The sequence below is a fragment of the Gymnoscopelus microlampas genome (assembly GCF_963454915.1).
Source record: "Gymnoscopelus microlampas genome assembly, chromosome: 17".
Classification (NCBI taxonomy): Eukaryota; Metazoa; Chordata; class Actinopteri; order Myctophiformes; family Myctophidae; genus Gymnoscopelus; species Gymnoscopelus microlampas.
Window position 1 is genome coordinate 33,846,987 of NC_139954.1, and position 64,328 is coordinate 33,911,314.

A 64,328-nucleotide genomic window follows, 5' to 3' on the forward strand; every position below is an offset into this window, starting at 1 on the left:
GCAATGTTGACAAAAATTAAAATAAACCTTCATTACCTCTTTCACATCAGAAAAGTGGCGTTCAATCCATGCAATAGGCACGCAGGGAGTATTCATCAATTTCTGTAAAAGCTCCAAAACATGAGCGTCGATGCCCAGAAGAATGCCAAGGCAAGCCGTGAGTCTCCAAAGCACTGAGCGCGACACAAGCATCGACTACCCCGTCTGGCCAATGTGGCTTTGTTTATGTGAGCGCTGGGTACCACGGCCCACGTGTTTCACATGTCAACGTCATCTGCGTCGACAGTGACTTGCACCAATCCGTTGTGGGACATGCTCCAGACCAATTTGATCTGTGCTATGTGTTCTGTTGCCTTTCCTACATGGATACTATACCATACATTGGTTTTAAGCTGTTTGTGGCATCAATTGAAAACGGAGATACTTAATAAAAAAGTAAAATGTATAAATATAAAAAATAAAAATAAAAAGTTGGCTATATTCTATTCTAAGGCTAAAGGTGTGGTGTGGTAATAGTCCACGACAAATGGGGGAAAAAACTTCTGTGACCCTGTTATTGATTTTGTGGGCGCATGACGTAGACTATTTTATTTGTGGATATTATGTTTCACATCGAGATATGCAATGTGTTTGTGTATTTTGTGCCACAATGTGACTTGCACTTGTTTCAAGCAGCCCCCTAATGGAGCGAGGGTCAATATTATTCTTTGTTATCTCATGACAGGATTGCTGTATTTCAATTGTGCGCCAAATATAGACCTCAAATGGCGTGCCGTGGGTGTGTGTATGGGGCCCCTACCTATTCAGAGCGCTGGTGCAGCAGCAGCCTATGTGAGCCATTGGCAGAGGAGAGGGGAATAATTAGCAGGCCTGTGGCCAGTTGTCATGGTTGAACCAATTTAGTCCCCAGAGAGGGAAATGTGATAGGAGTTGGCAGAATGGAGAGTGACGCAGAAAACGCTCACTTTGACGCAGTTGCTTGCCTGAGCGTTCCCAAAATAGAGTCTTTTTGGCCCTATTGTTCTCGACTGGAGAATCTTAGTATAATCTTACACTAACACGTCGCGTAGCCAAACCAATGGGCTGTTGTAGTTAGGCTATATTGCTAGACCAGGGGTCTTCAACAGGGGGTCCCTAGGGGGTCCTCATAGTTACTACGAGGGGGGGGGGGGGGGGGGGGGCGTCAAATCCTTGAGTGATAGGGACTTTTTTTTTTTACACCATAACCACTTGAACGTCCCTAGCGTCCCTATTCTGAGGGGAACATTAGCCGAAAATAGCAGGTCTACAAGCACACAACACCGTGAGCTTGTAGGCTATTTTCGGGAAAGAGGTTTGGTGCAGAGGGAAACAAGACCGACCAAGTACTGAGCCAACGGTCAAGTTTACAAAGTATTTAAATGAGTTTAAGTGGTTAAATGTCTGAAAACACACATTAACATGAATATATATGTAATGGGGGGTCCCTGCTTAATCTCTCTCAGATAGGGGGGGTCCTTGGCCTGGAAAACGTTGAAGACCCCTGTGCTATATTCTATAAAACGAGGCTATAGAGCTAAATCAAATATCTGCACGACGAACTCTACTGATTCCTGCAGCGCACTATAGTCCTTTATGGACGTTTACCATACAGTGGAAAAAGACCTGCTGAGGCACAAGGGCAATGTTTATTAATACAAACTTTACATCACATGGTTACACTCACCTCTAGAGGACACTATTGTTCACCACCTATAGATCAGCCAACCCCCTATTTACCCTTTCTTGGTATAAATTGCAATAACCTATTACGCTATGAACCCTAATCCCAACACTGATCACTCCAAATCAAGGTATAGGCTTGGCTTGGCTAATTGTTGAATACTGTCTACATGAAAAAAGGATTCATATAACAAAAATGTGGTATTGATCAATTTCATTGAACAAACAGACAACTATACCATTACGAGTCAAAACCTATATTTGTGTCGTTTTGTTTGCTAATGTAGCCTAATCCTATACACTTGCATACATATTTTGCATCATAATCATTGATTGCTGGGCCTGCACCTGAACTTTGCGTGACAGCTTAACCAGATATAGGCCTACTCGACTTCCAAACTTTAATATCACATTCAATATTAAATGAATTTACTTGTATGTACATCAACACATATGCCAATTATATCTGAAAAGATGCACAACCGTATATAGGCTGACCAGTGTATAATAGCCTCAATCTACGGTTGTCCATTTGCCAATTATAATTTAGAATGAAAACACAATTAGCAGTTTAATTGCCCATTTTAGTGAAGAATAATTAACTTCCTCATTTATATGCACGATTAATTGACAATCATTTGGAAGTGAGTAGGTAGGTAATCACATGAGGTGTTTCCTGAGTTGACATATATAATAATATCGTGGAGTACACTGCCATTGCCAATCATTGTGTAGGTCTGTGTGTGCGTGCGCGGGGGGAGGGGGGGGGCGTGCTTGTAGGCCTACAATATGTATGCACTTCTTGATTACAGTCTTGATTGGATAGAAAGTTCTGGTGCATATTTAATTGTGGATTGTTCACACATTTTCTCTTCATCCAATTCCCTTTTCAAAGGCAAGGGTGGCAGGCGCAGAGAGAGAGAGAGAGAGAGAGAGAGAGAGAGAGAGAGAGAGAGAGAGAGAGAGAGAGAGAGAGAGAGAGAGAGAGAGAGAGAATTATGTCATTTTTAGAATATATTACAGAATTTCTTTTTGAATTTAACAGTAAAGACCTGACGCATATTTCCTTTATTAGGCGGCGCCATACTGGAGACCAGTGGTGGAAGAAGTAAGCTAGCCTACTCAGATATTTTCCTTAATTAAAATGATCAACACCACAATATAAAAATGCTCTGTTACAAGTAAAAGGTCTGTGTTCAAAATGTTACTTGAGTAAAAGTACAAAAGTAATTGGCATCAAAATATACTTAAAAGTAGGCTACCAAAAGTAAAAGTGCTAAAATGTTTGAAAATAGCCTAGGTATAAAATAGGGCTAAAGGGCTTAGGTGGCTAAGGTGGGCTAAAGTGGTTAATGTATGTTTTATAATGTAATCATCTATATCTACAAAGTACAGTACTTGGGCAAATGTACTTAGTTACTTTACACCAATGCTGGAGACTAGCCTACGACAGTCCAGAGTGTTCATAAATCCACTGCTACAAATAGACAACCGGGAGGGTCGACTTAGTAAAGCGATTGGCCAAGCGTCTCTCATCTCTGTTTCCTATTGGCTGAAGATGACGTCGATCATGTGCCAAACACTTCCTGGTTTCGCTCGGTTGTTGTTAGCAACCAGATGCCTGCCGGGGTGTCAAATGTCCACCTCGGGGAGTTTTCATTATTCAGCAGTCCCGGTCTGTGTTTGACGAGGCTCATAGCTTTCAAAGGCACCGGGAACACAGTAAGTTGCTGTCATCGCTTAAAATGGGCTTTACTTAGAGACTGTCACACAGCATTAGCCTACTCTAGCTAATGTTAGCATGTCTGTGTAGCTTGCAGGTGGTCCAGAGACCGTGCATGGGGCTGTATCATCAGCATCACAGTGTTGTTTTCATTCTCGAGAGGACTTCTATTCTTCCTGGCTGACGGCAGGATACTTGATCACATATGCAATGTTTGGATCATGTTAAAATCATAAACTGTAAAAAAAAGAAAATGATAATAATAATAATAAAGGGAAAAAAAGAAATAGACCATTAAGACCAGACAATGCAGATGGATCTTGGTGATGCTTTTGCATATTTTTCAGATGCTGCATCGGCTATAGTTCAAATGGGCATATGGGTCTTCCATTACTTTTGAGGCAGTAAAATAGATCAATCAATCTATTCTATATAGATAGAGCATAGATTGATTGTTATTAATTGATTAATGGATTTTCATCCAATCATAAGTTGGAGAAATCATGTTATTCTCTAAGGAGAAGTTGAGGACTTTGGGTGGTTTGCAAAATCTGAGTCCGACTGACAAACCTCATTTCATTTCAAAGCGCTGTAGGGTGTCAAACTTTCTGAGAATTAAACAGCGTCACCCTGGAGGCATTCCTTTGCCCCATGTCGTCTTCCCATTTCTAGATTCCCACGTTACAAGCTTAAATGTCCACTTAATATGCTTTAATGCTTGCTCTTTAGAGCCAGGGAGCACTTCATCACTTTAATACACCTTTATATAACACACTGTTAACTAGCAATACCTTCTGGAGCAGCTTGTCTTGCAGCTGGAAGGCGCCTCCATGGAATGATGGAGGTACCTGTTCACCATTCACAATGTGACAGTAAAATGGGGATTGAGGCTTCCACATAGCACTGCTGTCTATATCAGTCAGCGATGAATATTCATGAATCACAGTGTCATGACATGCTCTGTAATTGGCAGCAACATTAGTAATGACACTGCTGGTATCAAGTCCCTGCATATTCATGTCGTGGGGCAATATTTCCTCATGGTGCTGTTTTTTTTTCTCCTTTCTCCTCCGAGAAAGTGAAAATGTATTCTGAAGCTGCAGGTGTCCCTGGTGCCACAATCAATTGCTAGTTGGATGGTGCCCCAGTGAAAATCAGACAAACCATTAGTTTCTTTGTCATCCTCTTTGATTAAAAATCTATCTAAATTATAAAAGGCTGAGAAGAGTCTAAATAGGTTAAACTGAATCTTCATAATTTGTACAAATGTATGCCTTGTAAGGACACATATTCACCATTTTGTTTCCATTGGCTAAATATATGAAATATCACTATAACTTGTGGCCTAATGATAATAATTCACAGCCCAAAAAGCCACAGAGTTTATATGATTATATGATTACTTTCACTATATGTGTAATGTGTTTTTGCTGTCGGTAAACAATAAATGATATTTTATTCTGCCATCCAAGCCAGATGAGTTGTGTCTATACGGATTGTCTGCATGGATTACAAGCCTGGATTAATCAAGGCTATCCATCCACTGACAGTGAACAGGCTGTTGCAGATTTCCTCTTTGCCCCAGATTTAGAATCCATTTCAGTCCCAGTAAAGATTCCTAGAATATGAGGGAATTGTCTCAAGCTTTGCCTAAGCTGCATAGCTTTCTCCTTTAAGCGGCTGGATGGAGGATTGTTTTCCTATAGTGGCTCCAGTGTAGTGCAGTGCAGCGCAGTGAACAAGTTATGGTGCTGATGAGGCATTGCCTACCTGGTACAGTTCAATACCTTGGATCACAATACACAACATTTTCAATTTATACATTATTCATTTGCTATTTGCTCCTCACCACTTAAGCCCTATTTCAAAAAAATCAAAAATAGCAGATGTACAAGATCACGTGTTGCATGTCAATGCAGTGTGAGTTTGAGGATCTTCTACTTTTGAAAATCAATGAAAGTTTGTGATTTTTCTTCTAATTGTTTAACATTTTTTGAATATATCCTATATTAAAATTGCCTAGAGCGTCAGCGGACAGCGGGCGGTGCCACACGAATGGCCACACCAGGGGCCCCATGTGGCCTCCAGGGGCCCCTGGCTGCCACAGGCACACCACCGCTCCGATCCGCACCAAACTTGGCACAAACACTGTTCAGGGGTCTGCCATCAGAATAGCCACACCAGAATAGCCCAGGGGCCCCTAACGTGGCCCCTGGGGGTGCCTCATTTGCACAACATAGGACCAGGTTTGATGGCTTGAAAATCTAGTATAAAAATGTAAAGTGGTTAATTACCATACAAGGCATACAGTCTTATATATTCCTCCCTGTTACAAACCGTGCAGTTTCTTTGCATTGCAGGATCGGCATGGCATTCCACAAGGCAGTGAAAGGGACTGCTGTCATTGCTAGTGGAGGGCTGTTTGCATTTTATGGCCTTACACAACTGACAGAATACCGGGAAAAACAGGTGAGATTGCTTTCAGTATTTATTCTGTACCAGCTGTGAACAAAAAGCTTCCAATATACCATTGGTTTTGTGCCCAAGGCACACCAATGAACAAGGCACACCTGTATTCATTGTGAAAATAGCCAATCTACAAGCTCACATGGGCTTGTAGGTCAGGTTTTTTTGCTATTATTAAACATTTGTAAAAAAAAAAACATTTAAAAATAAAACAATAATTTAAATTCCTATAATGACATGCCCAAAATAAGGACGTCAGTTTGAAAGTGATTAAAAGTGGTTAAAAATGGTGTGCCTCAACACAACATTTGGGAACCACTGGTAAATTCTTTCAAAGTGCATATTTTGTTAATATCTTTTTTGTCTCTGCCCCAAAGCATCAATGGGTAAGGGACACTGGAATACAATCTCAGTTTATATGAATACTGCGCTCTAGTGTGTTGCATCACTGCTTGGTGACAAATAGTATTGATTGTACTGTGCCTGTGCAATGTGTACACTACATAAACAATTGCGAGGAATTCATGAATGCATGTCATTTGTTGTTATTTTACTTGTTTGTTTTAGGTAATGGTGTGCCATCCTTTTTAGCATCTTTACGCCCTGCTATTCGTCAAATTAGCCTATTATCTCAATGTAAACCTGCATGTGGCATGCAGATTTCAGTGAATAATCTAGATAGACAATGTTTTGAAATGTTACGGGGTGGGGGGATATAAATTAGCATCTTGATTTATTGTTTTTTACTGCTTGATGGCGTCGGGACTGTTTGTTTTTTCCTCACAGAAAATGCATGCGTTCTTTTTTTCCTAAATCCATCATAAGGAATATGAAGACTTATGCATAATAATGAAAAACATTTATTAATGTGCACTGTCCCCCGGAGTCATATGACAATGAAATGGATGGCTGCTTTTGTTTTGCCTCGATGCTATAGGCCCAAATGTTGCACGTGGAAGCGGCTGAACAGGTGAACATGTTCCTCATGGATGAGCTCCCATCCAGAGAAGCTCAGCTGGCGGCCTTGCGTAGTATGGTGGAGTTTGACGTGCTCGTCGTTGGAGGCGGAGCCACAGGATCGGGGTGTGCCTTAGACGCGGTGACACGGAGTAAGTTTGTCCATTGGCCTAGGCTGAGATGAGAAAACATAGTGCAGTAAATAGCAGATTTACAAGCTTACAATGACTTAATTGACTTTATTAACGTATTGTGAGCTTGTAGATTGGCTATTTTAGGCAAAGAGATTGACTCCGGTCAATAACGTATAGTGTTTAAGTGTTAACTCCCCCCATACAGTTTCCATCTGCACTGACAATTGAAACTGGCAGCTTTTCATTGACAAGTCTCTTTCTATAACTTTCTAATGTTGCTTGTTCACCAAACATACAGTATGTGATTCACTCTGAACGTGGACAGACTATTGGCTCGCAATGTTCAAATGCTTCCGCCTAACACTCGCAAAGCAAAGAAAATAAAGTAGGTGTTCTCCCTCACACACAAACATTTCCGTTTCGATTTTGCAGTTGAGTAAATAAGTCCTACCCTAAATAGAATAAGTCAAAGCCTAGCTTGTTTAGAAGAAATGGAAATTGAAAAATATATTTTAAATATATATATTTTAAAATACTTGTCAGCGGATATGACAAACAGATGACAGCTTCCTATCGCAACCTTTGCGAGGTGCGTTTACAGACTCTCTGTAGCATCCGAAGATTGTGGAAGAGTTGTCTGGCTTAAGATACTACTGTGCACCATGCTGTACAAGTTCTAATACATTCTAACAAATATATAATTGTCTTTTCCTGTGCAGTTCCTACAGTTGATGGATCGCTCACAGTTTTGTGAGTGAAAGAAAAACAGATAAGTCCAAATTATTCAACTGGCACAACAGCCATCGCTTTAGGGATGGGCTTTTTGAGAGGATTTCTGGCGGCAGACTTTTGTTCAGCTCTTCCTCGTGTCGTCAGATGGGTATTCTCCATCCTAATGTTGCATAACCTCATCCTCCTCAACCATTGTGATGAATCTGCTTCCAAGTCCTCTCCCAGGGGCTCAGGCTGTAAGGCGCTTCAGATGCCTGCTAGGAAGTCCAGAGCAGCAACATGTTTAGAATTGGAGGATTTCTCCCTTTTAAACAGTCCAGGGGCCAAAGTCCAAAAATTTAAAGATTGACTTTTGTTCCCTCCTAACAAGGGAGCACATCCTCTTGCGGTTACCATTAAATACTAAATCAATTATCTCTGCTGCTGGTTGGAGGCCGTCTTAAAACTGTTCTGTTCCTTTATGTACTCTGGCTGTCTAATGGTGGTGTAATGGAGGGGGGGTTGCTCTCCCCAACCCCCCGTTCCCCTCCTTCTAATCCACGCTTATTTCTCCTTTCTTCTTTTCAAAATTGGGATTAAGAGACCGTCTGGGACAGTGAAGAAGCTTCTAATAGTCAAACTCAGGAGCACTTTCAATGTTAAAGGATGTCATGGAAGTCATGTAGTTTCCTTCCACTACACATGGCACATGCCCCCCCCCCCCCCCCCCCCCCCAAAAAAAAAAAGAAAAGCGATAAGAAAATTGCTGCTTAATAGATTTCCCTTCCAAGTTCCTTTTTTTACTTTATTCTCAACACATTTTGATTCCTTTTTTGTCGTTCATACTGCCGTGCTAGGTTGGAAATGATGTTGTTTTTTACCCAATGGAATATGCATGACTTCACAATATTTCTCCCGTCATGAATATTATAGTGGAAGGACGTGCATATGTGAGGAGTGCGGGATGCGTTCTAAAGATTTGGGACAATAAGTAGCCAAATATCAGCTTGGTGCTGATATGTTGCCTTGGTTCCCACCCATCAGATCTCAAAACTGCCCTTGTGGAGCGAGACGATTTCTCATCAGGCACCAGCAGCCGCAGCACCAAGCTCATTCACGGAGGAGTCCGATATCTACAGAAAGCCATCATGAAATTAGATTATGAACAGGTAAATGCTTCATTTTTTCTCCGCAGCTGACACTTATCCGTGGAATTCCTGGTCCCTCTGGTCATATTGCTTTATTTACCCTCCCATGTTCATTTTTCATTCATGAGAGGCCCTGACATGTTTGCCTTGAACGACTGCTTGCCTGAGGTTTTTGGAAGTTGTTTTGAGAGGATTCTTACAACTTGGCTAGATGGCTGGAATGCCACCCCTGTCGTTATCAAAGCGGGGAATTAAAACAAGAAATTATTTCAAAGTAGTGGGTGGAAATAAGGCATATGTGTCTTCCTTTGTCTGCAAATTGTTTAAGACGTGTCAGCCAGGTTCAAGCTAAAATGTCACCATTTTCTGTTACATCTCAGAGTACTTGAGGAATCTCATTATTCTAGCCTTGTGTTTTCCTTTGGAGCCTTATTTTGCTATCTGTATGAACATGCTGGGGTCTTGGAGGTGAGCAGTGGAAGGGACCAATTAGTGTGATTGCAACGAGCACTACTGCCTAGTCAGCAGCTCTAAAGTAAAGTATAGCCGATATACTACATGTCTGGAACAGAAGGCAAATTAAGGCAACAGTGTTCTATACAGTATTTGTTTTGTTCCTTTTACAACCAATATCTCTCTAGTATACTGCATTGAAATCTCTCAAAAACAACAAGCTAAGGAAAAGAAAATCATATTTTCCATCAAAATGTTTTTAACATCAGTACATCATGGAAGTTTCTATTAGGTATATATGCTGTCATTTTCAGGTCCATGGTCAATAGCTTGTCATATCATCTATTTCAAACTTAAACATGTACAGTGTATCACATTTCAGTATTCAAATCATGGGGATATAGATATAAATGTAACTAGATTTCCAGCATATAAGCCATTTTAACCATCTCGTCTCCTCCAGTACATGATGGTGAAAGAGGCCCTCCGTGAACGGTCCAACCTGATGCGTGTCGCCCCCCATCTGACGGCCCCCCTACCCATAATGCTTCCAGTGTACAAGTAAGGCCTGCATCCTTTCCTCTCATCTTTGCTAGCCGACTTACCATTTCTCAACTCGTATACCGTCAAGTCCGTAAACCTTTCCCTTGGTAAAGGCATGAGGTTGGAAAGATGGAGAAGTTCAGGAGAATGGCAGTAAACTTTAAAGACGGTCACCTTGGGGCTGAGAGGCCCAGTGAGGTGGAGGGTAAAAGCAGAGTGGTCGCCGGCTCCCCTGCGCCATCGCGCCCCGGCTCTCCCAGACTTGGGTGAACTCAGAGGCCTTAATTTGATTGGTGCAGCCTTGAATCATAAGCTTTAATTGCACCTGACATTTAAAGCTCCGCTCTGGTATTTAAAACCAGTGTACAGGTGTGGCTCATTACTGAGAGGGGGAGAGGAGATTCTGATTTCTCTCTCATTGTCGGGCCATGGCACCGCCTTAACTCATCATGCCACCTGTCACCGTCCCAGACCCTGTCCCTCGTTCGCACGGGGCCGCTCCTGACACCAGCTGACATCAATCACACAGAGTTCAGTACATCCCGTACAGGCCTGTCATCACACAAAGTTTTCTTTTTTCGTCATGGAGAAGTTAGGTGCAAATTATATCATAATGGAAACGATATAGCATATGTGACACCGTGGTAGCATCATCAGCCACCAATGTGTCTTGCTTAGGCTATTGATGTAGTGTTTTTCTGGGTGTTATTGCCAGGTGGTGGCAGCTCCCATATTACTGGGCAGGGATCAAGATGTATGACCTGGTGGCAGGGGCCCAGTGTTTGAAGAGCAGCTATGTCCTCAGCAAGAACAAAGCTCTGGAACTCTTCCCCATGCTGAAGAAAGACAAGCTGGTGGGGGCCATTGTTTACTACGACGGTAAGCCCCATACAACGTGTAATATTTCCATAAATCTAAATGCTATGCAGGTTGTTATGTACATCAATTAAAAAAAAAACGTTTTTGAACACTTATCACAACCAGCCCAGTGTAACTAGGAAAACAACATTTTGTTGTTTAGTCCTTGATAAAAACATCATTACCTGTCTTTCACCAAAGTGAAAATCAACTATTTCACTGCTAGACAATGGTACACCACGTCTTTAGTGATGAGTATGAGTACATTATGCACACTGTATATAGGCACATGTGAATTATTGTGTGTTCAAAGTTTTATCTTTTTATTTTTCACAGTGAATTTTCACTGTAAAATACTACAAACTACATTACTTTGTTTAATATATAACTTATATACTAGTATTTTGTAACACTTCCTATGAAGCCCATGATAATGCCTTATAAACATACTTATAATGCCTTTGAATATACTTATCACTGTATAAGTATAATTATGAGCATACTCATAAATACTTATATTACTATATAACTATACTAATAACTCATAATACAATATAAAGCATTTTAAGAATTACTTATAAGGTCAATTATTATATTACTTTATAACTGCTGGACACTGGACATTGCTGTATTATAATACTCATACTATTACTTGTTATACATTATAATAATGTTATAATCTATTATAATCGCTGTTATAATCTATTATATTGTGATTAAAAATCATTGTAAGTAATGCATTACAAAATAATTATAATGTATTACAACTATGAGAATTTTAATACACTATGGTCCTGGCCAAAAGAAAAAGTCACTCAGACCAGTAATTATGCAGTATTATGATACTTCACCTACTACTTGAAGTCATTATAAACGGCTTCATAATGTGTTATGATTGCATATGAGTTCTTGTGAGTACTTATACCTATAATTATACAGTGTTATAAGCAGATTATAATGCATTTAACTAAGTCTGTTTATAATGCATTATATAGACATGGGCTCTATCTTTTTAATATCTCTCTCTCTTAGCCCTATATATATATATATATATATATATATATATATATATATATATATATATATATATATATATATATATATAATAGAGTTTCTGATATCATCCTTCCCTAATGTTGAATGATCTTTAATAGCTATGCTTTTTAATATACACATCCAAGTGAAATATTGTGTGTTTTATGTGGCTGTTTAATTTGCGGCTATGTGAGCATAAATAAATTAGAAACCACATTGTTTAAACCAGAAAATAGCCAGTAGGGGTTGCTTTCCAACCAGTCCCAGGATCCATCTTTCCCCAGGCTATACGTGCCTCATGTTGGCATCAGGAAAACAAAGCATATGTTGATTGTTAGCCAGGGTGTATATAGCATGTCCTGTTCACTCAAGGTCTCCCTCATAGCCGCAAACTCACAACTTTGTTTCTCTAGGCTATCTGTCAGACTTCATTTAGCATTTCTGGATATGTGGATTCCCATGTACTGCAAAAAGGCAACATATTTCTGAGGGAATAGGCTGTTATCTGAGCAGTGATCTGTCAACCTTACTTACTTAGCAGAACTAAGTGGGAAAAGGCGGTATTATGCTTGAGCTATTTATATTTTTCTGGTTTTATTCATTTTTTTGCCTTTTTTTTGTTCTGGGCAGTGACAGAATTGTCACCCAAAATATATATATATTTTTTTTAAATCCATCAATAGAATTTAAATAGGAAATCAATTTTCCTTTCTTTAATCATGGATCAGGCTGTAACCAAGTAAGAGTGAATGAAATACAAAACAAGCCCCCCCCCCCCCGCACCATACCACCCCCTTCATAACCCCCCGTTTCTCCCATATGCAACTGGGGAACATTATGGTGATGACATTTTCTATCCTGACCTTCTTCATTGGGGATGGGGCTTTGACTGCTTGGGTTCATCTCCTCAGGATTTTTTTAAGCCATCATGGTCAGATAGTTTCAACGTGTAGACACCCTTTAGCCTGAGACAATCTAGACTTGGCAAATATACCGTTTGGTTAAGAAATGACAAAAGCAGGTTGTGAGGCGACACAATCATTTGTCACACAGCTAAATGTCCTCGTGGAAATGTAATGAAATAAATATATTCTATGGAATCAGTACATATCCTTTCTTTAATACTCTGCAGTACTGTATCTGTTAATACATTACATTGCTGTACATATGGTATATGTATAATCATTTAAAGATTTATTTCAGTATGGCTTCTCTTGTAGATTTACTTTGGACTTCAGTGAGGTATTATGGCCTCTTTTGTGAATTTATCTACCCTTCCTCTGCACCCTCCTTTCCAACAGAGGAGTAATTGACAGAAGCATCTGGGATAATAACTCCGTCTCCTGCTGTACCTGCAACAATTTAATTGGACGAGTCAGCTCAGCCAAGCATCTCTGGCTATATGACTGGGAGACATGAAATTCATTGTCATTATTGTCATTTTGCAGCATTTTGTCCGGCCATGGAGTTCCTCTCACTCCACTGAGTTTTGTACCTCCAGGAGGCTGGAAATGTGTGGTGGTGGTTGTGGGTGGGTGGGTGGTGGGTGCATGGAGAGGAGGTAAGGGCTGGTGGGAAGGGTGGGAGGGGGACTGGGGGCTCCTCTCCCATGTCATCTCCTCCAGGGAGCTTTGATGCTCATTTAGCTCTGCTCCATCATTGGGCCGTTTGGGCTTTTAATTGCTGATGATAATTATCATCATCATTATTGTTATCTTCGTCAGAGTGTCAGGTTATTATAGCCGTGCTGTGCAATTCATTCATAAATCCCAGGCCCATGATCTGACTAATCCCGGAATTCCTGACATTTAACATAGTGATAATGCTCCTGCACGGTGCCCGGTGCCAATCTGTGACACATTCACAACAGAGAGCTTTGAATCATGGGGTCAAAGGTCACTGTGAGCCTCAGCAATCACTGAAGGATCACGCACTGCCTACTGGTGCCTCATGAGCATAATTTTTGTGTGTGTGTGTGTGTGTGTGTGTGTGTGTGTGTGTGTGTGTGTGTGTGTGTGTGTGTGTGTGTGTGTGTGTGTGTGTGTGTGTGTGTGTGTGTGCGTGTGTGCGTGTACAGCACCAACAGCACAAGTTTGCCAACCACACACTCTAATGGTCACATTCACCCTACAGAGATGAAGAAGTGAATTCCATGGTCTCCCTAATACATCATGGCAGGGTGCATACTCTTGTATGTAATTCATTCTAAAATGTGGCCTTTAAATCTGTTGTTTTCTTGTTTTTTTCACATTTATTTGCAATTTATTTATTTTTTTCCTTAGTGGCAGAATGGCTTCCAGCATGTGGTAGCATTAAGCAGAGCCCACCAGCTAGCTAACTAGCTTGCCTCAAGTCGCTCAAATGTAAAATAAATCAGGGCACAAAAGACCCTGCTCATTCCTGCAAAGTAGCAACATTCTCCCCAGCCAACAATGAGGACTTGAACTTCCCTGGCAATAACAAATAGAAAGAAAGTCACCCGAGACACCAACATTAAAAGTGATTAATCATCTCTATTCTCTCTTCACTTTGAACCAAGGGATTGTCCAGCAATAAATCTTCACAGATGTACATAAGGATCACTTCCTAATGAAACTGGGCTTTGTTCATTTGTCACCTTTTAGACCCCTTCATTTAAATTACAAAACTTGCGACCTTGTGACTCTGAATATAGATCTCTGGTATTTTAAAGCTGAGGAGGGATTAATCCATAAATCTTGAAACTAGATTCCTCTGTTCATTAAAAGGATTCCGGATCTTCAGCTTCACAAGTAGACCAGTCACTGTCTAGAGCTTTCTCTCTCTTCACACTGATGTATTGAAAAGTAAAGCTGGGAGGACTGGGAACAGTTATTTTCAATCACCTATGTATATAATCTGTAAATTCAAGAAATCTCTGTATGTATGTATGTATGTATGTATGTATGTATGTATGTATGTATGTATGTATGTATGTATGTATGTATGTATTTCTGACTGTTGTTTGTATATCTCGAGAACCGCCTCATCCTATCGACCACACTTGTAAGTGTTGCTGAGGACCCAAGGGAGTACAGCGTTGAGAGTGAACTTGATCGGATGAGCGGTTCTTGAGAACGCTGCAAGCAACATTCCAAGGGCCAAGCAATCAGCCCTTTTCCGAATGGGCATGAGTTCTGAGCGGCCACATGCTCTAAACGGGGACGCTCCCGGACAACACTGCAGAGCTAAGTATTCGGCCAGTACCTAGTGGGCACGTGATCCAAATGGTCACGACTCGAACAGGCACTGCATGAGTCATTATGTACTGTATATGTATATACAGTATCATTATGCTTTTTAAAAGGTAGCAAATTATTGATTAATCTTCAATGATAGTGAAGTAATGTGTGAAGCTGAGCAATAAAGCCTCACACTTAAGGATCACTTCCTGTTGAAACTGGGGTTTGTTCATTTGTCACTTTTTAGACCCTTTCATTTAAGTTACAAAACTTGCGACAATGTGACTCTGAATATAGATCTCTAGTATTTTAACCACTTAAACCCTCAAGATTTAGTAAATAGGACCTGAGTTGGATCTGTACTTGGACAGCTTTTTCCCCTCTACACCAAATCTTTTCAGCAAAAATGACTATCTACAAGCTCAAAACGTGTTGCGTTGTGACACGTTGTGAGCTTTTAGATCTGGCTAATGTTCCCCCCAGAATATGGATGTTGGGGTTTAGTTGTTACAGATGAGGAGGGATTGATCCATAAACCTTGAAGCAAGTTTCGTGTTGCTGTTCCTGTTCATTAAAACGATTCACGATTCAAGCTGGGAGGACTGGGAACAATTATTTTCAATTAGACATCAATATGTATGTGTATATATATATATATATATATATATATATATATATATATATATATATATATATATATATATATATATATTAATTTAGCTTTTAAAAGGTAGCAAATTATTGATTCATCTTTGAGTGCAAAAACATGCACACGATATCAAGCAACAGATTTGTTCATTCCCACCTCGTTGCTTTTGGTATATTTGACAGTTTAAGCCGCCCCTCCCCACACACACACACACACACACACACACACACACACACACACACACACACACACACACACACACACACACACACACACACACACACACACACACACACACACACACACACACACACACACACACACACACACACACACACACACACACACACACACACACACACACACACACACACACACATGCACCCACCCAGTCCCTTCAATGCACAAATCCCACATGCCATCATCCCCTACCTTCTCCTGAGGAACCCCACCCCCCTTACCCTTACCCCCCCCCCCTCCATTCCCAGTACAGGAGAGGGGAGGGGAGGTGGTCTTAGTAGAAGAGGGGAGGGGGCACCGAGCCCCCACCCCCACCCCCGTGCTCAGGCCAAAGGGCCACTGTGGCTTTAAGTGCACTTGCTCCTTGTGTGGCCGGAGCAGCCATCCCGCTGATGTAAAGTGACAGGGACAGATGTGACATATCGGTTCCGACACACTTCCATACCACCAGTCACAGGCTCGGGGTGACTCACATCCCCCTGCTCTGGTCCTGTCCCCCCGCTGCAGGACAACACAACGACGCTCGAATGAACCTCGCCATCGCCCTCACTGCTGCCAGGTATGGGGCTGCCATAGCCAATTACACTGAAGTGGTGCACCTACTGAAGAGGGCAGACTCTCAGACGGGGACCGAGCGGGTCTGCGGAGCGCGCTGCAGGGACGTGATCACAGGTAAAAAGCCCCCTTCATCTCCCTCTTCCCCTGTCTCTCTGTTCCCTCTCGCTTCGGCCCCCCTCACAACGGGGGGTCCCTCCCCGCACCTCCAAAGGCAGTGCTGTTAATCAGTGCTATTTTGCACATAGTCATAGCACATCTAATGCAGGGGGCTTTTAATATTTTATAAGCATTTTATGGCGTAGAGGGCTGCTTCAGATCTGGGTAGGGAGGGACATAAGATGGAATTAGCGTACTCCAAATGGCCTTACTTACCTTTTAAATGTCATGCATAGGGGTGGCTTTGGAGGAATAAAGCAGTTAAGAGAGAGAGACAGTGTTCTGAAACATTTCATGAATAACCAAGATTTGAAGATCTCAATACACGACTGCCCCCTGATGTTTTTAAAGATGGTAGTGTGCTCTTTGAGGGGATGTCGCACTTTTCATTATTTGGGAGGGAGGCCTCATAAGGAGAAGGAAGGGGCTTAGACTGTCAGGATGAATGGAAGAGCACTTCTATTGTATGTTCATTGTCTTTTCTTTTTTTTTTACCTCGTTTTCATCACCCGCACAGAAAATGTGGGCCGCAAGTTCATGCGAAAAAAAGAAAAAGAAAAATCAGACAAGCACGTTTCAAAATGTTTCCTCTGCCTCTGCACTGACAGTGTCACCAAAGTCAAATTAGGAAGGGTAGTCCATCATTCAGCTCCTTGTCAAAACAGATCATTTGCTAGCCTTGTGCTACCTTTCGATATGCATCCCCATTATATAACATTAGCTCGTCAACATCAAGCATCACATTAACAAACATTGCCCCTCCACGCTCTCAAAAGACTCCCTCAGTCACTGGCTCCCGGGCTGCTCTGTGACACAAAGAGGCGAGAGGGAAATTAGGTATGTCTGTTTCCTATTAATTACAATCCTGGGAAGTCTCCCATGGACACACTCAAGCCACTCTATTACGGTAGAGAGAGAGAGAGAAGGGGGGGTGTTCGCTGATAAATTAATAATCCAGCTTGTCACCAGCTACAGATGAATAGCCCCTGGTGATTGATGCTGTTTTCTTTCATAGGGCAGGAATTTGATGTCAGAGCCAAATGTGTTATCAATGCCACGGGACCTTTTACGGACGTGCTGCGGAAAATGGATGATCAGACGAACCCCAACATCTGTCAGCCCAGTGCCGGGGTGCACATCGTCATTCCGGGCTATTACAGGTAACTAACGATGGGCCCCTACGTCTCTGTCACTGACCCCCCCCCCCCCCCCACACACACACACACACACATCACCTGCTTCTCCTTAGCGCTGCTGCCTGATCAATTCATTAGCCAGCGGCAGTAGAGACTCTTCAGACCCAGGCAACAGTTCAGGGCACAACAACCAGGTCCAACTGTCTCCCCCCATATGACTCGCTCCGAGCAGGTGCTCAGCAATGCCGAGAGCCTCTGTTGATGCTGTCTTTTCTTCCTGACATTGTTTCTCTTGTTGGTTAGATTCGGGGAGGGATTCAGATCCACTAAGTCAGGCAATCATCTAGTACTGTATGTCATTTTTACCTACAGTATAGCGCCACATCCAGGTTTCTAAACAGAGCTCCAGCCTGACTTTCCCCGTGGCAGAGGGTGCAAATGGACTTTCTGATTGGATTCCTCACTGCCTCCACTAGATCTGGGATTTCTACTTTCATGTTGATGCTTGTTATTTTGTGTTCACAGGGGTGGGGGTGGGGGGGGGGGTTGTTGCACGACTCGAGCCCCCCAGCCCAACTTCTCTCCCCCTCTGCTTTTCCTGTGTTAAATTGAGTCAGCGCCCTGTGCATGTGTTTTAAACAGGACAATATGTGCACTCCGGGCCAAGGCTAGGGGAGCGGTGTCTGGAATTGAAACCAGCAGAATTAATCTCCTGGAAACAGCGCTGACAGGAGCCTGATTATGGGGTGTCCCCCCCACCAGCCAGCCTGCTCATGCCCCCCACCCCCCCATCGGCAGACCAAAGGTTAATGCAGTCTTCTTGTTTGCTCCCCTCCGCTACCCTTGCACCCTCCCACACATACACACCTAGCCCCGACAACATGGGGCTACTGGACCCGGCCACTAGCGACGGACGCGTCATATTCTTCCTGCCCTGGGAGAGGATGACCATCGCCGGGACGACGGACACGCCCACGGAGATTACGCCACACCCCATCCCCTCGGAGGAGGACATCAACTTCATCCTCACTGAGGTCCGCAACTACCTCAGTCCAGATGTGGAAGGTGGCTGGCACACTTACACACACATGTACCGTACTTAAGCACACACACACACACACACACACACACACACACACACACACACACACACACACACACACACACACACACTGCATTGTTTAACAACGTCAACCTTTGTGTCCCTATTTTGAGAACATTTCCCCCCAAAATGTGCTAAAATAACAGATCTACAAGATCACGTGTTATGAGCTTGTAGATCATTTGGTCATACGACGTAGTATTAAACGCTTAAGTGGTTAAGTGTTTCATGACTGTATAGATCCAGCATGGGATCCATCCGTTCCTTTACCTTATACGGGAGGCTGTCATGTTCCATATATGAATACAGGCCTGTAGTCCATCTTGTGTGGGGTTATAGAGGGACAGGCAGCGATGCTCAGGGTACAGCTGACCTCAATAATGTCAACAGAGTATTTCTCACAGGCAGGGATAAAAGAAAAGAAAGAAATGAGTCATCACTGTGCGCCTGCACTTACGGCACGCGTTTGAATCGGGCCTAATTCATAACGGCCATTTACGACGATAAATATACGTCCAGAAAACAGCCAGCCCCCCAAACCCCCCACCCACCCTTTTCCCCCCTTCTCTGATTTACAAATAGCTGATGGAGCAAGCAGCTGACAGAAATAAATGAGCTAATCTGATGGCTGTGTAGGACTTCTACCAGATATTAATTCATCAGGAGGCCACAGAGTGCAGACAGATACAAATTCCTGTTTTAATTATGTATGGGAGGCACACAGCAACCAAGAGACACTGCCACCACTACCACTATTCCTCTGAGCAACTTCATGAGACCCACTATCCCCCTATCCTGCCCACCCCCCACCTTGATTTCATCTTTTTGTTTCCTGTAGATATAACACATTACATCGTCCCTTCTGTTTTCCCCAAACACTTAAGACAAAATAGACATCCCCCCTCAACTCCCACCCGTTTGAACCAGTCTGTTCACATGAGACATTTGTTAAGGAACAAGTGGATGGGAGGGGGAAAAAAAACTTTACAACATTAAATTATATTGTTTTCGATTTGCAATCTTTATGAGGCCATCCTGGAGCCTCTTTGATGTATTTTCTTCCCTCTTGGAAAGCCTCCAATGGCCTTGGCGACTGGCAGGCTTATCAAAACCTGGGGAGGCTTTATTGAATGAGTGACCAGTGGGTATCTAAACAGAATGCAGGGCTATTGATTTTTGGAGAAGTGGTCTAATTGTTTCTGGTAGACAAGGGCTTGTCCCGATTATTTGATTGATTAGCTTGATACCGGTCTGCCTCCTCGTCCGCCTCCCCTGGCCAGTTAATAGCACTGTAATCCCAATACGCCGTCTTATTTCTAATCCATCATCATTATCATGGCTGTACTCAGCACAAGATTAGTCCATAAGGGTTTTCTACATTCCTTAATATTAGCTCTGTGTTCTATATGCTAAAGGGGGGGGGGGGGTAAGAAAGTAAGATGACATAGTCCATCTGAAATGTACTGTACATAACATGGAAAAGAAATAGATAGAACATTATTGTGTGTATGTTTGTGAGAGATATGTACGTGTTAGCTGGACATAAAACTAGACAGGGTCTAATAATAGACAATGGCGTGGCTCCCATGTCGATCTAGGACTTCATGTGGCCAGTCTGTGGCGTCAGTAATCTATGACTCCATTTCCTGACCCCCCTTGACTTTCGATTATAAAATTGAAATTAAATATTAAAAAATATATATAAAACATATGTGCGTGAAGGTAATTCCTTGGCCAACTGGCAGCGTGCGCAAGACATTTGCCGCTGATCGGTCCAGTGGTTGGCGAGATTAGCCCCAGGACAGACAGACAGACAGACATTTGTATACAGCTATCCTCCTACAGAGCCATGCTGTAAAATTAGAGTGAGAAAGAGGGGAAAGGGAAGTGAGAGAGCAAGATAGGGAGAATGTGTGTTTGTGTGCGTGATGTGCGATGTGCGTGCATGTGTGTCACGGCAGCTCTCCAGCTCAGACCTCAGACCAGTGCGGGGGGCTCCAGGGCGGTGGGGTGACATGTGGCGTATGTCTGGGCGAGACCCTGGTAAAGTCCTGTGGTCACTAAAGTGAGCAGCGAGGCCCTGCAGCCCTGAGAGAGAGAGAGAGAGAGAGAGAGAGAGAGAGAGAGAAACAAGGAGGGGAGTGGAGGAAGAGGAAGAGGAGCAGGAGGAGGGAGACAGAAGTGTGAAATGATGGAGCGAGAAGCCGGACAGGGGGACCCTGCCATCGGTACTCCGTCCTTGCCTGTGGTCTTTTGTGCCCGGACCGGTGTCTTCACTCATCCGTCTGAGGAGGGGGCTGGGGGGCGGGGTGCTTTTGGGTCATGAGGGTGGTGGTGGGTGATGGGGGCGGGGGTTGTCACGTTGCATGGCAGTAACACCTCTGAAGACCCGGTGGCCCAGCAAATGGACAGCCAGTGTCTCCTCCAGTCCTCCCCTTAAGGGAGAGGGGTTGCCGTCGCTTCTCACAGTGACACCAGCATCTCACACACACGCTCAGTCGCACACACGCATGCACACGCACACCCACACACCAGCCCCCCCCTCCCACACAAACACACACACACACACACACACACACACACACACACACACACACACACACACACACACACACACACACACACACACACACACACACACACACACACACACACACACACACATACACACACACACACAGAGTAAAATCATCAGTGTTCATTTAACTCCAGCAGTGTACAAATGGAACTAAATGGACACACTCCGAGTTAAATGAACACTGAGGATTCTACAGTGCACATCTGCACTGCTGCACTCAGCTCTAGTCTCTGTTACCACTGTGTGTCTATGAGTGTGACTGGGGCTGGTGCGTGTTTTAAAGACTGGGCTCTTTTTGTTCGTGGACTCTCTTTTTCTTGTTCTTTGTGATGGAATCTTTCCACAGTGCACCACAGTGTCATTCCCCGATCGTGAGTCAGCCGAACAAAGGAGCCATCAGTTGACTGTGTTTTTGGAATCAAAGAATGGAAAACAATTTTTTTCCCCCTGAATATTTTCTGTCTTAGAAAATCCTATATTCCTCCTCACATAGCACTGAGTCACCCAGAATACGTGTCTTTCCTTTGTCCATTGTAATAATTTCTATTAAAAAGATATAATTATTCTTATTGTGCTCATACCGTACAGTATGTGTTGTATATTTCATTGATGTCCTAACAGTTCAGGAGGACTGCAGAAAAGTGGAGCCCATCTAAAGATTAAGTCCTAAAAATATCCACAATCACAGGGGTTCCCAAATGTTTTTATTTTCACAATTCATAAAATCCTGATTTATTTATTTTACCTTTATGAAAATCTTTTGAATTGTTTTGGGGGGAAAACATTTAGATTATTATTATATATTTTATTTCTTGTAGGAAAGGTTTAAAAAAGTGATGTTTACTTGAACCCAAAAAAACAGGTGTCTGACCCAAAATGGGTTGCGACCCTACGTTTGGGAAACACTGCATTATCAGTTTTCCCAAGGTTAATGCAGCTCAAGAGACATTGTTTATCATGCATAACTTTCACTGTGTACAGCCACAAATGGGCATTGTCTTCATTCGTGCACGTTTTATTGCCCATGTGAGGCCTCCCGCTCCACAGCTACTCAACTGTCATAAATGTTTAAAAAATGCCCTTTTGTTAACGAGTTTGTCATTGTTTTATTCAGAAATATCAACCGCCCCATTACAGGGGCAGGTATTTTTCAATCGATACACTACAGCGTATTAATATTTAATTCTTTATATGTCACTATGATATAAAACAACTGGTTTGCAGAAGAGAGACAGCTGCAACTCCTGTATTTTCTGGGTCTTGTAATGAAATAGAGAGACAAGAAATAAACATCACACTTTACTTTTGCGCATGAGTGTCTATCGTGTGTGTGTGTGTGTGTGTGTGTGTGTGTGTGTGTGTGTGTGTGTGTGTGTGTGTGTGTGTGTGTGCGTGTGCGCGTGCGCGTGTGTGTGCGTGTGTGTGTATGTTTGCACGCATGCATGTGAGAGAGATTGCGTGTTTGTGTGTGTGAGTGCATGTGTGTGAGAGCGAGCAGCTCCTGCACCCACCCGGTTGTGTTTGCATTTTCTCACATGGATGCGTGTCCTCATTGTCTCTGTGTGGTGCAGTGAGACGAGGAGACGTTTTGGCAGCCTGGAGTGGCATCCGTCCCCTGGTCACAGACCCCAACTCCAAGGACACCCAGTCTATCTGCAGGGGCCACATTGTCAACATCAGTGACAGTGGACTGGTTACCATCGCCGGTTAGTCTGCTCATGTTTCACATTTCATTTCACACGCACACACAATTATGTTTTATCAACTCACTTCCCTTTAAATCCCCTATATCCCATTAACTGTGCTGAACGAGCTCACGCGAAGCAGCATATTATTATACAAAGCCTTCATTATGGATGCTAGTGCTTTTGTGTGCTCTCAACAAGGCTGTGTGCTTACAGTATATATAGGTGTCCATGATAATGCCTGTCAGTTAAGTTTTTACATTGAAATGTCAAATGATGTAACCGGTTACGGAAATTGACTCCTATCAAAATCTTTCTGTTAGAGGACAATTGTGTAAAACCGCTAAGCGGCCCTCACACCTACGTCGCACCGCTGAACGGACCAATATGCCCATATCTGTCCTTGTCCCTTTTATGCACATATATGGAGATCGCTGATGTCATCAGTATATGACCATATATAGGCATGCCCCCTTTTGTGCCCATATATAGAGCTGACTGATTTGTTTGCGTCTGATACCATGAGGTTAGACAACACACTCCATGCGTTGTAACGTCTAAAGCTACATTAAGAACTCCTTATATGGTTATGGCGGAGTCATAGTGACATGAGAGTTGACGATGTGGTCCACCCTCTGGCCGCCCTCCCTTGAGCCAATTTTAATAAAGGCTACTGTTGTGCATGAACAGCAGTATAAAAAGCCATAAAACAATCATTTAGTGATAGTAAAAGTTATATCTGTAGAATTAAATGTATAATATTTCTGCCATTTCATAATCACAATACAGTATACAATATGATAGAGCCTCTTCTATCCCAATAGATCAGCCACTTTCAAATAAGGAAAAAGTGTCTCGTTACAGAGAGTGGGTCAACTCTGATCCTGATGCAAGCACCAATTACCTTGCCAAAATACATGAAAAGTGGTTTACACTTAAGGGTGTAACTATTGTCCAAATACACGGTTCGGTTCAGACCTCGATTTTTGACATACATGTTCATAGTATACGTCATTTTCTTATTTTCTTAAGAAAGAAAAGACAGGGGGGGGGGTGCGGTTATTAAATCTACAATGTATGAAGATAACTTTGCTGTTGAACATAGAGTTGTTTGAACAGTCATTTTCTATGTTTTGCCATGTTAACCACTTGAACCCTAGAGTCCCTATTCTTGTTGGAACATTTGCAGAAAATCTACAAACCCACCACGCATACCAACCACAATGCGTTGGGAGTTTGTAGATCTACTATTTTCAGCAAATAGATTAGCGAATTATTCGTTTACTAGGTATAGAGGGTATCACGCTGTTACTGCAGTTGAAACATTATTGCATAATTTATGCTTTGCCAAAAATAGCCGATCAACAAGCGAGCTTGTACATCTGATGTTTTCAGTGTGGGACACCTTTGTATGTTTAATGCTGTTTAATTCAGGCTAATGGAAAATGGAGGCTTATGGCTCTGGTATCTCCAACTCAGACAAGCTTGCTGGGGTTTAGTCCAGTCAGATCGCAGCTCATTTGTAAACAGCCTCTCATAGCAAATTGAGGACTCAGCTAATTCACCCTTTTGGTTGGTCCTGCATACATAGTAGCACAGGCCACACACAGGTTCCTAGTTTGATACCAGTGCTTAGAAAAAGTTCACTCTGCATCTAAATCCTATGAGCTTAACAATGAATTTGCCAGTAACGTCTTCCATGCCTCTGTAGCTCAAGAGATGTGTCAGTGGTTCATAAGCTCATGGTTTATGGTTTAAAACAGCTGAGCAACATTTTTCACTCTCCATCTAAATTCTAAAGGGTTTAATTCTCATTCGTGTCTTCCATGACTCTGTGGCTCATGAGATTTGACAGTTGTTTGTAAACAGTGGGTTTACCACTCTTTGGGCACGGTTACACTGAAGTTTAATTCTACCTATGAAGGTGGATTTTGCCAATACTTTTCAATGGGAACAGAGCGTTTTTTTGCAGAAATCCGCGAATGGCAAGAAAACACTCCATTCCCATTGAAAAGCATTGGCAGAATCCACCCTCATAGGCAGAATTAAGTCCTGAAGAACAAATTTCACTCTCCATCTAAAAGGTGCGTCAACTATTACATTCTCAGTTGCATCATCCATGCCAGTGTGGCTCAAGAGATAAATTAGGGATTCTTAAACCAAAGTTTAGGGTTCAAAACTCCTAAAGAAATGTTTTCACTTTCCATCTAAATTCTAAAAGGTGATTTAAGTATTACATTCTCAGTTGCATCTTACATGCCAGCGTGGCTCAAGAGATAAATTACTTATTAGAGATTAATTACTTTTCTTAGTAAAACACAGTTTTTGCTACTACTCCTACCGATTTTGTCCAAACCTCATGCAAACAACCAAAACAGCTGCCAAACTGATGATGTAATACAACACACTTGAATGTGCCTCAATAAAAAACAACTTAAAGGGATCAATTCACTTGTCACAACTGGTGACAAGAAAAAAAAAAAAACTCATATTAATTCATGATAAACTAGAAAAAGTGCTCATCGGAGCACAGGTCTCCGCCAGGTCAGGTAGGTTATTCTGGCCTCCTAGTGGCGCTATGATAGGCCAATGTGAAAAGGGTGCCATTTATTCTTAGGTCTTTCACGGCAATCAGACACTGCATTCATGATTTGAGGCATTCTGTTCCAAAAATGTGTTTTGCTAAATTAGACCTGCTGGTGGCGCTATAACAGGCCAATGTGAAAAGGGTGGCATTTCTTCCTCGGCCTAGTGGGAATGTGCGTGTGAAATTTCACGGAAATCGCAAGCTGCGTCCATAGTTTGAGGCTTTTTGTTCAAAACGGACCAATCCTGCAAACTTTGGAAGCCAACCATAGGCAATGAGGATGGGAAATCGGACAGATCCGTGTTGATCACATGACTATAGAGATACTGTGTACCGATTTGCATGACGTTTGGATAAACTCTGTAGGAGTAATGTAAAAAAATGGGTTTTGCACAAATCGGCCTCCTGGTGGCGCTATAACAGGCCCATGTGAAAAAATTGGGGCAGAGGTTCTGAATTGGAGTGTGTGTACTTTATCACTGACATAAACCTGGCATCGCTCAGAGCTTTCACAGTCAGCCCGCAAACACCCCTGTCAGACTCAACAGAACCACAGCCTATCTAAACAGGAATGTAATAGTTAACTCACCTTTTACAATTTAGATGGAAAATGAAAAATGCTCTTTGGGAGCTTTGAACCCAGAACCTTCGGATTTTAAATGCTTGATTTATCATTTTAGCCATGCTAGCATGGAAGAAGCAATCGGGAATGTAATAGTTAACTCGCCTTTCACAATTTAGATGGAAAGTGAAAAATGCTCTTTGGGAGCTTTGAACCCAGAACCTTCGGATTTTAAACCCCTGATTTATAATCTGAGCCATGCTAGCATGGAAGAAGCAATCGGGAATGTAGTAGTTAACCCACCTTTCACAATTTAGATGGAAAGTGAAAAATGCTCTTTGAGAGATTTGAACCCAGAACCTTCAGATTCTAAGCCCCTGATGTATCATTTGAGCCATGCTATTATGGAAGAAGCAATAATAGTTAACTCACCTTTCACAATTTAGATGGAAAGTGAAAAATGTTCTTCAGGAGTTTTGAACCCACAATATTCCGATCATGAACCCCTGATTTATCATTTGAGCCATGGTTTGTACTCCTCACTCATGTGCCATGCTAGCATGCAACATGCAATTGCGTATTACTGTAATACTTCACCCACCTTTGAGAATTTAGACGGAGAGTGTTTTTTTTTCTTCTGGAGTTTTGGCCCTTAAACTTTCTGTTTATAACCACTGATTTAACGTTTGAGCCACACTGGCATTGAAGATTCAACCGAGAATGTAATATTTAACCCACACTCTAAACCTTCAGCTTATAAATCCCTGGTATATCTCCTGAGCCACACGGATATGGAAGATGCAACTCTATTTAATGACTGTAACATATGACAATAACGGATTTGTATTTTGATGACATTAAACATCCCTCTGTTTGCTCTCAATGAAAGAGTAACTCTGAGTGCAGAGAAAAATGTTCCAACAGATGTTTTTTTTAACAATAACTGTTATGTTTTCTTGTTGTGTTCCTTGTTTCTTAGTTATACTTGTTTTATAATACAGATGTGTTTCTTTACATATTTTAGAAATATAGCTTCTTAGTTCTAGTTTTAATTTACACTTGTGTACCTTTTGTTTTGTAGTGATGTCTGAGTGTTTCCTGTTTCCTGCTACAGTACCTGTCTTGTCTCACCCTGTCATTTGCAAATGTTGTTCACCTGTGTCTTGTTTAGCCCTAGCCAATCGTGTGTTGATTGTCCATAGATAAGCACCTGTGTCTCCAATGTGTTTCTGTTTGCCCTTCACTGCCAGTCTGACTCTATTTGTTGTATATGTAGTTGTCTGTGAGTATCTTAGTGTTTGATCTAGTCTCCTTGATTCGGTGTATGTACAGTGTAGGCTTTCTTCTTGTGCTTTTACAAGTGAAACTTGCAAGTGCCCTCCTAGTCCTTCTCGTGCTCCTTGTGTTCCCTGGTTTTTGTCATAATAAAAAAAAAGAAAATCCCTTGTATCTGAACTAGTCTGCCTTGGTCTTTCTGTCCTGCACTCCCTCCTGACTCGCATAGTGACAGCAGTCTTCATTACTTTGGAGTCTCTCATTCTCCCCTCTCACATTTTGGCTTGTTTGGCTTTTGGTTTGCATCCATCATCCAACTCCTTACTTCTAAGACATTTTAATTTCAATGACCCCCATATCTCTGAGAGTGTACAAATGGACCATTAGGGGTCCATTTGGTTCCATTTTGTACACTCGGGAGTTACAGAAATGTAGGGGGACATTCGGAACCCCCTCAAGAAACCATGAGGGTCCCCTGGACCCCACTTTGAAAACCACTGCTTTACACACATCCACTACAGATTCTGCAGACTAACTCACTCATAAACGATTGGTTAATTAGCCTTTGTCTTTATATTCATAATCAATTCTGTGTTTAAGTGTATTGCTCTTATTTTGTTTGAACTCTGAGCCAGGTTCACACTCTTGATTAAAACTGCTAGTTTTGGTCTTCTGAAATTGATAAATGACTTTAAGATATGACAATAACGAATATGTGTTTTGATAACATTAAACATCCCTCTGTTTGCTCTCCAACCATCTGTTGCATTTTTTCCCCCCAACAGATGGTTTTTAACAATAACCTAAAACTCAAAAAAGTTGTGTCATAATGAACCCTGATGATCATCAGTGAATCTAGTAGATTCAGTCATTCTGTCAGGGGGAGAGGTGTTTGCTGTAGACTTTCAACTTTTGACCTGCCACCTCTCTCTTAAACTTCAAATATTACCTCGAGTTTCTAATTAGTGTGAAAAGCCTGGTGGCGCAAGAGAAAAGGAGAGGCCTCGCAGGTGGAAGGTTAGGGGTTTGAATCTTGCTCCTGGTAAATCTCTATCTTTGCTCTTTTTAAGGCGAGGAGCGTGGAATCAGCCCGCCTCCCTCCTCACGCCCTCTTTTAGCTCCGGTAGGAGGGGGAGGAGCATGGGTAAAGCCCACCTCCAGTGGGAGGAGCTTAATAAATGTACATACAAAGCAATTTTTTGTTGTATGTCATTGACATTATTAGTATTACAGCTGACTTATTTGTTATTTTTTTGACCACTGTTTTATGTTTTTTTTATTGAGGCACTTTGAAGTTTTGTATTGATTGTTGTTTTGGTTGTTTGAGATATTTTGTATTAGTTGTTGGAGTGGTCTTTTGTATTAGTTGGGCTTTGAACCCTGAACCTTTGGTTTATAAACCCCTGTTTCATCTATTGAGCCACGCTGGCATAGAAGATGCAATTGGGAATGTAATACTTAGCTCAACTTTTACAATCTAGATGGAAAGTGAAAAATGCTCTTTGTGAGTTTTGAACCCAGAACCTTTGGTTTATAAACCCCTGATTCATCTATGGAGCCACGCTGGCATAGGAGATGAAATCGGGAATGTAATAGTTAACTCACCTTTTACAATTTAGATGGAAAGTGAAAAATGCTCTTTGGGAGCTTTGAACCCAGAACCTTCGGATTTTAAATCCTTGATTTATCATTTGAGCCATGCTAGCATGGAAAAAGCAATCGGGCACGTAATAGTTAACTCGCCTTTCACAGTTTAGATGGAAAGTGAAAAATGCTCTTTGGGAGCTTTGAACCCAGAACCTTCGGATTTTAAACCCCTGATTTATCATCTGAGCCATGCTAACGTGGAAGACGTAATCGGGAATGTAATAGTTAACCCACCTTTCACAATTTAGATGGAAAGTGAAAAATGCTCTTTGAGAGCTTTGAACCCAGAACCTTCAGATTCTAAGCCCCTGATGTATCATTTGAGCCATGCTAGCATGGAAGAAGCAATCGGGAATGTAATAGTTAACTCACCTTTCACAATTTAGATGGAAAGTGAAAAATGTTCTTCAGGAGTTTTGAACCCACAATATTCCGATCATGAACCCCTGATTTATCATTTGAGCCATGGTTTGTACTCCTCACTCATGTGCCATGCTAGCATTCAACATGCAATTGCGTAATACTTCACCCACCTTTGAGAATTTAGACGGAGAGTGATTTTTTTTCTTCTGGAGTTTTGGCCCTTAAACTTTCTGTTTATAAACCACTGATTTAACGTTTGAGCCACACTGGCATTGAAGATTCAACCGAGAATGTAATATTTAACCCACCTTTTAGAATTTAGATAGAGTGATGATAATCTTCTTCATGAGGTTTGATCCCTGAACCTTTTATTTATAAAACCCTGAATAATACCTCGAGCCACACTAGCATGGAAAACTCACGTAAGAATGTAATACTTAACCAACCTCTTCGATTTTAGATTGAGAGTGAAAAATTATATTAAGGAGTTCCAAACTCTAAACCTTCAGCTCATAAATCCCTGGTATATCTCCTGAGCCACACGGATATGGAAGATGCAACTCTATTTAATGACTATAACATATGACAATAACGGATTTGTATTTTGATGACATCAAACATCCCTCTGTTTGTTCTCAATCCTAACAGGTTTTTGGGGGGACGATTTTGGCCTCCACACTTAGTGACTTAGTGATTTTTTCGGATTTAACTTTCGTTTCGGTAGTGACAAACTTTCGTTTCGGTAGTGACACAATGGTGATTTTTTTTTTTACTAAGTCCAGAGCTCGATGAATGTTAGGGACCAAAAAAAAAAGTCACTAAAAAGTACTACCAATCAACTCTAAATTGCCTGAAACGTACTCCTAACAGGTTTTTGGGGGGACAATTTTGGCCTCCACACTTAGTGATTTTTTCGGATTTAACTTTCGTTTCGGTAGTGACAAACTTTCGTTTCGGTAGTGACACAATGGTGAAAAAAAAAATGTACTAAGTCCAGAGATGAATGTTAGGGACCAAAAAAAGTCAATACAAAGTACTACCAATCAACTCTAAATTGCATGAAACGTAGAGAAAAAAATTCCAACAGATGTTTTTTTTAACAATAACTGTTGTGTTTTCTTGTTTTGTTCCTTGTTTCTTAGTTATACTTGGTGTTTTACAATACAGATGTGTTTCTTTACATATTTTAGAAATATAGCTTCTTAGTTCTAGTTTTAATTTACACTTGTGTACCTTTTGTTTTGTAGTGATGTCTGAGTGTTTCCTGCTACAGTACCTGTCTTGTCTCACCCTGTCATTTGCAAATGTTGTTCACCTGTGTCTTGTTTAGCCCTAGCCAATCGTGTGTTGATTGTCCATAGATAAGCACCTGTGTCTCCAATGTGTTTCTGTTTGCCCTTCACTGCCAGTCTGACTCTATTTGTTGTATATATAGTTGTCTGTGAGTATCTTAGTGTTTGATCTAGTCTCCTTGATTCGGTGTATGTACAGTGTAGGCTTTCTTCTTGTGCTTTTACAAGTGAAACTTGCAAGTGCCCTCCTAGTCCTTCTGGTGCTCCTTGTGTTCCCTGGTTTTTGTCATAATAAAAAAAAGAAAATCCCTTGTATCTGAACTAGTCTGCCTTGGTCTTTCTGTCCTGCACTCCCTCCTGACTCGCATAGTGACAGCAGTCTTCATTACTTTTGGAGTCTCTCATTCTCCCCTCTCACATTTTGGCTTGTTTGGCTTTTGGTTTGCATCCATCATCCAACTCCTTACTTCTAAGACATTTTAATTTCAATGACCCCCATATCTCTGAGAGTGTACAAATGGACCATTAGGGGTCCATTTGGTTCCATTTTGTACACTCTGGAGTTACAGAAATGTAAGGGGACATTCGGAACCCCCTCAAGAAACCATGAGGGTCCCCTGGACCCCACTTTGAAAACCACTGCTTTACACACATCCACTACAGATTCTGCAGTCTAACTCACTCATAAACGATTGGTTAATTAGCCTTTGTCTTTATATTCATAATCAATTCTGTGTTTAAGTGTATTGCTCTTATTTTGTTTGAACTCTGAGCCAGGTTCACACTCTTGATTAAAACTGATAGTTTTGGTCTTCTGAAATTGATAAATGACTTTAAGATATGACAATAACGAATATGTGTTTTGATAACATTAAACATCCCTCTGTTTGCTCTCCAACCATCTGTTGCATTTTTTCCCCCCAACAGATGGTTTTTAACAATAACCTAAAACTCAAAAAAGTTGTGTCATAATGAACCCTGATGATCATCAGTGAATCTAGTAGATTCAGTCATTCTGTCAGGGGGAGAGGTGTTTGCTGTAGACTTTCAACTTTTGACCTGCCACCTCTCTCTTAAACTTCAAATATTACCTCGAGTTTCTAATTAGTGTGAAAAGCCTGGTGGCGCAAGAGAAAAGGAGAGGCCTCGCAGGTGGAAGGTTGGGGGTTTGAATCTTGCTCCTGGTAAATCTCTATCTTTGCTCTTTTTAAGGCGAGGAGCGTGGAATCAGCCCGCCTCCCTCCTCACGCCCTCTTTTAGCTCCGGTAGGAGGGGGAGGAGCATGGGTAAAGCCCACCTCCAGTGGGAGGAGCTTAATAAATGTACATACAAAGCAATTTTTTGTTGTATGTCATTGACATTATTAGTATTACAGCTGACTTATTTGTTATTTTTTTGACCACTGTTTTATGTTTTTTTTATTGAGGCACTTTGAAGTTTTGTATTGATTGTTGTTTTGGTTGTTTGAGATATTTTGTATTAGTTGTTGGAGTGGTCTTTTGTATTAGTTGGGCTTTGAACCCTGAACCTTTGGTTTATAAACCCCTGTTTCATCTATTGAGCCACGCTGGCATAGAAGATGCAATTGGGAATGTAATACTTAGCTCAACTTTTACAATCTAGATGGAAAGTGAAAAATGCTCTTTGTGAGTTTTGAACCCAGAACCTTTGGTTTATAAACCCCTGATTCATCTATGGAGCCACGCTGGCATAGGTGATGAAATCGGGAATGTAATAGTTAACTCACCTTTTACAATTTAGATGGAAAGTGAAAAATGCTCTTTGGGAGCTTTGAACCCAGAACCTTCGGATTTTAAATCCTTGATTTATCATTTGAGCCATGCTAGCATGGAAAAAGCAATCGGGCACGTAATAGTTAACTCGCCTTTCACAGTTTAGATGGAAAGTGAAAAATGCTCTTTGGGAGCTTTGAACCCAGAACCTTCGGATTTGAAACCCCTGATTTATCATTTGAGCCATGCTAGCATGGAAGACGCATTCGGGAATGTAATAGTTAACTCACTTTTCACAATTTAGATGGAAAGTGAAAAATGCTCTTTGGGAGTTTTGAACACAGAACCTTTGGTTTATAAACCCCTGATTCATCTATTGAGCCACGCTGGCATAGGAGATGGAATCGGGAATGTAATAGTTACCTCACCTTTTACAATTTAGATGGAAAGTGAAAAATGCTCTTTGGGAGCTTTGAACCCAGAACCTTCGGATTTTAAATGCTTGATTCATCATTTGAGCCATGCTAGCATGGAAGAAGCAATCAGGAATGTAATAGTTAACTCGCCTTTCACAATTTAGATGGAAAGTGAAAAATGCTCTTTGGGAGCTTTGAACCCAGAACCTTCGGATTTTAAACCCCTGATTTATCATCTGAGCCATGCTAACATGGAAGACGCAATTGGGAATGTAATAGTTAACCCACCTTTCACAATTTAGATGGAAAGTGAAAAATGCTCTTTGAGAGCTTTGAACCCAGAACCTTCAGATTCTAAGCCCCTGATGTATCATTTGAGCCATGCTAGCATGGAAGAAGCAATCGGGAATGTAATAGTTAACTCACCTTTCACAATTTAGATGGAAAGTGAAAAATGTTCTTCAGGAGTTTTGAACCCACAATATTCCGATCATGAACCCCTGATTTATCATTTGAGCCATGGTTTGTACTCCTCACTCATGTGCCATGCTAGCATTCAACATGCAATTGCGTAATACTGTAATACTTCACCCACCTTTGAGAATTTAGACGGAGAGTGTTTTTTTTTCTTCTGGAGTTTTGGCCCTTAAACTTTCTGTTTATAAACCACTGATTTAACGTTTGAGCCACACTGGCATTGAAGATTCAACCGAGAATGTAATATTCAACCCACCTTTTAGAATTTAGATAGAGTGATGATAATCTTCTTCATGAGGTTTGATCCCTGAACCTTTTATTTATAAAACCCTGAATAATACCTCGAGCCACACTAACATGGAAAACTCACGTAAGAATGTAATACTTAACCAACCTCTTCGATTCTAGATTGAGAGTGAAAAATTATATTAAGGAGTTCCAAACTCTAAACCTTCAGCTCATAAATCCCTGGTATATCTCCTGAGCCACACGGATATGGAAGATGCAACTCTATTTAATGACTATAACATATGACAATAACGGATTTGTATTTTGATGACATCAAACATCCCTCTGTTTGTTCTCAATCCTAACAGGTTTTTGGGGGGACGATTTTGGCCTCCACACTTAGTGACTTAGTGATTTTTTCGGATTTAACTTTCGTTTCGGTAGTGACAAACTTTCGTTTCGGTAGTGACACAATGGTGATTTTTTTTTTTACTAAGTCCAGAGCTCGATGAATGTTAGGGACCAAAAAAAAAAGTCACTAAAAAGTACTACCAATCAACTCTAAATTGCCTGAAACGTACTCCTAACAGGTTTTTGGGGGGACAATTTTGGCCTCCACACTTAGTGATTTTTTCGGATTTAACTTTCGTTTCGGTAGTGACAAACTTTCGTTTCGGTAGTGACACAATGGTGAAAAAAAAAATGTACTAAGTCCAGAGATGAATGTTAGGGACCAAAAAAAGTCAATACAAAGTACTACCAATCAACTCTAAATTGCATGAAACGTAGAGAAAAAAATTCCAACAGATGTTTTTTTTAACAATAACTGTTGTGTTTTCTTGTTTTGTTCCTTGTTTCTTAGTTATACTTGGTGTTTTACAATACAGATGTGTTTCTTTACATATTTTAGAAATATAGCTTCTTAGTTCTAGTTTTAATTTACACTTGTGTACCTTTTGTTTTGTAGTGATGTCTGAGTGTTTCCTGCTACAGTACCTGTCTTGTCTCACCCTGTCATTTGCAAATGTTGTTCACCTGTGTCTTGTTTAGCCCTAGCCAATCGTGTGTTGATTGTCCATAGATAAGCACCTGTGTCTCCAATGTGTTTCTGTTTGCCCTTCACTGCCAGTCTGACTCTATTTGTTGTATATATAGTTGTCTGTGAGTATCTTAGTGTTTGATCTAGTCTCCTTGATTCGGTGTATGTACAGTGTAGGCTTTCTTCTTGTGCTTTTACAAGTGAAACTTGCAAGTGCCCTCCTAGTCCTTCTGGTGCTCCTTGTGTTCCCTGGTTTTTGTCATAATAAAAAAAAGAAAATCCCTTGTATCTGAACTAGTCTGCCTTGGTCTTTCTGTCCTGCACTCCCTCCTGACTCGCATAGTGACAGCAGTCTTCATTACTTTTGGAGTCTCTCATTCTCCCCTCTCACATTTTGGCTTGTTTGGCTTTTGGTTTGCATCCATCATCCAACTCCTTACTTCTAAGACATTTTAATTTCAATGACCCCCATATCTCTGAGAGTGTACAAATGGACCATTAGGGGTCCATTTGGTTCCATTTTGTACACTCTGGAGTTACAGAAATGTAAGGGGACATTCGGAACCCCCTCAAGAAACCATGAGGGTCCCCTGGACCCCACTTTGAAAACCACTGCTTTACACACATCCACTACAGATTCTGCAGTCTAACTCACTCATAAACGATTGGTTAATTAGCCTTTGTCTTTATATTCATAATCAATTCTGTGTTTAAGTGTATTGCTCTTATTTTGTTTGAACTCTGAGCCAGGTTCACACTCTTGATTAAAACTGATAGTTTTGGTCTTCTGAAATTGATAAATGACTTTAAGATATGACAATAACGAATATGTGTTTTGATAACATTAAACATCCCTCTGTTTGCTCTCCAACCATCTGTTGCATTTTTTCCCCCCAACAGATGGTTTTTAACAATAACCTAAAACTCAAAAAAGTTGTGTCATAATGAACCCTGATGATCATCAGTGAATCTAGTAGATTCAGTCATTCTGTCAGGGGGAGAGGTGTTTGCTGTAGACTTTCAACTTTTGACCTGCCACCTCTCTCTTAAACTTCAAATATTACCTCGAGTTTCTAATTAGTGTGAAAAGCCTGGTGGCGCAAGAGAAAAGGAGAGGCCTCGCAGGTGGAAGGTTGGGGGTTTGAATCTTGCTCCTGGTAAATCTCTATCTTTGCTCTTTTTAAGGCGAGGAGCGTGGAATCAGCCCGCCTCCCTCCTCACGCCCTCTTTTAGCTCCGGTAGGAGGGGGAGGAGCATGGGTAAAGCCCACCTCCAGTGGGAGGAGCTTAATAAATGTACATACAAAGCAATTTTTTGTTGTATGTCATTGACATTATTAGTATTACAGCTGACTTATTTGTTATTTTTTTGACCACTGTTTTATGTTTTTTTTATTGAGGCACTTTGAAGTTTTGTATTGATTGTTGTTTTGGTTGTTTGAGATATTTTGTATTAGTTGTTGGAGTGGTCTTTTGTATTAGTTGGGCTTTGAACCCTGAACCTTTGGTTTATAAACCCCTGTTTCATCTATTGAGCCACGCTGGCATAGAAGATGCAATTGGGAATGTAATACTTAGCTCAACTTTTACAATCTAGATGGAAAGTGAAAAATGCTCTTTGTGAGTTTTGAACCCAGAACCTTTGGTTTATAAACCCCTGATTCATCTATGGAGCCACGCTGGCATAGGTGATGAAATCGGGAATGTAATAGTTAACTCACCTTTTACAATTTAGATGGAAAGTGAAAAATGCTCTTTGGGAGCTTTGAACCCAGAACCTTCGGATTTTAAATCCTTGATTTATCATTTGAGCCATGCTAGCATGGAAAAAGCAATCGGGCACGTAATAGTTAACTCGCCTTTCACAGTTTAGATGGAAAGTGAAAAATGCTCTTTGGGAGCTTTGAACCCAGAACCTTCGGATTTGAAACCCCTGATTTATCATTTGAGCCATGCTAGCATGGAAGACGCATTCGGGAATGTAATAGTTAACTCACTTTTCACAATTTAGATGGAAAGTGAAAAATGCTCTTTGGGAGTTTTGAACACAGAACCTTTGGTTTATAAACCCCTGATTCATCTATTGAGCCACGCTGGCATAGGAGATGGAATCGGGAATGTAATAGTTACCTCACCTTTTACAATTTAGATGGAAAGTGAAAAATGCTCTTTGGGAGCTTTGAACCCAGAACCTTCGGATTTTAAATGCTTGATTCATCATTTGAGCCATGCTAGCATGGAAGAAGCAATCAGGAATGTAATAGTTAACTCGCCTTTCACAATTTAGATGGAAAGTGAAAAATGCTCTTTGGGAGCTTTGAACCCAGAACCTTCGGATTTTAAACCCCTGATTTATCATCTGAGCCATGCTAACATGGAAGACGCAATTGGGAATGTAATAGTTAACCCACCTTTCACAATTTAGATGGAAAGTGAAAAATGCTCTTTGAGAGCTTTGAACCCAGAACCTTCAGATTCTAAGCCCCTGATGTATCATTTGAGCCATGCTAGCATGGAAGAAGCAATCGGGAATGTAATAGTTAACTCACCTTTCACAATTTAGATGGAAAGTGAAAAATGTTCTTCAGGAGTTTTGAACCCACAATATTCCGATCATGAACCCCTGATTTATCATTTGAGCCATGGTTTGTACTCCTCACTCATGTGCCATGCTAGCATTCAACATGCAATTGCGTAATACTGTAATACTTCACCCACCTTTGAGAATTTAGACGGAGAGTGTTTTTTTTTCTTCTGGAGTTTTGGCCCTTAAACTTTCTGTTTATAAACCACTGATTTAACGTTTGAGCCACACTGGCATTGAAGATTCAACCGAGAATGTAATATTCAACCCACCTTTTAGAATTTAGATAGAGTGATGATAATCTTCTTCATGAGGTTTGATCCCTGAACCTTTTATTTATAAAACCCTGAATAATACCTCGAGCCACACTAACATGGAAAACTCACGTAAGAATGTAATACTTAACCAACCTCTTCGATTCTAGATTGAGAGTGAAAAATTATATTAAGGAGTTCCAAACTCTAAACCTTCAGCTCATAAATCCCTGGTATATCTCCTGAGCCACACGGATATGGAAGATGCAACTCTATTTAATGACTATAACATATGACAATAACGGATTTGTATTTTGATGACATCAAACATCCCTCTGTTTGTTCTCAATCCTAACAGGTTTTTGGGGGGACGATTTTGGCCTCCACACTTAGTGACTTAGTGATTTTTTCGGATTTAACTTTCGTTTCGGTAGTGACAAACTTTCGTTTCGGTAGTGACACAATGGTGATTTTTTTTTTTACTAAGTCCAGAGCTCGATGAATGTTAGGGACCAAAAAAAAAAGTCACTAAAAAGTACTACCAATCAACTCTAAATTGCCTGAAACGTACTCCTAACAGGTTTTTGGGGGGACAATTTTGGCCTCCACACTTAGTGATTTTTTCGGATTTAACTTTCGTTTCGGTAGTGACAAACTTTCGTTTCGGTAGTGACACAATGGTGAAAAAAAAAATGTACTAAGTCCAGAGATGAATGTTAGGGACCAAAAAAAGTCAATACAAAGTACTACCAATCAACTCTAAATTGCATGAAACGTAGAGAAAAAAATTCCAACAGATGTTTTTTTTAACAATAACTGTTGTGTTTTCTTGTTTTGTTCCTTGTTTCTTAGTTATACTTGGTGTTTTACAATACAGATGTGTTTCTTTACATATTTTAGAAATATAGCTTCTTAGTTCTAGTTTTAATTTACACTTGTGTACCTTTTGTTTTGTAGTGATGTCTGAGTGTTTCCTGCTACAGTACCTGTCTTGTCTCACCCTGTCATTTGCAAATGTTGTTCACCTGTGTCTTGTTTAGCCCTAGCCAATCGTGTGTTGATTGTCCATAGATAAGCACCTGTGTCTCCAATGTGTTTCTGTTTGCCCTTCACTGCCAGTCTGACTCTATTTGTTGTATATATAGTTGTCTGTGAGTATCTTAGTGTTTGATCTAGTCTCCTTGATTCGGTGTATGTACAGTGTAGGCTTTCTTCTTGTGCTTTTACAAGTGAAACTTGCAAGTGCCCTCCTAGTCCTTCTGGTGCTCCTTGTGTTCCCTGGTTTTTGTCATAATAAAAAAAAGAAAATCCCTTGTATCTGAACTAGTCTGCCTTGGTCTTTCTGTCCTGCACTCCCTCCTGACTCGCATAGTGACAGCAGTCTTCATTACTTTTGGAGTCTCTCATTCTCCCCTCTCACATTTTGGCTTGTTTGGCTTTTGGTTTGCATCCATCATCCAACTCCTTACTTCTAAGACATTTTAATTTCAATGACCCCCATATCTCTGAGAGTGTACAAATGGACCATTAGGGGTCCATTTGGTTCCATTTTGTACACTCTGGAGTTACAGAAATGTAAGGGGACATTCGGAACCCCCTCAAGAAACCATGAGGGTCCCCTGGACCCCACTTTGAAAACCACTGCTTTACACACATCCACTACAGATTCTGCAGTCTAACTCACTCATAAACGATTGGTTAATTAGCCTTTGTCTTTATATTCATAATCAATTCTGTGTTTAAGTGTATTGCTCTTATTTTGTTTGAACTCTGAGCCAGGTTCACACTCTTGATTAAAACTGATAGTTTTGGTCTTCTGAAATTGATAAATGACTTTAAGATATGACAATAACGAATATGTGTTTTGATAACATTAAACATCCCTCTGTTTGCTCTCCAACCATCTGTTGCATTTTTTCCCCCCAACAGATGGTTTTTAACAATAACCTAAAACTCAAAAAAGTTGTGTCATAATGAACCCTGATGATCATCAGTGAATCTAGTAGATTCAGTCATTCTGTCAGGGGGAGAGGTGTTTGCTGTAGACTTTCAACTTTTGACCTGCCACCTCTCTCTTAAACTTCAAATATTACCTCGAGTTTCTAATTAGTGTGAAAAGCCTGGTGGCGCAAGAGAAAAGGAGAGGCCTCGCAGGTGGAAGGTTGGGGGTTTGAATCTTGCTCCTGGTAAATCTCTATCTTTGCTCTTTTTAAGGCGAGGAGCGTGGAATCAGCCCGCCTCCCTCCTCACGCCCTCTTTTAGCTCCGGTAGGAGGGGGAGGAGCATGGGTAAAGCCCACCTCCAGTGGGAGGAGCTTAATAAATGTACATACAAAGCAATTTTTTGTTGTATGTCATTGACATTATTAGTATTACAGCTGACTTATTTGTTATTTTTTTGACCACTGTTTTATGTTTTTTTTATTGAGGCACTTTGAAGTTTTGTATTGATTGTTGTTTTGGTTGTTTGAGATATTTTGTATTAGTTGTTGGAGTGGTCTTTTGTATTAGTTGGGCTTTGAACCCTGAACCTTTGGTTTATAAACCCCTGTTTCATCTATTGAGCCACGCTGGCATAGAAGATGCAATTGGGAATGTAATACTTAGCTCAACTTTTACAATCTAGATGGAAAGTGAAAAATGCTCTTTGTGAGTTTTGAACCCAGAACCTTTGGTTTATAAACCCCTGATTCATCTATGGAGCCACGCTGGCATAGGTGATGAAATCGGGAATGTAATAGTTAACTCACCTTTTACAATTTAGATGGAAAGTGAAAAATGCTCTTTGGGAGCTTTGAACCCAGAACCTTCGGATTTTAAATCCTTGATTTATCATTTGAGCCATGCTAGCATGGAAAAAGCAATCGGGCACGTAATAGTTAACTCGCCTTTCACAGTTTAGATGGAAAGTGAAAAATGCTCTTTGGGAGCTTTGAACCCAGAACCTTCGGATTTGAAACCCCTGATTTATCATTTGAGCCATGCTAGCATGGAAGACGCATTCGGGAATGTAATAGTTAACTCACTTTTCACAATTTAGATGGAAAGTGAAAAATGCTCTTTGGGAGTTTTGAACACAGAACCTTTGGTTTATAAACCCCTGATTCATCTATTGAGCCACGCTGGCATAGGAGATGGAATCGGGAATGTAATAGTTACCTCACCTTTTACAATTTAGATGGAAAGTGAAAAATGCTCTTTGGGAGCTTTGAACCCAGAACCTTCGGATTTTAAATGCTTGATTCATCATTTGAGCCATGCTAGCATGGAAGAAGCAATCAGGAATGTAATAGTTAACTCGCCTTTCACAATTTAGATGGAAAGTGAAAAATGCTCTTTGGGAGCTTTGAACCCAGAACCTTCGGATTTTAAACCCCTGATTTATCATCTGAGCCATGCTAACATGGAAGACGCAATTGGGAATGTAATAGTTAACCCACCTTTCACAATTTAGATGGAAAGTGAAAAATGCTCTTTGAGAGCTTTGAACCCAGAACCTTCAGATTCTAAGCCCCTGATGTATCATTTGAGCCATGCTAGCATGGAAGAAGCAATCGGGAATGTAATAGTTAACTCACCTTTCACAATTTAGATGGAAAGTGAAAAATGTTCTTCAGGAGTTTTGAACCCACAATATTCCGATCATGAACCCCTGATTTATCATTTGAGCCATGGTTTGTACTCCTCACTCATGTGCCATGCTAGCATTCAACATGCAATTGCGTAATACTGTAATACTTCACCCACCTTTGAGAATTTAGACGGAGAGTGTTTTTTTTTCTTCTGGAGTTTTGGCCCTTAAACTTTCTGTTTATAAACCACTGATTTAACGTTTGAGCCACACTGGCATTGAAGATTCAACCGAGAATGTAATATTCAACCCACCTTTTAGAATTTAGATAGAGTGATGATAATCTTCTTCATGAGGTTTGATCCCTGAACCTTTTATTTATAAAACCCTGAATAATACCTCGAGCCACACTAACATGGAAAACTCACGTAAGAATGTAATACTTAACCAACCTCTTCGATTCTAGATTGAGAGTGAAAAATTATATTAAGGAGTTCCAAACTCTAAACCTTCAGCTCATAAATCCCTGGTATATCTCCTGAGCCACACGGATATGGAAGATGCAACTCTATTTAATGACTATAACATATGACAATAACGGATTTGTATTTTGATGACATCAAACATCCCTCTGTTTGTTCTCAATCCTAACAGGTTTTTGGGGGGACGATTTTGGCCTCCACACTTAGTGACTTAGTGATTTTTTCGGATTTAACTTTCGTTTCGGTAGTGACAAACTTTCGTTTCGGTAGTGACACAATGGTGATTTTTTTTTTTACTAAGTCCAGAGCTCGATGAATGTTAGGGACCAAAAAAAAAAGTCACTAAAAAGTACTACCAATCAACTCTAAATTGCCTGAAACGTACTCCTAACAGGTTTTTGGGGGGACAATTTTGGCCTCCACACTTAGTGATTTTTTCGGATTTAACTTTCGTTTCGGTAGTGACAAACTTTCGTTTCGGTAGTGACACAATGGTGAAAAAAAAAATGTACTAAGTCCAGAGATGAATGTTAGGGACCAAAAAAAGTCAATACAAAGTACTACCAATCAACTCTAAATTGCATGAAACGTAGAGAAAAAAATTCCAACAGATGTTTTTTTTAACAATAACTGTTGTGTTTTCTTGTTTTGTTCCTTGTTTCTTAGTTATACTTGGTGTTTTACAATACAGATGTGTTTCTTTACATATTTTAGAAATATAGCTTCTTAGTTCTAGTTTTAATTTACACTTGTGTACCTTTTGTTTTGTAGTGATGTCTGAGTGTTTCCTGCTACAGTACCTGTCTTGTCTCACCCTGTCATTTGCAAATGTTGTTCACCTGTGTCTTGTTTAGCCCTAGCCAATCGTGTGTTGATTGTCCATAGATAAGCACCTGTGTCTCCAATGTGTTTCTGTTTGCCCTTCACTGCCAGTCTGACTCTATTTGTTGTATATATAGTTGTCTGTGAGTATCTTAGTGTTTGATCTAGTCTCCTTGATTCGGTGTATGTACAGTGTAGGCTTTCTTCTTGTGCTTTTACAAGTGAAACTTGCAAGTGCCCTCCTAGTCCTTCTGGTGCTCCTTGTGTTCCCTGGTTTTTGTCATAATAAAAAAAAGAAAATCCCTTGTATCTGAACTAGTCTGCCTTGGTCTTTCTGTCCTGCACTCCCTCCTGACTCGCATAGTGACAGCAGTCTTCATTACTTTTGGAGTCTCTCATTCTCCCCTCTCACATTTTGGCTTGTTTGGCTTTTGGTTTGCATCCATCATCCAACTCCTTACTTCTAAGACATTTTAATTTCAATGACCCCCATATCTCTGAGAGTGTACAAATGGACCATTAGGGGTCCATTTGGTTCCATTTTGTACACTCTGGAGTTACAGAAATGTAAGGGGACATTCGGAACCCCCTCAAGAAACCATGAGGGTCCCCTGGACCCCACTTTGAAAACCACTGCTTTACACACATCCACTACAGATTCTGCAGTCTAACTCACTCATAAACGATTGGTTAATTAGCCTTTGTCTTTATATTCATAATCAATTCTGTGTTTAAGTGTATTGCTCTTATTTTGTTTGAACTCTGAGCCAGGTTCACACTCTTGATTAAAACTGATAGTTTTGGTCTTCTGAAATTGATAAATGACTTTAAGATATGACAATAACGAATATGTGTTTTGATAACATTAAACATCCCTCTGTTTGCTCTCCAACCATCTGTTGCATTTTTTCCCCCCAACAGATGGTTTTTAACAATAACCTAAAACTCAAAAAAGTTGTGTCATAATGAACCCTGATGATCATCAGTGAATCTAGTAGATTCAGTCATTCTGTCAGGGGGAGAGGTGTTTGCTGTAGACTTTCAACTTTTGACCTGCCACCTCTCTCTTAAACTTCAAATATTACCTCGAGTTTCTAATTAGTGTGAAAAGCCTGGTGGCGCAAGAGAAAAGGAGAGGCCTCGCAGGTGGAAGGTTGGGGGTTTGAATCTTGCTCCTGGTAAATCTCTATCTTTGCTCTTTTTAAGGCGAGGAGCGTGGAATCAGCCCGCCTCCCTCCTCACGCCCTCTTTTAGCTCCGGTAGGAGGGGGAGGAGCATGGGTAAAGCCCACCTCCAGTGGGAGGAGCTTAATAAATGTACATACAAAGCAATTTTTTGTTGTATGTCATTGACATTATTAGTATTACAGCTGACTTATTTGTTATTTTTTTGACCACTGTTTTATGTTTTTTTTATTGAGGCACTTTGAAGTTTTGTATTGATTGTTGTTTTGGTTGTTTGAGATATTTTGTATTAGTTGTTGGAGTGGTCTTTTGTATTAGTTGGGCTTTGAACCCTGAACCTTTGGTTTATAAACCCCTGTTTCATCTATTGAGCCACGCTGGCATAGAAGATGCAATTGGGAATGTAATACTTAGCTCAACTTTTACAATCTAGATGGAAAGTGAAAAATGCTCTTTGTGAGTTTTGAACCCAGAACCTTTGGTTTATAAACCCCTGATTCATCTATGGAGCCACGCTGGCATAGGTGATGAAATCGGGAATGTAATAGTTAACTCACCTTTTACAATTTAGATGGAAAGTGAAAAATGCTCTTTGGGAGCTTTGAACCCAGAACCTTCGGATTTTAAATCCTTGATTTATCATTTGAGCCATGCTAGCATGGAAAAAGCAATCGGGCACGTAATAGTTAACTCGCCTTTCACAGTTTAGATGGAAAGTGAAAAATGCTCTTTGGGAGCTTTGAACCCAGAACCTTCGGATTTGAAACCCCTGATTTATCATTTGAGCCATGCTAGCATGGAAGACGCATTCGGGAATGTAATAGTTAACTCACTTTTCACAATTTAGATGGAAAGTGAAAAATGCTCTTTGGGAGTTTTGAACACAGAACCTTTGGTTTATAAACCCCTGATTCATCTATTGAGCCACGCTGGCATAGGAGATGGAATCGGGAATGTAATAGTTACCTCACCTTTTACAATTTAGATGGAAAGTGAAAAATGCTCTTTGGGAGCTTTGAACCCAGAACCTTCGGATTTTAAATGCTTGATTCATCATTTGAGCCATGCTAGCATGGAAGAAGCAATCAGGAATGTAATAGTTAACTCGCCTTTCACAATTTAGATGGAAAGTGAAAAATGCTCTTTGGGAGCTTTGAACCCAGAACCTTCGGATTTTAAACCCCTGATTTATCATCTGAGCCATGCTAACATGGAAGACGCAATTGGGAATGTAATAGTTAACCCACCTTTCACAATTTAGATGGAAAGTGAAAAATGCTCTTTGAGAGCTTTGAACCCAGAACCTTCAGATTCTAAGCCCCTGATGTATCATTTGAGCCATGCTAGCATGGAAGAAGCAATCGGGAATGTAATAGTTAACTCACCTTTCACAATTTAGATGGAAAGTGAAAAATGTTCTTCAGGAGTTTTGAACCCACAATATTCCGATCATGAACCCCTGATTTATCATTTGAGCCATGGTTTGTACTCCTCACTCATGTGCCATGCTAGCATTCAACATGCAATTGCGTAATACTGTAATACTTCACCCACCTTTGAGAATTTAGACGGAGAGTGTTTTTTTTTCTTCTGGAGTTTTGGCCCTTAAACTTTCTGTTTATAAACCACTGATTTAACGTTTGAGCCACACTGGCATTGAAGATTCAACCGAGAATGTAATATTCAACCCACCTTTTAGAATTTAGATAGAGTGATGATAATCTTCTTCATGAGGTTTGATCCCTGAACCTTTTATTTATAAAACCCTGAATAATACCTCGAGCCACACTAACATGGAAAACTCACGTAAGAATGTAATACTTAACCAACCTCTTCGATTCTAGATTGAGAGTGAAAAATTATATTAAGGAGTTCCAAACTCTAAACCTTCAGCTTATAAATCCCTGGTATATCTCCTGAGCCACACGGATATGGAAGATGCAACTCTATTTAATGACTATAACATATATGACAATAACGGATTTGTATTTTGATGACATTAAACATCCCTCTGTTTGTTCTCAATCCTAACAGGTTTTTGGGGGGACGATTTTGGCCTCCACACTTAGTGACTTAGTGATTTTTTCGGATTTAACTTTCGTTTCGGTAGTGACAAACTTTCGTTTCGGTAGTGACACAATGGTGAATTTTTTTTTACTTAGTCCAGAGCTCGATGAATGTTAGGGACCAAAAAAAAAAAGTCACTACAAAGTACTACCATTCAACTCTAAATTGCCTGAAACGTACTCCTAACAGGTTTTTGGGGGGACGATTTTGGCCTCCACACTTAGTGATTTTTTCGGATTTAACTTTCGTTTCGGTAGTGACAAACCTTCGTTTCGGTAGTGACACAATGGTGAAAAAAAAATGTACTAAGTCCAGAGATGAATGTTAGAGACCAAAAAAAGTCACTACAAAGTACTACCAATCAACTCTAAATTGCATGAAACGTAGAGAAAAATGTTCCAACAGATGTTTTTTTTAACAATAACTGTTGTGTTTTCTTGTTGTGTTCCTTGTTTCTTAGTTATACTTGGTGTTTTACAATACAGATGTGTTTCATATTTTAGAAATATAGCTTCTTAGTTCTAGTTTTAATTTACACTTGTGTACCTTTTGTTTTGTAGTGATGTCTGAGTGTTTCCTGTTTCCTGCTACAGTACCTGTCTTGTCTCACCCTGTCATTTGCAAATGTTGTTCACCTGTGTCTTGTTTAGCCCTAGCTAATCGTGTGTTGATTGTCCATAGATAAGCACCTGTGTCTCCAATGTGTTTCTGTTTGCCCTTCACTGCCAGTCTGACTCTATTTGTTGTATATGTAGTTGTCTGTGAGTATCTTAGTGTTTGATCTAGTCTCCTTGATTCGGTGTATGTACAGTGTAGGCTTTCTTCTTGTGCTTTTACAAGTGAAACTTGCAAGTGCCCTCCTAGTCCTTCTGGTGCTCCTTGTGTTCCCTGGTTTTTGTCATAATAAAAAAAAGAAAATCCCTTGTATCTGAACTAGTCTGCCTTGGTCTTTCTGTCCTGCACTCCCTCCTGACTCGCATAGTGACAGCAGTCTTCATTACTTTTGGAGTCTCTCATTCTCCCCTCTCACATTTTGGCTTGTTTGGCTTTTGGTTTGCATCCATCATCCAACTCCTTACTTCTAAGACATTTTAATTTCAATGACCCCCATATCTCTGAGAGTGTACAAATGGACCATTAGGGGTCCATTTGGTTCCATTTTGTACACTCGGGAGTTACAGAAATGTAAGGGGACATTCGGAACCCCCTCAAGAAACCATGAGGGTCCCCTGGACCCCACTTTGAAAACCACTGCTTTACACACATCCACTACAGATTCTGCAGAATAACTCACTCATAAACGATTGGTTAATTAGCCTTTGTCTTTATATTCATAATCAATTCTGTGTTTAAGTGTATTGCTCTTATTTTGTTTGAACTCTGAGCCAGGTTCACACTCTTGATTAAAACTGCTAGTTTTGGTCTTCTGAAATTGATAAATGACCAGATGTTTTTTAACAATAACCTAAAACTCAAAAAAGTTGTGTCATAATGAACCCTGATGATCATCAGTGAATCTAGTAGATTCAGTCATTCTGTCAGGGGGAGAGGTGTTTGCTGTAGACTTTCAACTTTTGACCTGCCACCTCTCTCTTAAACTTCAAATATTACCTTGAGTTTCTAATTAGTGTGAAAAGCCTGGTGGCGCAAGAGAAAAGGAGAGGCCTCGCAGGTGGAAGGTTGGGGGTTTGAATCTTACTCCTGGTAAATCTCTATCTTTGCTCTTTTTAAGGCGAGGAGCGTGGAATCAGCCCGCCTCCCTCCTCACGCCCTCTTTTAGCTCCGGTAGGAGGGGGAGGAGCATGGGTAAAGCCCACCTCCAGTGGGAGGAGCTTAATAAATGTACATACAAAGCAATTTTTTGTTGTATGTCATTATTAGTATTATAGCTGACTTATTTGTTATTTTTTTGACCACTGTTTTATGTTTTTTTATTGAGGCACTTTGAAGTTTTGTATTGATTGTTGTTTTGGTTGTTTGAGATATTTTGTATTAGTTGTTGGAGTGGTCTTTTGTATTAGTTGGGCTTTGAACCCTGAACCTTTGGTTTATAAACCCCTGTTTCATCTATTGAGCCACGCTGGCATAGAAGATGCAATTGGGAATGTAATACTTAGCTCAACTTTTACAATCTAGATGGAAAGTGAAAAATGCTCTTTATGAGTTTTGAACCCAGAACCTTTGGTTTATAAACCCCTGATTTATCATCTGAGCCATGCTAGCATGGAAGATGCGATCGGGAATGTAATAGTTAACCCACCTTTCACAATTTAGATGGAAAGTGAAAAATGCTCTTTGAGAGCTTTGAACCCAGAACCTTCAGATTCTAAACCCCTGATTTATCATTTGAGCCATGCTAGCATGGAAGAAGTAATCGGGAATGTAATAGTTAACTCACCTTTCACAATTTAGATGGAAAGTGAAAATGTTCTTTGGGAGTTTTGAACCCACAATATTCCAACTATGAACCCCTGATTTATCATTTGAGCCATGGTTTGTACTCCTGACTCATGTGCCCTGCTAGCATGCAACATGCAATTGAGAATGTAATGATTAACTGAGAATGTAATACTTCACCCACCTTTGAGAATTTAGACGGAGAGTGATTTTTTTCCTTCTGGAGTTTTGGTCCTTATAGACTTGTAGAACACAAGACACTTAAACTTTCTGTTTATAAACCCTTGATTCATCATTTGAGCCATGGTTTGTACTCCTGACTCACATGCCATGCTAGCATGGAAGATGGAATTGAGTAATAATTAACTAAGAATGTGATACTTAACCCACCTTTTAGAATTTAGATTGAAAGAGAGTGAAAAAGTTCTTTGGGTGTTTTGAACCTTTAACCAACGGTTCATAAATCACTGATTTATCTCACATGCTAGCTGGCATGGAAGATGCAAGAGAGAATGTATTACTTCACCTACCTTTGAGAATTTAGACGGAGAGTGATTTTTTTTTCTTCTGGAGTTTTGGCCCTTAAACTTTTTGTTTATAAACCACTGATTTAACGTTCGAGCCACACTGGCATTGAAGACGCAACCGAGAATGTAATATTTAACCCACCTTTTAGAATTTAGATAGAGTGATGATAATGTTCTTCATGAGGTTTGATCCCTGAACCTTTTATTTATAAAACCCTGAATAATACCTCGAGCCACACTAACATGGACAACTCATGTAAGAATGCAATACTTAACCAACCTCTTCGATATTAGATTAAGAGTGAAAAATTATATTAAGGAGTTCCAAACTCTAAACCTTCAGCTTATAAATCCCTGGTATATCTCCTGAGCCACACAGATATGGAAGATGCAACTCTATTTAATGACTATAAGATATGATATCTCACATTGCATTTTATGTATTTATTATTCCACAGTATAAACCTGTGTAAATGTATAAGACATAATGATTTTTAATTTCATTTATTCACAATACAGAAAATACAAGATCTGAAAGTGTGCTCCGGGGAGCTCACTTTTCTAGTTATAAGTTCAATTCTTCAAAAACGTTCAAAACGTGCGAAAATATCAGATCTTGTAGATGCATGGGCTATATTTGCTATTTTTTTTTAAATGGATTAAGAGGTTAATATGACTTTGCTGAATGCTGCAGGAGGTAAATGGACCACCTATCGCTCCATGGCAGAGCAGACACTGGATGCTGCCATGAAGGCCCATGGTCTGACTCCAGGCCATTGTAGGACAGAGGGTCTCATGCTAGAGGGAGCTAAAGACTGGACACCGACCATGTACATCCGACTGGTGCAGGACTACGGTCTGGAGGTGGAGGTGGGTGGAGAATGTTATTGTCTCGGCCAGGCTGAAGTTGTAGCCGAGACTATGTTTTCACCCCTGCCCGTCAGTCTGTTTGTCCGTGTGTGTGTGTGTGTTCATCCGTCTATCTGTGGACAGCTGATCTCCGGCACTGTTGGACCGATACACTCCCTGGAGGCCAGTGTAGACCTCTGCCCCAAAATGCTCACATTGTTTGTTAAAGCGCAGATTTTTTTTTATATTACGCCCACAGATTTTGTACAAACATCACACCAATCGGTAAACATTATCTCTATAGTCATGTGATCAATTGTCAATACTGATCTGTCCAATTTTTCATATTCCATTCTGATTGGCTGAGATTGGCTTCCAAAGTTTGCAGGAGTGGCCCGTTTTGAACAAAATGCCTCAAATCCTAAACGCTGCGTCCAATTGCCGTGAAACTTTGCACACAAGTGGCCACTAGGCTACGGTAGAAATGCCATCCTACATACGAAACTTTGCATGCACATTCCCACTAAGCCAAAGAAGAACCTCCATCCCAAAATGTTTTAATCTCCTCATGGTGACACTACAACAGCCCACTTCACGTTTTGGCCTATAACTCTTGAACCATAGGTTGTACAAAAATCATCTTTTCTGCCATAGTGAGTTTTCTTCAAAACACACTTTTTGTTACTACTTCAACAGATTTTGACCAGAACTCACACAGATCGGTACACATTATCTCTGGGGTCATGTAATCAAGATGTATAAGTTAGATTTTTCAGATCCCATTCCAAGTGGCTATGACCAAAGTTTGCGGGCCCTGGGAAGGCAACCTGGCCTGGCGGAGCCCTGTGCTCAGAGGAGCACACTTTTCTAGTTTCTATTCATTTTATTTACTTATTTATTTTGACTAAAAATCTTTTCAAAGTTTTAGAAAATTGTCGATTCACAGATTGTAGATTTTTTTTATAACATTTGAACATGTTCGCCTATAATGGCATGCCCAAAGCAGGGACACCAGGGTTAAAGTGGTTAAACTAGCAGTAATATCCTGATTCACAACTAATGATTTGACATGTAGAAATAGAATCACTTGTGCATGGCATTTGCATATCAAGAGGGCCCAGGTCAAGGGTCTCTTTATTGCTACATTGGTTTGTTGTGCTATTCGTAGTAAAACTGGTTGAAAGGAAGGGTAATAATGACATCAGGACCCTGACATCCCAATGATGGGACAAGTGTTCACGTTGGCTGGTGAGTGAATTAGCGTGTTGATAGCTAAGAGGATCTGCTCGAGTGCTAACAGAGGCTGCTGTCACCGTGTGCTGCCTCCAAGTCCTCCTGACAACACATATATCACACAGGACAGTCCATGCCATGTCAGACTTCAAATGAACTGTAAAATGACCTGTAGATGACAAGCGTAGTTTCAGCCCCCTGCACTTTGGTGTGAATGAGTTTTAACCCTTAGTTGGGAAGAAAGGGGAGAATAAAGCATAATCTATGATCCCAGTGTTTCCGGAATGTTTAAAAAGGTCAATATGCTGATATTTTTGACAGTGCTTGACCTTTTGTGAAAAAAGTAACAAAACCATTGGAATTGAAATAACTTCTTTGTTTAGCTCTGGCACAGAATGTATCGTAGACAAAGCATGCTGTCTCGCCTCAGCATCTCCCCATGAGTGACTTGACTATTAATCCGTCGTATTGATCTAATATCAAAAGGTGCTATTTAAATGCAGCGTAACTCCCTGGGAGCTATGATCTGTCAGTGGGCTCCGGAGTTTGGCTGAATAGCTAATGCCTGTTGGGTCTCTCTCTGTGTCCAGGTGGCCAAACATCTGGCCTCTACCTACGGAGGCAGGGCCTACGAAATAGCCAAGATGGCCCACGTGACCGGGAAGCGGTGGCCCATCGTTGGCAAGCGTCTCGTGTCAGAATTCCCTTACATCGAGAGCGAGGTTGGCAGTGTCAATCATGGAATATGTGAGTGATCTACAGTTGGGAGTTCATGGAGGAGGCACAGCTTGTCTGACCGTAGCATCGTTTCTAGGTCCAACATGCCATAAAGGAGTATGCGTGCACAGCTATTGACGTGATCGCACGGAGGACGCGGCTGGGCTTCCTGAATGTCCAGGCAGCGGAGGAAGCTCTTCCTCGAATCGTCGAGCTCATGGGGAGGCAGCTGGAATGGAGTGAACACAGGAAGAAGGTAAACTTCACCATTGTTCATATTGAAGACTGCTAAGTTCCAAATACAGTACGGACAGTTCCATCTAATAAACGAATGACACCAAAACTCGTTAGTCTTTTGACACAATTTCTTCATCAAGATCACCATATATATACAGTAAGGCACCAGGATCAAAGATGTAGTGCATGAATGGAGCTAAACATCGCAGGATTCCTCCTGTGCTCACTGCCAATTTTGATGTGAAAGCTGCTCCTAACACTGACTTATGCATTATTGTCTAATTTAGAATGGATGTTTTTGACAACATTATTCCCACTGGCAGCATTCCTAATACCCTAATTTTCCCAACCAGCCACTGCCGTTCCAGCTCTGGTATTCTCGCACATGCATTAGATTGACCTCACATTAACCCACATACGTTTGATCTTTAAGAGCCATAAATTGGCTTTTGTCATTACCATAGGTTAATTACCGAGATTTGCTCTGTACTGTTGCTACACTGAGACTGCAATAATAAGCAGCACACAAAAGCCATTCACGTTGCCTGCGTGAGCACTAAATAGGTATTGTTTTGATTTTTCTATTCCCGTCTGGAGCTTTGTTTGTATTGCTCTATTAATAGCATCTCACCTAGCAGTGCTTTTGGATATCGTTCGATTCTGCCAAGTGTAGATCAGACCTCACCCTTCCTGTCATTCTCCTAATAATATTTCTTAACTTCAGACTAGAATAATGGCCTCATATTCCTTACATCACCGTTGTGAGAAACAAACACATGCATTGTTTTGAGATTTTTATTATAATGTGATTAACTTGAGCAAGGGCAGAGAAGGGGAAAGACGTGTAACACACGTCTCCAGCCTGAATTGAACCAGAGATGTTGCAATCATGTGGTTGATGGTCAGCTACCGGCATACCTACCCTGTGATGACTGAACTGAACTGTCCATTTCCACAGAGAGAGCAAACAGACTGCTTTTCTTCTTATTCACTGAGATTGCATGAAGGCTCTTCATCGGATAATAACTTCATATATATTATGAAATAAATTATATTACACTCACTGTATTTTTAGATTTGAGCAAACACTTGTTTGTCAATATATCTGTTAACACTGCCAGGGTTTATATATAAAATATATTGTCTACTGGTAAGGTAAACTGTTTTCGGGTAGATTGAAAGTAATTAAGTAAGATTGCACTAAGTAGATTGAAAAGGCACTTGTACGGGTGAAGCGTAGTGTACATGTTTGTACCATTTTACACACCTCTAGAGATACAATCATTCCCATCTGCCGGTATTTAACTCCAGGTGAAACCCATGGTTGGGTGAAAAGAAGTGGCTGGTGGTGACACCATGTGTATCGGTGGTTCAAGGTTTAGACAAGGATTTTCATACTTTCTCAGCCCAAAAAACATCTTTGGGAAAATAAGTAATGCTTTGAATGAATATACAGTATAGTTATGGAAAGTCATTATAATGAGAATCTTTCTCAACATAATGACTTAGTACCTCAAAATAATGACTATCCATGGAGTACATACTGAATCTCCACCAGGCTGGGTGGCCTAGGGCTGTACGTTGTGGGTTGCGGAGGAAAGTGAAAGTGCTTTTGGAGGTGCACATTATAGATAGTTATTTTGTTATTTCGGACAGGCGGTCCACCAGTCCATAATGTCCTTCTGACAGTCAGTCCTTCTGTTAAAGGCGGCTCCCTTGAGGGATCAAATGGCAAATAATCAGTCACCTAGGCCCGGACGGCTGGCGTTGTGGTCCGGGCACCTAGGATCTTTAAAAAAATTGGCATGAGAAAAAACATAATAAAAACAATTTAAGACAAAAAGTTTGTCTTAAATTAAGGCCAAGGTCTCCGCCAAGAAGCTACGAATATCCACACAAGCGCTGGTCTTCTCTGCAGCCGAATACTGAATGCACCCAAGCCTGGAGCAGAAACCCACCACAGGCAGATTAAGAGAAAAAGGGCCCCTGGGCACAGACTTGTAATAGGCCTAGAAAGAGGACTAGATATGGCAGCTGACCAATCAGTGCAAACTAAAGTGATTCTGTGTGCCAGTTGCTGCAGCTCATGTCAGGGATACAGCAGCCATACTTGAGGGTACCACTGGTGTGACAAGCCGGTGTACCCTTTAATGTATAATTCAGTAGTTCCTGTGGTATGGTTCATTGAACCAAAGCATCCACAGCTCTGGCATTCTTTTATACAAATACATTCTTGTCACAATGAATGTCCTCTAATGAACCATTACCTTCCTGTGTGTCCCTGCAGGAACAGCTGGCAGCAGCCAAGCAGTTCCTCTACTATGAGATGGGCTACAAGGCTCGCTCTGAACAGCTCACAGACACCTCTGAGATCAACCTGTCTCCTCCCGAGGTGGACAGGTAGGACGCTGTAACATACAATCGGTCTGTTAATGTCTGTAATTTGCTGCATTAATGTTATACAGAATGAGCACCAAATCAGCAATGCAAATTCCTATTACAAAAAAGGACATCCTCACAGGTTGGTCTGTTAATGTTATTGACAGTATTAAATAGGGAAGAACACCTGGTTTAAAGTTGAATTGTGTGCTTATCCTACCTTGTTTCTGAGGATTACCCTGTGCTATATGCCTTGTACTTCTGTTGACAGGTACATGAAAAGGTTCCACAAGTTTGACAAAGAAAACAAGGGCTTCATCACGACAGTGGATGTTCAGAGAGTATTAGAGGTGAAGCGTGTGTGTGTGTGTGTGTGTGTGTGTGTGTGTGTGTGTGTGTGTGTGTGTGTGTGTGTGTGTGTGTGTGTGTGTGTGTGTGTGTGTGTGTGTGAGATTATTAGCAGCTTGTACGCCTTCATGAGATGTAGAGGGGTTTCAGATTCCTCTCCTTTTAATAGAAGCATTGTACATTGTGCCGATGAGCCTCTTTTAGCTCAGTAAGCTCAGTAACCATGACACTCAGACTCACACTGAGATGTTAGTCCTTACCACGACTCTCATGCAATCACAAAGACAGTACACCACTCTTTGTTTTCAATAATACCAAACCATGCAAAAACAGCATTGACATGTGTCCTATGGTCATGGAAAAAAATGAAAGAAATTGGGGGGAGGGTCAAGGAAAATGTCTTTAAAAAAAAAAAAAGTTTTTATACAAGTGGACTAAGCTCACCTGTTACAAGTACATAATGTGTTACATTTGAAGGAGTAACAGCAATAACACATTTCCTGATAACACTAATGTTACACAATATTAATAGGAACCTGTAAACAAAACAATTCAAATCAGTTATTTAACAAAACAACTGCCTTTGAACATGCATGCTCATGCTGAGGAAGAGGTTTTCAAACTTTTATATGTCATGGATCCCCAAATTGACTTTCATTAGGCCATGGACCCCAATTTTACATTATTCTGTCCTAGGGACCCTGACACGAAAAGATTTAAATTGTGTCAATGTTATAACTGTACATGAGAAAGAATTAGATTCCTAGTGGTGATATTGAAACATACAGTATTGTTAGAATAGTACATCACATAAATGTTTATGTATCGTAATAATTTAAATGTAATTGAGGTATAGTGAAATTAAATCACTCCTCCATTGTTAGGGGACCCCCTAAAGGACCCCACCTTGAAAATCGCTGTTGTATGTTACAAAATAGTCCTGGAAATTGATCAGCAAATCAACAGAAGCACTGTAGTAGCAGTACCACCACTTAATGGTGGAAACATTCAATGAGTGGGGTTCTCAAGCCACTGGGGTATAACAAATAGGACTGACGTTATATGATTTGGCCCACTCGTTAGTTCAAGCCCATTCTCATCAATTTGATTGGAAGTGTATGGATTACCTGTACACAGAGATTCAGCTAGTGACAGGCTGCTGTAAGAGAACACTCTTGCACTACTAATTGAGATGTGGGATTGCAGTGGCGTTTGTGTGGGTGTTTCTGTCAACACAATATCTAGATCAAATATGCTTCATCGCTGGCAAATACTGAATTTACATCCTCATAAGAATCTCTTATCATCTCCGATAATTAAATGTCTGTATTCTCTGTATTTTAAGCTACTTTGTATTTGAAGCTACTAAATGCAAGTCTTCATAATTCGATTTTAGAGTTGTTGGCTAAAGCCATACCATAAAAGTGAGTTTTGAGTTTTCAAAATGATGACTTCAGATTATATTTTCAGAGGATATGTTCCTTATTAAAAGCTTGCATGTTTTTACATATTTATGCATCTACATTTAAAATTGAATACAATAAAGCTGAATATTTTCTGGTGACGTAGAATCCAATCCTTTATTTTTTTAAATACTTCCACTGTGAATATATTCTGTTCACAAAGTATGTTTTTGGTATGAGTATAATTTTAGAAGGGAAGGAGGACTTAAACCAACTTAGTTGACCAGATTCCCAAGGGCTCTATACTAGCCCCCCTCCTGTTTTCACTCTTTCTACACTAAATATATTTGCTGAAAATAGCAGATCTACAAGCTCACAAACAATGTGCTGTATATAGGGATGCTAGGGTTCAAGTGGTTGATTACCTTTTGCTTGTCTTTTCTACCAGAGCATTAGTGTTCAAATTGATGAAAACACACTTCATGAGATCCTGAGTGAAGTTGACCTGAATAGAAATGGACAAGTGGAACTGAATGAATTCTTGCAGGTAAGTTGTTTTTGTATTTTTAGAGGTTCAAGCCCAAAGTCCTGAAACCCTAGTTTTTGTGCTGATATTTCTCTTTTTGCTGCAGTTTTGTACATTTCCATGATAGTAAAGACATGAAGTTTTCACAGAGGATTGGAAGTTGTGTGAATTACTTGCACAACAAATATGACCCAAATTGGCCTGAATGGGGCACTATAATCAAAATTAATTAATGTATTAACATTTTGAACTTTGAAAAGTCATAACTCCTATGGCCTGAGTCTGATTTATATGAACCTTGCTACAGCATCCTTCTATCCTCACTCCGCAATTTAAAAATGGCTCAATTTGTGGCTCATTATTGTAACAAGCTTATCAAAACATACAGCTTGATGATATCTTAGTTTTGAAGATACTGACCAATGAACTTCAAAAGGGTGTGGCACAGCACATAAATAGACCAATGTCAACAACTGTTGGACCAATAAACACAAAACTTATAGGATATGTCTATGTACCCTGGACGTTTCATTCAAAACGCCCACTAGTGGGCACTACAATTGCAAAACATGGAATTACACAAATCAGACTAAACTATAAAATAAAAATGTTTGTCCAGTCTTTGCAAAACTCACAGCATATGTTTCACAACATTGTCTGTAAAATTATTTTGAAATTGCCCAATAGGGGGCACTATCAGTTTCAAACATGTGATTTGATTTCTTTGAAATGCAATACAACCACAGGGTTACAGCAGTTCGAGGATAACACAATAATGTCCTAAGACTTATTTTCATTGCGGTCTTCTCACAAGCAACAGTTAATACGTTAAAAACCCATAACAATATAAAACAAATGACAGTAACGTATACTGTACATACAAACAAGCGCTCCACTATCTTTCCCTAGACAAATAGTCTCGCGTCACCAGACTACTATTCCACAATCTCTGAATGCTATATAGAGTCTGGGACTCCACTTCCCGAAAGCTGTGTAACGGAAGTTGTTCAGACCGGAAAAACATTCGACCAATCACGACGCGGTGCCCGCGGACCTGTAGTCCTAGTGGAAACAGAACCGAGGCGGAAGCATAGTCATAGGAGCGGTAGATTCATGTTATTTGTGCGAGGATTGTTTATCAGAGAAAACTGAGAAAGGTATCATGGAATTAACGCCGAAAAAACTGTGAAAGAAGACACTAGTAGACATAAACGATATTTATGAGATTCGTTGATTCCAGTCGGACTCATTTGCGCCACTGCACAATGCTGAAACGGACGTGGGTAGGGGAGGGGCATCCGCTTTCCCCTTACACATGATCAGAGCTTCCGAGTCCCAGACTGTATGTCGGAAACATTTGTAAATTGTGGGAGGCAACAGTCTGGCCACGCGAGACTACTAGACAAATGACCTTCTATACGGGAACCTTTTCGAATAGACATGCTTTAGTCTGCTGCTTAAAGGACCCAGATTGGTTGTCACTTTGACACTGGTTTCGAGGCTGTTCCACTGTGTAACTTCTATGTAAATAAATGATCCCTTGCCAACTTTATTTAAAAATATAGAAAGGCTCACATTTGACCATAAATCAATGATAATTTGTCCAAGCATCACTTAACATGTTGGATATGTTTAATTAAGCTACGTTTTGGAAATTGAGCAAAAAGGACATGGCCTGACCAAATTTGGCCTTAAATGAACGATTGACCAGTTGTGATAACACTTATAAGTTATCTTCAATACAGGTGTTGGAAAGACCTGTAACAGCAGCTTTCAACTTCTAACCCTAACCTGAGCACCCGAATTGCCGCCTTGCAGCTATATTTATTTGCTTATGAATCTACTGTATATTTTTCACTGAGAAAGAAACTGTTTGTGCGTGCATGTGTGTGTGCGTGCATGCTGCCTTACTCTGCTACTGTATGCATGAACCCCCTCACTCTCCTGTCTCTCTTTCTCTCTCCCTCTGTCTCTCTCCCTTGCTCTCTCTCTCACCCACCCACACGGCACCACACCACACCTCCTCCGTCCCTCTTGACACTGGGCAGCCTTCTTCGGCTCTGTGACAATGATGAATGCAGAACATGAAACACATTAATGCAGGGGACTCTGGTCAATGTCAGGCCTTTCTTCACTGTGTCAAGTTAAACAAACAAGATCAAGCAAAAGGGAATGGTAATTGTCCCTCCAGAGATAAGACCCCTGCTACTGCAGGGGAGGTCATGGGAATCTCCACCCAAACCAAGAACCTGGAATGGACATTCCCTCTGAATTTCTGCTCACTGTCCATTGTCTGGTCCCACTATGGATCTCCATTAGGTGTTCTAGTCTCTCTTTGAGAGGTGAATTATTACGAGTACGCCCCTTTATTATATACTACCCATAATGTCCTTTACCTACTTTGCCTACCTAGAATAAGCTGTCATTGTAATAATTGGATTTCATGTGTCGAGAGGTCTAAAGCCTTTCTGGGGAGGTGTGGAGGTGTCGGACATTTTGATGACATGTACTGTTGAAATCTGACTAATTAGGAGGCACCAGGTTTTTTGATGGCAAACCGCATCTACAGTGCATCCTCTCATTCGATGTTGCGCTGACACTGTATAATTAGAATTAGCCTTAAGACTGGCCGATGTTCAGAGGATTTGTAGAGATTTAGAGATTTAAAGAGAGTTCAATGGATGAGCAAATAATGTCCCAGTTTGATCACAGATCACCATAGTGAAAGTGGACATAGGGTGGTCCAGGGATGATGTATTTCTGTAGACGGAAGCAGGAAGTTAGCACCTTCCTGATTTTGATTGACTGATTGAATACTTTTATTAACAGTTTGCAAAAAGTACAGAGGTACAGTTATACAATAATGCTAAAAGCTTGTGGTCCTATGTAATTCAATTCAATCCTCTTGACCAAAAGTCAAGGGATTTTTACATTGAATCTGATTACTGCTGAAAATATGCTCTGTGCCAAAAGAAAAGTTCAAGGTGGGGGGGGGGGGTCTGTGGTCGTAATAAGTCGGACCCTGGCACTGTGGTACGCCGCGTGTCCAATGTAGAAACCACAAAAAATGCCATGCTACGCTATGTCGTCCAAGGTAGAAACCACAAAAAATGCCACGCTACACTATGTCTCCAATGTAGAAACCATGAAAAATGCCATGCTACGCAATGTCGTCCAATGTCAAAACCATTTAAAAAAATGCCCAGTGGCATTATACATGTGTGTGTGTGTGTGTGTGTGTGTACAATATTTCTGTGTATTCTTGTTCTTTATATTCTTTGTCTCCATGTGTGTGGATGCTTGGACATATCTGTGTCCTTAGCTGATGAGTGCAGTGAAGAAAGGCCAGGTGTCTGACAACCGTCTGGCGATGCTGATGAAGACAGCAGAGCAGAGTCTAGACCGGTCTGGACCACTGTCAGTGGACCGCAGTGGGGGAGGTGTGTGAACGAGGCCTCCGCCTGGACCTGCTTAGCACTGGACTGTTGAGTTGGGACAGACCGGGCCTGACTGGACTGGTCTCCTATATCAGTGGTTCTCAACCTTTTCAGGCCGCGACCCCCCAAAATAATCATATTTGAACTGGGGACCACCCCACCACCCTGACAAGCACTTGGAATTGTAGGAGTTGAGGCATTCTATTTAGTTTGACTCAGTTCTACACATAAATATTGTGAAAATAGCCTATCTACAAGCTCACAACGCCCGCAACTCGAGGATTTGTGAGCTTGTAGATAGGCTATTTTCACAATTTTGGCCTCTTTCTTATATTATTTGACAATTTGGCCAATGTTTGATCAGTTTTTATAGTATATAGTTTGTTGATTACTTTTGATGTAGCAATGGTCTTTTTTCTTTTCTTCCTTAAATTGTCACTTCACTGTCATCTGAGGACCCCTGCAATCTACACTGTAAAATCCCCAGTGCTTGTTTAACTTGGAGAGTGTACAACTGTTTGTACACTCTCAGAGTTACAGACCTGTAAGGCTCCATTTGGACCGCTGGTGGTCCCTGGACCCACTGGTCCCTGGACCCACCGTTGAGAACCAGTGTCCTAGATCACTGATTCTCAAACTGTTGCATTTCGTTTCAGTTTGATATGCATTAGGCCACGGATCGCCATTTGTCAAGATGTTAATCTCTAGGACCTCAATTTACAAATGTAAAATACTCAGTGTTCATTTAACTCTGAAAGTGTACAAATGGAACCAAATGGACCTTTACAGTTTCATTTGGTTCCATTCGGTACACTCTCAAACTTTCAAAAGTTCAGACCAAAGATTTGCTAAAGGGAGGAAATCGTTTTATAGCGTCGCAGAGAGAAATCATAGTTGTCCGAATTACACCGTTATAGGTTGTCGCTGGCTGATTGAGTCTCATGAGATTTGACTTGTCCAATCGCAAGCAACAAGATTAAAAAATAGTCATTATTAGGTTTTCTTTGTTTATCTGTCACTGTCATGTTCCCATATCCCGCAGGGATGACTTTCCAAAGTCAGTGCACTGATCTCCCAAATGTCATCACAACGTACATTTAATCTATGTAGTGTTTAGAAAAACTATACAACGAGAAAAAACACATGAATGTACTGTATCTTAAATATTAGATCTTAAATACTGTTCGATCTTTCACACACTTTTTGTTCCATACCCGTTATAGGGGATAATATCCCATATAGCTTGGAGGGACTGTGCTGGAATTGCTATTTGGTTGTCTACAAATTAACATAATACAAACAAGTCTAAATATATACAATATATAGCTAAACAGACACAGGAGGAGGTTGTTGTGCTGTATGGTGCTGGAGTTTTCAAGGAAGGTTGACGCGATGTGAAGTGCCGTTGCTATGGAAACGGTAAACTTTCTTAGGTTGTCTTAGGTAATCGCTTTGATGTGGACCATACCGTTTTAGAATGTTGCAGGATTCTGATGCAACTGGTTGCAGCCAGATTTCAACTTGCTTGTCGCAAATCTTTGGTCAAAACTAGTAATGGTCTTGGTTCTTGACTGTAAATGTAATTCTTGAGAGTGTGTGCAGTATACTCCAGGAGTTCAAAATGGATTAATTAACTCTGAGGATTTTACTGTGTATATGTACTGAAATAGAATGAATTACGTGTAAGCAGGGTAATGTTTACTTCATTTTCAAGGGGCAACTCTTTCAAAACACTCACACATGGTAATGCATCTCTGCATGTACACACTCACACTGCAGGTATCCTTTCCACTTGGAAAATGTCCCATTATAAAACATGACATGTTTTTCAGTACAGTATTAGCTGAGGAATTACTTTAAATTAAGGACTATTTATTTGTTCATAATATTTATATTTTTTGTCATAGTATTTATACTAGCTATATTTAATGTACAGAATTGATGCTCTTACTGTATGAATGTTTATTCATTGAGACCTGTAGGCAATTGCTTAAAGTAGGCCTGCACACTGAGCACTTGATTTGCACTGTTTCTTGTCTGTGAAATATTCCTACTGCGTACCGTACTACTGTGCCATTTTCTACATTTTAGATACCAAAAACAAATCTTTTTTTGCTGGATGTTGTGATACTGATTGTTCTTTCAACAAAGTTCTCTGGTTTACATTTATGCAATGCGACTCCTGTACTCAATACAAGGCGTAATTGGAAAATGATTGTATCTTTTCACTCATTGCCATCAACAGCTCTGTATTATCTTTCCCAAATGGACTCTAAATGCTAGATATTTATTAGATCAATTTAGTCAATGTCAACTGAGATACAAATCAGTATTAAGTGTGTTTAAATATCCTAGAGTAGGTGGATGTGATTGGTTCCAAGCAATGTTATTGTCTTCCATGGTTTTATTGTGCTGAATGGGATTAAGTGTTGTATTTGATGCTGGCTTTTAATTTCTGTATCTGTCTGCGCACTTGGTGTTTTTATTACTATTAATTTATTACTTGTGTTTTGTCTGCTTGGTCAGTTGCATTTATAGAGTAATAAGGGAATGTATTTAATGTGCCTTGCTTTCAGATGCAGTGTGAATTGAGAGCATGAATCAAGGGGGTTGATTAAACCATACTCTCCCAGGCTTTTAAGCGTGCTTAATTTCACACTATCTATAAATAAAGCAATTATTTTCTCATGCACACTGTTTAAAGTGAAGATTTCATATGTTTGAATCTGCTGTGAATGTTGTATACGAAGGCTGTTTCAAAGAGTTACTGCACATCTCTATGTAGTCCCTCTGTCTCTGTGTTAATCCACTTATAATAAACTATGGCTTCATTCATTGCGGAAAAAACAAAAACAAAAAACAATCGCTGCTGTTTTGTTTTTATCAAGCTTAAATTGTGAGGGAATTATTTGGCCAAAATGCATTTGGAGAAAATGTAAGTGTTAAAGGCAGGGACTTCTAATGCATATTTTTGTTGTTGGGTTTAATCTACAAATTGTTGTGTCTAGCCATCTGGGTATTATGCAATGCTAACTCCGCAAAAGAATATAAACAGTGAAATTCTCAAGACTAAGTATGTGGGGGGGCTTATCCGAGCGTCTGCTGCCAGCTTTAACACTTGAGGATACTTGATGTTGAATGGATTTACGCTTTTATTTCTAATCTTCATTGTCTGTCGCATGCAGTTGGATAGAGTCTTGTCTCGATCCTGACAAAAGCAACGAAATGCAAAGTAAGCTGCTGCACTCACTTACAGCCAAAAACAATATTTGGAGTTACTGTGTACTGACCAGTGGTCTTATCATTGTAAAGTCAGCTTTGATTATAATTTTTTATGCATATCTTTATTGATAATTCAATTTTCCTTTCATTTCGATGATGATTATGTTGAGTAAAACATGAACAGATATCTCTGGTTGTGCAGACTGTAGAACATCTCCATTGTGTACACATACATACAAATGGCACTTTGTATAATCACATGTGCCTACTGGAGGATCTAAACTCATTGTAATTAGAAAATAATGGGCTAACGTTCATGGATGGGAGGTTTCTACTTAACATTTTCTCTCACGGCAAATGGGCTAAAGTCAAAATTAACCTGGATAGGCCCGTCAGACCCCAATATAAAAGTTGATCTAGCCTGTTAAGGAAGGGGACTGTGCACACAGAGGTGTAATGGCCATGCTGCCTCTATTAAGGCTAACAGCTCCCTTCCCCTCCAAGGTGGTCATTTACTGATGCTGCTCATTCAGCCTAATCAATGGTTGAAGCTGCAGCCAACCATTAAATAAAAAAGGCTGGAGATGAGGTGCTTCTGATTGGGGTTAATTGGATGTAATTGGAATTTATACTATACAGTGGACGACTCATTAAGAACACATCGAAAACTAATGTCGTTTGAGCTCAGGTCATTTAACCATTTCTTTATGAAAAAAAATGTTAGGGCAGACATGAAAGAAAAAAGAAAATCCAAAAAAATAAATAATAAATTTGGCATAGCTGACTGTGGCTGCTTACACACCAACTGTATATAGTGCTCTGAATGCAGAATGTCAGTTATTGATTGGTCAAATGGTGCCTCTCATGGGGGTGAATTACCAATTGAAGCTCTATTAGATTTTCTTAAGCATCTACCAACATGATTGGACTGGATACTTTGGTAATCTGTGTGTGATTGCAGCAGCCGCTTTAAGTTGCAAAATGTATTTTTGTTGTTTTTATTGTAGGTTTTGTCCAGGCTAGCACCCTCTGTTGGACGGCTAGTCGAGACAATGTGTCTTGAGACGAGCTCAGGGCAAGAGCGGACGGATTGGATTTCATCACTAATCCGTTTGATGCAAGTGAATTTAGGTTCTAATTCATGGGCTTGTGCGCTGTAAAACAAGCCAGAATCAGCAGCGCACGGTTCATAAATTCAAGGGGAGAGAGAGACAGAGAGAAGAGTGAAAAGATTGTGGGAAGAGGGAAGGGGGTAGAGGAATATGGTGTTTAACTGGAAGGCTGTCTGTTTTATCAGCCACTGGCACCGTTTAGCTGACAAAAATGAGCAGGCCCAGCTCTGGGAATAGGGCCTAGCCACCGGGTGTTCACCAAATCCTCACAAGAAGAATATCAGCACTTCTCACATGCTGCTGCCTGATATCCACTGCTGTAGCTGA

General features: G+C 40.6%; 2 protein-coding genes across 2 annotated transcripts in view; one reads left to right on the forward strand and one right to left on the reverse strand.

Annotated features, from left to right (window-relative positions):
• Positions 1 to 160, reverse strand: part of nr4a2a (nuclear receptor subfamily 4, group A, member 2a) — a 5,660-nt gene extending 5,500 nt beyond the window's left edge. Inside the window, exon 1 of the mRNA XM_084085437.1 lies at positions 37 to 160. The gene's annotated coding sequence lies outside the window, so the exon portion shown is untranslated. The remainder of the gene's footprint in view (positions 1 to 36) is intronic.
• A 5,631-nt stretch (positions 161 to 5,791) lies between these two features.
• LOC311064964 (glycerol-3-phosphate dehydrogenase, mitochondrial-like) lies at positions 5,792 to 59,678 on the forward strand (the record flags this gene model as incomplete). The annotated part of the gene is made up of 16 exons (XM_084085053.1): positions 5,792 to 5,893; positions 6,828 to 6,999; positions 8,737 to 8,861; positions 9,757 to 9,854; positions 10,552 to 10,715; positions 16,326 to 16,490; positions 17,548 to 17,692; positions 18,540 to 18,733; positions 22,920 to 23,054; positions 49,233 to 49,408; positions 51,211 to 51,342; positions 51,435 to 51,593; positions 53,862 to 53,974; positions 54,225 to 54,303; positions 56,153 to 56,251; positions 59,553 to 59,678. The coding sequence occupies 16 exons, from the start codon at positions 5,792 to 5,794 to the stop codon at positions 59,676 to 59,678; spliced, it is 2,184 nt and encodes a 727-aa protein (XP_083941179.1).
• Positions 59,679 to 64,328: the final 4,650 nt, after the last annotated feature.